This window comes from Seriola aureovittata, chromosome 5 (assembly GCF_021018895.1).
Source record: "Seriola aureovittata isolate HTS-2021-v1 ecotype China chromosome 5, ASM2101889v1, whole genome shotgun sequence".
NCBI lineage: Eukaryota > Metazoa > Chordata > Actinopteri > Carangiformes > Carangidae > Seriola > Seriola aureovittata.
The window spans coordinates 10,136,207-10,208,295 of NC_079368.1; the positions used below are offsets into that span (position 1 = coordinate 10,136,207).

Below are 72,089 nucleotides of genomic sequence, written 5' to 3' on the forward strand. Positions count from 1 at the left end.
CCCCTCTGACATCCACAGTCAGAAAAAAATAGAGGAGAATAATAAAAAGCAACAATGTATGCGCCGCTGCAAGAGAGCATTCCCTTCTCGGTGCAAAACTGTGTCTTCTGATTAGACTTTAAGGGCTCAACACTCAATTCAGCTTCATGTGTAGCAGAGTGTAACTTAGCCTGAAGTTTTTCATTTCAATTTTGCCGTCTTTTTCATTCTTAAGACCTCGGGGTAAACTGATTCTTGCTGCAACTCTGTGGTTTTAAAGGAGAAAAAAAGAATTCTCATCATATAGACTTCATATTAGTCGAGGATGTGGCGAGGAAGTCAATCCCAAAAAATCCAGCACTCAATTCCTGCCATCAGGATCCTCCATTAGCCAAGCATTAGAAACAAATTAACTCTTCTCAGTTGAATGGCTTGTCAGAGGAAGTGTGGGAAAATCCTCTATTAGGCAGGAGTTAAGTGCCTATTGGAAAGCTGGAGATGGAATCCTGCCTAATAAAGGAATAGTCAACCATTGGAACGCCGGCTGAATGGAGGAGAAGAAGTGCTAATTAAGAGAACAAAGTGTCGTCTTACAGGCTGGTCCATTAATGTGAGTTTTAGGGCTCATCTCACTGGCATCCCCTGATTTCCTGAATATGACAAGGTTGTGTGTGATTGCATGTGTGTGTGTACTCTGCGTATGAAAGAGAGCGATAAAATTTGTTTATTTCGGGTGGTGGTGACAGTGTGTAAACAGATAAATTATGAATCCTCACTGGTCCCAGAGGCCACACTTTTTTAGACTAGGCTAGTCTCATCTCCGAATTTGACATGTCGTAAGCCGTGCAATGAACACGCTGCTCCGAAACTATTTGGGGCGTTATGTCTCAGATGAGCTGAGCCAACTCAAACCACAGCTCCAGTCTCCTCTGCCTCACAAGTGCTGAGCATTTTCCAATTTTCAAGCTGTGAAAAGTGAGAGGGATGGCGAAACAGCGTCATGGACCGAACCGGGCGGAGACTCAAAATAAACTCACGCAGGCTTGGCTGAGTACGGGCTCCATCTCTGTTTATCTTAGTGAGAGTGAGCATGGGAGCCCAATGATGAAATCAAAAAAGGGAGGAAAAAATTAAACAGAGTTGAACAGGCCAGTGTATTTGGTTGGGGTTGCCATGGTGATGGAGTGCATGGATGCAGATAAACAGCACGTTGAGTACTCAGGGAGGAATGCAGCCCTTCTGCCTGCGGTTTGGAGAGGAGGTTAACACTTCTCTTTCTCAACAGCTTCGCCACTCAACAACATATGGGACCGAGGGGGGAGCAGGAGGGGAGATTGCACTTTAATTGCACACATCCAGGGATAAAAGGGAATGTGTAGAAATATTTGGAAAAATCCTGAGAAAAAAGGGAGCGATGTGTAACGGTCGATTGCATATTATGGCACAAGTTGTTTCAGTGTTTTCACTTTAAAATTGGAATCAGTGAAAGAGAATATGGGGAAAAATTAAAAATGAGAAACAGAGAATGGACTATGGAAAATTACAGAATAGATTTCTGCTGTTCTCAGGATGAAGGTTTGACTCTCCTGGATGGCCTTCCCCAGTACAGCAGATTGCACTTGGAGCAACCTGTGAAGTAAGTGAAGTAACCTGTCATCATTCCTCTTGGAGCGAGTGCAGTGATCGGAAGAAAAAAAAAGAAAAAAAAAAAAGAAGCTGATTTGTTCAGTTATATTAAAAGTTACAAGGGTGGGAAGGAGTTATGGATAAGCAGGTGGGAATGGTGGCAAGTAGAGAGAGAAAGGGGGAGAAAGAAGGGAGATGGTAAGGAGAAGCCAATTTGGTGAGGAATGGTGGCTGTGGCTTGCTGATAAGAGGCTCTCCTTCTCAGCTCCCCCTGACAGAATGGGGAGGCCTTGTCTGTCGCCCCATTAGCAGCCATACCTACAAGGCGCAGCCTTCTCTACATGGCCGGCCTTCAATAGAGGGCAGAAATGGAAAATGGCTACTTAACCAATGATTACCTGATTGAAAGGTACCTGTCATGGGAGGGAAGGGGCCAGGAGAATAGAAGGGACATGTGGGGGAGGAGAGGAGTGAGTGATTTTGGTCCTGTCTCTGCACTGAGACGAACGTGTTACTGTGAGATTAAACCAGGAGTGTGTGTTTATTAAAGCCATGTACAGGGGGGAAGGGACAGAGGGGGTGGGGTGGGGGGGTTGAGAGACGAGGTAAGAAAATTATAGACAACTGTACTGGGGGGGGGGGGGGGCAGTGGAGGAACCAAAAGCTTTGAGTCCAGTACAGAGCAAGAAAAAACGACCCTATCCATACCTCTTTACTTGTATGGATAACTTTGTGTTCTTTGCCTGCTTTTCTAATATTTTATTTATGGACTGCATTCAGGTGGTTTATTAGTGTTTCATACAGAGCCGGTTGAGAAGTCCACAAATCATAGAGAGAATAGAAATGCCATGCTTAGCTGCAGTCCCTCCTAATCAGAAAAACAATTCTCCTGGTATTACTGTTAATCAGAGCGCTGCTCCATCACTGCAGAGCATTCACCTGTAGTTTCTTTTCCAGCATAATGGCTGCTTTTATTCTCTTCTCTAATTGCTTGTCGTATCTGTCCCTCTGGCTCTTTGTTTCCACGAGTCGCTCTTATCACCTCACTCTGCTACCATCCACCAGTGTCACGCAAACCACAACACTTCTGCCCAGATCTTTGCGAGGGATGCCCTAAGCCGCGGCATTTTTAATGGTCCCTGTAGGCCTGGCCCACAGTGCCATATGAGTGGCTTTATGGAAGCTATTATTAGTGTTTACTCACTGGCACTTACTGGGTCGACAAGCGTCCTGTGTCTCTCCATGTGCAGTGAGGCACTGTAACCCTGACTTCTGATTTTAATGTTATGGGTACCGCTATGGCTCCGTCTCTTTGCTCAATCGTTAACTCTGTGACCATTTTATGGGGTATTAATTGAGTTATAATTTTGACTCAATGAAACCATGTAAGAGTTTAATGCTGTTTTAACTTGGGATCTAATTGAAAACAGGCACTAAGCTCTCACGCTTGACACGGTGTCCAATATGACGGAGATGAACTGTTTTTAAAGTTCTATTATTTATTCTTCATTCGACGTGTAAAATAAATAGACACCCCCCTTAACACAACAAATGTACAGGTCAGCATCGGCACACAGATATATTTTTGCTAACCTTTAACTTAAAACATGAAGACAAATAGTTAAGACACGAACATGTGCACTCATGCATGCACATGCACAAAGGGAGCGAGTCAGAGAGAGGCTTGGATGGCGCTGTGGACTGATCACATTACCTCATCTCACATGTATTTCAGAGGCCTGAAACCTGATATGCATGCAATTGTTATTTTAAATCACCGTCTGGGAAAGTTGGACCCAAGGTCTATGGAGTCACTAACCCTAGGGGGTGGGGGTTTGAGAAGGGGGAGGTGCAGAGACTGGATAGGCCACAGGGGCAGGTGGTACATTGTGAACTGATAAGTCTACGGGTGCAGTTTTCAATGAAGCAGGGAAAAGGTCTTAATCATTAAAAACAATCAGTTATCTTTTCAGTCATACTTGTGTCCACAGCATCGCTACAGTTGGCTTCAAACCTGCCGTGCGGGTCTTTTGTCTCCCCCTTCTGGCGGTGAGAGTAAAAAGAAAAAGCCACACCAATGGTCGTCAATGTTTGTCGATCACTTTCTTTTTTAGACAGTAATCTCTTTGATCTGGAGCATCAAAAACTTTTCTTGGACCTTTACTACGTTTTTCTGCCATAAACTCCACGGTACTCCTAATTGCTGTAGGCTACTCTTGTCTTTGTCGCTGCGGTTACTCCCCCGTTCGGCTCTGGCAGACCAATCATTGCCGGTCGACGTGAGGCTCATCGCTACCAGTGCACCAGTGTGGGAATTTCGCCACAGACACTAGATTTAAAACTCCGGTGTACTGTGAAATACGGAGACATTTACCTGGCGCTGATAGGCTTAATCTGCATTGCGTGAACTCATTTGGCAAGAGCTTGAATGTAGCACATGTTCATTTGTATGTAAAAGCATCGCACTCCAGCTTTGAATTAGTGAGGACTGTATTAAACGTAACCGTATGTTTGTTAGGCCCATGATTGCATTGCTGACTGTGTGCGATGAAGTGGTCGGGTAATTTCCCTCCTCTCTTTCTGCTCTCTCTCTCTCTCTTTCTCTCTCTCATCTGCCACCTTATCTCTTCTCTCTATCATGTGTCCCAATCTTTGTCCGTATTTGCACCTGCAAGGTTAATGTGCATGTGAAGGGAGAGAATATTGCATGGCGCTGACTTCAGATCCATAAGAATATATTTTACCTCTCCAGGCTGGACAGGCACCATGCCAGAGGCCACTGCATAACTGCTCCTTCCCTCCTATCTTCAACCCAGGTTAATTAAAGTTCCTCATCCCCCCTCAAAGTATGCTTTTAAACAGAGTGCTATGTGTCATTGGATTGTATTTTAGTCCTTTTAATGATGGACTGTGTGTGTGTGTGTGTGTGTGTGTGTGTGTGTGTGTGTGTGTGTGTGTCCGTCCGTTTGAACGGACAGGCTGAAACATTTCATATCATCAGTCGCAGCACACACGCAACTTATTCTGATGCCCACAATTCCTCTGGACATGCCTCTCACAACAACGTTTACCCTTGATATGTTTGATGAATGAAGTATGTGTTGGATGCACAGTATCAGTGTTTGCAGCAGTAGCAGTGCGTAGTATCCTACATGCCCTTAATGGAGTGATTACTATCAGTTATCCCACCCACACAAAGAAGTTGACGTTGCATCACCTGCATAATGAATTCACCAGAAACTTGCCACTGATTCGGTTTCAAGTAACCCTACACCAGAGGCCAAATGGGAAATACTGTAAAAGAAGAGACTGGGGGTAAATGCGGGAGCTCGACTTGTGGATCTCTCTCTTGAACAAGCAACCAAGCCACAGGCCTTCACATTCCTCTATAATGATGTGTAATACTTTGAATCCACAAGGTTAAGTATGAGTGGAGTGGGATGCCTGCCGGTAGACTTAGATATGGGACTCTGACTCACATTAAGGCAACTTTAGCTCACGACTATCAGTGTTAAGTGTTAATGAGTGGGGATGAACAGTTACCTGGGGGAGAGTCATGCTTATATGCGCACACACACACAATTCGAGTGCACGTGCATGCATGCGCACTCAAAATATATAAGATGTTTCAAACACACAAACATACGCATGTGCATACAAACACAGATCAGAACTGTAACCAGATGAACAGACGTACACACACATACTCCTGCATATCAACAAGTAAATACTTTGTAACAATACGGTGTATGAAATAATGCTATTATGCAAACAAAAACAAACGTGTTGTGTCGAGGCTCGTGGTAATAATCAGCATCAGGAGTTTTTCGGTGCAGCAGAAAAGGGAACTGCCTGTGACCTTCTCTTTTTTAAACTCTCATTTACTTGTCTTTAATTTCTCCTTCTCTTCCTCTTCCATCCCATTGACTCTCTCCAGATCACTGAGCTGTGGCAACTTGCAGGACTGTACTTACTGTAGAATCCATATATAGAATCCATAAGCATTAAACTTTATTTCATTATTTACTTTATTGGAATTGTTGAAACAGGCTCTGAAATCTGCTGTAGGGCAAATAGCTTCTACGAGGATACTGAAGTTAAGTCCTTTTCTCTGCGTTGCAGTTTCACTCACTTTTTCTCCGCCCTTTTTTTTTCTCTCTCCCCTTCTCTCCTTTCCTTCTGTGATTTATTGGATGATGATCCCTTCCTCTTCCTCTAAGGGTGAGCCTGTGCTTTGGGCATCCAGCCAACAGGACCTGCTTTAATTGATGTCAGTAATCTGGTCACCTTGAGAGATAGTTAAAAGGGCAAATCTCTATTAGCTTTAGTTTATGGCGAGCAAATTAATACACACATATATACACACACACACACACACACACACACACACACACACACACAGACACACACACATACACATACACATACACACACACACACACACACACACACACACACACACACACACACAGTTTCCCAAGACAACGTGTGGAACGCTGCACACTATGTATGTGAATGTAATACATACTGCAGATATTAGCGACAATTCTCGGAGTGCTAATCTCGTCAACTGCTGTTTGCTGTGCGTAAACATGAAGGTGTAGTCTCTCTGCTGAAGCCCCTGTTCCCTTAAATGCTGTAAGAAATACATTACGACTAGTGTGGAGCCAAGATAAGTTATTTCTGGTTGGATAAGCACAAGGGGATGTATCTGAGGGAGCCAAAAGAATCTACATTAAGGAGAGATATCTGTTAATTAAATCTGTCCCTGCCTGATCTCTATCTGTAACACGTAACTTACACCGCCGCCGCCGCCGCTGCTGTTGCTGCTGCTGTTGGATGAACACACACACATGCGCACAGGCACACGCACACACACACACACACACACAACACACACACACACACACACACACACAAACACTTGCATATTTATACATAAAACTTAAAATCCCACACTTCCCTTTCTATCATGCCATTGTCCGTTGCAGACTGGAGGGGAAACACATTTCCCAGCATAAAGGCACCACAGGGTGGTACAATATATTTTTTCATAGGTAATATTGTCAATTCTTTATAGCACCATAATACCTAATACCATAGCTTTTATGCCCATATTATATGCATAAAGGCTAATGACCCTGCTGCTGGAGACTCAGGCCTCTCAGTCACTTTTCATATGGCGCTCTCTCAATCCACGCCATGAAAAGAGGTTTTCATCACTGTTAAAAAGGTGATAAAAAATCAAGACACTTAAAAACATTTGAAATTATTGTATGTTAAATCAGTACTCTTACAAAGAAAACATCGACATGTTGCTTATACAATACAGCATGTTTTACTTTACAAGACAGCTTTCATAAGGCTTTGTGTGGCCTCACTTTTATTGCTTTTTTTTTTTATTGCGTGTTCAGTTTCTTCTCCATCTTTTTGTCCTCTTAGTACGTGTGTTTTTCTTCTTCTTCTCCTACATCTTCTTGTTCTTCAGCCGCTCAAATGTCTTGGGACTCAGTGTGGTTATTCTTGAGAAGGACAGGGGCTCGGAGGTGACGGTGGGGGGGGGGGCTGAAGACTTGGGGTGTATGCGGACCAGATGTCTGGGCTTTCAGGAGGCTGGGGAGGGGCAGCGAGAGAGGACGGCAGAGAAGTGGGGGGACATGGCTGTTCCGAATTACCCTGATCAATGGAAGTAGGGGGGAGAAGGAGGGGGAAGGGGGGGGGGCACTCACCACTGTAAAGAAAGGACACAGATTGTTAAAAATGAGACAAAAGAGAGTGACGGAAAGATCATGTAAAGGAGGGGACAGTCTTACTTGTGTCATTACGTTTTTTTCTAACTTTTTCTGCCTCACCGAAGGTCCATACAGGTGGAGGTAACACTGAACACTGTTTATTTTTCAGGGGATTGTGTTGATTGCAGTAAATATGGACAAAAAACAGCATCTTATTGTGTGTTAAAGACATTCAGAAACAGATCAAGTCTGTTTTCAGATTATGTATACAGTAATGACCTTCTGATAAGGTTTTTTTCACATAAGCTTTGAAGCTTGCGCATGATACAAATCGGGGGTTGGCATAAAGTGAAGGTATTCATTAGAGCAGTGTAGGATAGCAATAATGATCGCTTGATTTGCTTCTATAGACTGCCACCATTATTTCATTAGTGTGGCTTCAACAACAATAAAAGATCCTGAACTACAAGATGGTTGAGCTCAAGCTGAGGCCCCTGCAGATCAAGTGGTGGCTCTGTTCTGTGTTTTAATTAGGATTATATGTCCTCTTTAAAGGATTCCTTCTCTGAAGCCTTTCCCATTTAGAGCCCTATAGGGTTACACAAGATTAAAAGCACTTTTCCATCTTTAGCCTCTGATACATCTTTGAAATTGTGCGTGGTTGCCTTTCTCTGGAACACTTTATCTCCCCCTTGGAAGGACTGAGGGGTGAGAGGAGGGGTAAGGCGAGGTATGCAGGACTTGACTTTTTTTTTTTTTTTTTTTTTTAGTTGCCTCATTTGCTTTGTATTTACTTTTAAACATTTAATGACTACGATGTAGATGTTTGGCTGTGGCATTTTCATCTGTATCACTTTGATCGGATGTAAGGGAGTTTCACAATATGCATTATAGCTTTAACGCCACTTTTGATACAACGTGCCTGTGTCCAATCACAGAGATCTTCCCCCGTGACCTCTGACTTTTACTCCTGTGGGTAGAGAGACAGAGAAGGCATTGGTTTCAGTGGAGGGAGGGGTTCAGGCTCGCTGTCTCTTGCTGCAGACTGCTCAGTCCCCCACCCCCCTGCCCCCCCACCCCCCCTCCTTACATTTTTTTTTTTTGCTTCTTGAAACCAACTTTATTCTAAACACTTGAAAATCCTCCACATGTGCAAGCAATTAGGTTTCACGACTTGCTCTGGATGAGAGAGACCCACAGACATGCACAAGCACACACACACAAATGGCTAGGCTAGCACATGAAGACTGAGTGGACATGCACTCATTCAAACATGCAGGTACACACACATGAATGCATATATAGGCTTTACTAGGAATATATAATATACTGAAGAAAGTAACATGACATCATGTATTTGATAGATATTCTGCACACACATCGTACCTCAGCATGACCAACAGTTTACTTTTACTGCAACTAGAGAACTTATTGTTTATCCATGCCAATCCTTTCCAATTCCCCATATAAAATGCTTTTAATACCATCTCATGCTTAGCTTAAGCTGTAAACATTTGCTTTCCTGCATGTCTCCTCTTGCAATGATGTGTCAGCATCAGCAGAGGTTAGTGTTTGCATCTGAAACTATCCAGTATAAGAACACAACAACACAGCGGAAAACAATCATCTGCTAAACATAACTGTTCTCTGTTAGTTCCGGTGGAAGAATGTTCAGTGAAGTTCTGTTTGCAGGAACAAAAACGCAGAAAAGCAGGGCCACTGTTTTTTGGGTTTTTTTTTGCTCTTGACCCACATAACTATATTAAGCAAGGGACATCATTGTTGACTGTTACTTAATAAAGAAAGATCTTACTCTTTGTGAGACTAACTTAGTGAATCAGTCTTCAGTACGCACTTGCAAAAATAATATATAATGGCCTGTATTATCAATCTTTTTCCTGCATATATCCAGTCTGTAATAGATTAATTGTTCCTTCCAGGCTGTACTCAGCTATCTGTCAGAATGTTCTGGGTTCAAGTTAGGTTTACATCAAACTCAACCGCTGAAACAGTCACTGGGCCATTATACAAGTACAGTAATTGGACCCTGAGCCAAATTTTTTTTTTGGTGTGCTTACCTGAGCCAAAAACTCCACTGACACATTCAGTTGCATAAGCATGAAGCACTTCTTACCCCAAGAATTTACTGGATGAACAAAATACAAACTGGTGGAAAATATTCTGCTGCAATAGAAAAGACTGTAAAATATCTTCTAACCCTGCCCACTGCCTGGTGCACAGCTGGCCTACATGACGGCAGCTTAACCAACAGCATAGGCCTTATCAATTTTATTTCCATACTGCTGCTTGTTTTCTTATAGTGTACAAATAGATAAACCTTTAGAGTCACGGTCCTCGGGTTATGCCAAGCTTGTGCACGTACTGAAGCAGTATAGTTTGCGCTACAGCTGACAGTTGTAAATGTTCCACTTTTTGTTGTTTACAAAATAATATTACCGGCACATCAGGATATGGCAGTGCGTCCTCAAGCTGTTTCTGCTGAAGTCACAGATCTGCAGCTAATGAGCAAGAGATGAGACAAAAATGAAAACATGCAATGAGAAACAGTCTGTAAATGAAAAGTAGTGCAATTGTGAAAACGACTCTGGAGGAGAAAAGTGTTTTAGCTATAAAACAAATGTAGGAAAAATAAGCATGTGTAAACTGTCAAAAGATAGTTTTAGAAAACAGCAAGTGTTTTTTTTTTTTCATGAACCTTACTGACAATAAACATTTTAATCATTGGTAAAAGATTATCCGCACTACTCATCTTCATACAACTGTTCCTTGAACAAACATCCTTAGTTATGATTGTTTTACAACAGGCAAACAGACCCATTTCTAGCTGCTTGGCCATTAGAGAGCAGCAGCCTTTGTGAACGCACCACATTAACAACAATTAAGTTTATTTACCAACAGTCATTTGTATACCACAGGCTGATTCCTTAAGTGGCTGTCAGCTGGACATGTGGTTGTGGTCTAAGTGATTTTTATGTACTTTTACCTTTGTGTTGCAGAAAGCTGTGGTGCCGCACTTCGCCAAAATGACCAGCGAAGGACCAGCAGGTGGGTGGACTGATGAGCAGACGAGATGCTGCTGCTTTTACTCTTAATGACATTTGATGTTTTCTTGAACGGATTTCTGAATCTTTTTGTCTGAGCCGATTATGTCTGTGTTTGATGATGAGTGTGACATGTCACCTTATCAAGACTAAATGGCCAAAGATTCACTGAGGTAACATTGGTGTGATGTGGATAATCATTACATTAATGACACACATTCACATGGAGTGTAATTTAAAAGCAATTATGGGATCAGTAACCTTTTTAATCCAATCATCACCTAGAGTAGGCGCTGTGTGTCATGCTGTATCACCTGGCAAATGGAAACATTAATAAAATGTTAATCAATCACAGAGAGGGGGACTAAGCTGACAGGTAGGTCAGATAGAGTTAACATATTGATAGAGGCGTTGACTCTCTGGGCGAAGCTGGAGGTACGGAGGAGATTTTGTAGAAATATTACATTACACACATCTGCCCAGAATGTGTTCAGGCAGATTTTCCTACCAGTTTAATTCAATATACCTTACACAGTATTTTCCAAAAAGTGCCACACACCATATATAAATAGTAACACAGATGCATACACACACACACACACGCTTGCTCACTCAGACACAGGCCTCCAGTTTTGCCACGGGATGCTGTTTTCCAGCTGTTTAAAACCACGGCTCAAATTAGCTGCTCAGCCATTGGAAGGAAAGGCAGGCAGGATACCAGTAATTACCGTCTGATTGGTAGAGCGGCTGCAATTAGCAAGTTTGAGTCTTGAAGATTTGCATACATATAAAAAGCTGAGGGAGGGAAAATGCGGTTACTGTAAATACCCTTATAGTTCATTGGTCCACTCCGGGAGCTTGGGAAAATGAAAGATGGTGTAGCTGGACACCTGTGATGCATCAAATCTTAATCTCTACAGGGCAGGACAGTGATGGTCCCATGTGTTATATGCTATATTCAAGTTATGTCATGTATACGCTATGATTGTGTCATCACAGCCAAACCAAGCCAGACATGACACAGATATCGTCCATTAAAAGCAGTGCGGAGGAATCTATTTGCTCCCTGTACAGTATCTGTGCGCTTCCACCCCAGCAGCACTGAGGAGAGTCTCAGCAGTGGTCCTCCCTTATCATAGCACATTTAACAGGGGGCTAATCCAATCAGGTGGGATAACAGGGTTGCTCTCTGTGAGTGGAGGAGGATCAGGCGAGTGCTCCTCTGCTTCCCATTAGTGAGTGTCTCTCCAGCCGGGCCTATCCTAATCCCATTTCCCCATCTAAAGCCTTAACCCAAACAAGCACACAGGACAATAATCTCCGGTCACACTCCTGTCGGCTGCCCCGGGCCCGCTGATGCTGCTAATGGACGGCTAGCCAGAGAGATGCCAAGAGACTGCAAGGGGGGGGGACTAGATGTGGTTTGTTCAGCCAAGGACCCACAACATCCACAGCCTTCTCTTTGTTTACAACTCCTCCATTGTTTTTCTCTTTTTGTCTTCAGTAATATTGTATATCTGTTGCTGGTTTGTGTTTCCTCTGCACTACCAAACACATTTAACCACAGAGAAAATCTGGTCTTTGCAGAGATCATTTTTCAATTGAGCGTGTCAACAGAATTGTTTTCATAAATACATTTGATTATAAATAACCATACTCATTGCCATGAGAGCTGTAGAAACTACAATGTGAAGTTAAAGGAATTGGTACAGATTTGTGGCATGGTCAGGAAAGTCGTTTGATTTTTTTTCAGATTTGAGACAAAGGAAAAAAAGACAGAGAGAGAGAAATACTGGGAAAGGTGGGGGGGGGGGGGTGGGTTTGGCTCTGTATCCCCGTCTTTCTGTCCCTGTTGACGGCACATGTGCCCCAGATGCAGGGTCCCGATCCAAACCCATGCTCATCCAGACGCCACCCCGAGTGTCTCAGATCACTTACACACTCTCCAAGGACCTTGGAAAAAACTGCCTCATCCACATTTCTCATTTCTTTTGGTTTCCATAAGAAAAATGTAACCCCAACTTCCTAATGAATTCCAACTGAAATATGGTTGGTGCAACAGCATGTACCTCAAACAAGACTTTTCAGCTCAGCATTTTCATGTTCCATATGGAAGATATTAGTTTCCCCTTATGCCATTGCACAAATTTGAGCATTCTGTTTCATTTTCTAGGGATAAGGTGGAAAAACTAACGAAGAAGTAGGAAATCAAATAAACAGTGCAACTTTTATTTTTGGACATTTGCTCATTTGCCCATTTTGGATAAACCTCAGAGTATCAGTATAACTCTTGGCCCTCATCACCTTCATCTTTACCTATTTTCTTTATCCACCCCCACTTTACTATCTTCAGCCAGTTGAATGAATTACTAAATGTTAAAGGTGCTCTTTGTGTGTGTGTGTGTGTGTGTGTGTGTGTGTGTGTGTGTGTGTGTGTGTGTGTGTGTGTGTGTGTGTGTGTGTGTGTGTGTGTGTGTGTGTGTACACAGCTGGCAGCTGTGCCAGATCACAGCTATTAGACTAAATCAATTATGAAGCTGATTTTTTTCCCCTCATACCTGAATCCAGTGGATGCTCACTTTATCTTATTTGAAGGAAGAATTATGTTTGAAAGTTGAACATTATTGAGTCTTCAGCAATTTTTTATTGGCTCAGTTTGAAGCAACTCGGTATGTGTACATTTATTGCCAAGGAAGTAGTATGGCGTTCCTATCCTGCAGTGAAAAGTAAAGGAGTTGACATAGAGATTGCTAGATGGGTGATACTGTGAAACCAGAGACCTGGTTTTGCATATGATAAACACATTTATGACCTAGTTTGCATGTATGAATGAGCTCTCAAATGTAAATGACAAAATAGGGCATTTGTCAATGTATTCCAAAATGACATATGTTTGGTTAAGGTTGGTTGGTTAAGATTTGTCAATTTAAAAACTTTGTTAAAGGGGCTATTTGTAAGTTTTCTTTGCTGCTGCATGTGGCTTCTTGCTCAGAGCAGGTTGTGGTAATTGTCGCTTGACAAGAGCTTCGGCCATCGATGCGTTTACATGTGTAGAGGTTATAATACTCCCTTTGAGCAGCGTTATGTGTTGATGGCAGATTGGAGGCTACAGTGAGTCGCTATCAGAAAGTGATGAGATGGGCCGGGGCTAGCTGGTTAGAGTGGTAACTTCAGTAGAAGAAAAGCCGTGACAGAGACCAGAGTTAACGTTGTTGTTGCTTGTCACTGCTGGATACAGCACTTGGTGAGTAGATGGATGAAGATTGATGCTGAACTTGCAATGTTTCTTCTAGACTGATATAAGTAAAAAGCTGTTGTTGATGTTAACGTTGGCTATGTACCAATACCAAAAGTTACAAATAGCTCCTTTAAGGTTGGGCAAAGAGTGTGACCGTGGTTGTACAGAATCAGGATTTCCATGGTAAAAGAAGCAGGAAGTTAAATTGATGTGTATGCGAGCAACTGCCTAACCCTACACACAAACACAAAGCTTAACTCACTTGTATTTTCAGGAGCTTTCAATTGCATCTCACAATCTTCCTCAGCAGATGAGGTTGTCACTATATGACAAAACTGTACGTTTAAAAATACAGTGTGAGTTTAAACATGCAAGGAGGCATAAATTTGTTTCAAGTTGAGCAAAACATCTACGCATCCTGGGGCTTTAAGAAAGAGAGAGACAAGAGCAGAGAGAGATAACAGACAGAACTAGAGTTTATGGTGAGTTCAGTCAGAGGTTGAGCTCGACACGAGCAGACAAGCGCACTCCCACAGAAACGGTCAGTACATCCATTGCTAGCCAGCTTACAGCTAATAAACACAAACCGTCCAACAATGAACAGATGAATATTGTCATTGCTTTCTGTCTGAATACAGCTTAAGAATGGAACTGCAGTCATGTGAAGACAGGCAGTTGTTACACATGGGGCGAGATCAGCCTATCTGTTCAAAGATGGTCTTTGCCAATGGACATGAATGGTCTGAAAGCTAGTATGTGCACTTTGACATTTTGGTAAAACTACTGTTTTCTAGCTCAGTAGTGAACGTTAGCTCTCAGTGATGAATTTAGGTCTAATATTCATTTGACATATTGCAAGTCCGGGGAAAAATGGCTAGATGTTTGGCTCTCGTCAAGAGCCACTTGATTCTCTGAGCTCTTTACTTTCATGCTGGAGTGAAGTAGCTGTAATGGCTTGTTTGAGCTTGTGTACTGGGATGGGTTGACACAATAGTTTAGTATATTGGGTGCTGAAGAGCCATTGGTAAAGTCTCAGTGGGATTAGCACCAGCAACCCTTGATTCAGTGGTAATATCAAAACTGTTGCTCAGAGGAGCTTTAATCAACACTAAGAATGTTGGAGAAGCTTATGGTCTCAATTAGGCACATCTCTCTGAATCATCCCTCAAATCTCCATGATAATTTTGTCAACTAGAGATGACTGCTGTTGTTAATTTACTTAGCATCGGCTAATGACTGCATGGCAAAAAGCTTGCTGTGTTACTGGCAAGCTAAATAGTACAAGTCTACTTGAGGAAAAAAAAAGAATCATCAAAATTATTCTAAATTGTTCCAAAATTGTTGACAGCTGTGGAATGTGGTAGTAGGAGAAAAAGTTCAGCCATGTAAATCATCAGTGGCAATCAGGTTTTCAGTCATGTCACAAAGTATTGCCTTAGTTTACTCACCAGTTTCACTTCAGTGTTCAGCACAGGCAGAAATTCATTTTAAAACACCCCAGAGCCACCAGTTTATTCACCAACAACTGCCTCAATTATCCATTATGTATCTCATCTGGCAACAGCAGTTAGCACTCTGTCCACCCACATGTAAACCAGTTTAAAGGCCACAGCAATCAATCAGGTGGTTAAAGTAACAGATGAGTTTGGGCCATGGAGTCTACCAGGTGGATTTGTACAAAGCTGTAAGGTAGTGCTGCCTTAGAGCCTGAACTCAGGGCAAGAAAGTCTGAAGGACAGTATGTGCAAGGTGTTTGGGGAGACACACTGCTGTAGTTTTCAGGATGGTTGCTTTGTATTTGCTTTGTATACTGGCACAGCTACTTCTTTAATTTTGCTCAAACTTTTTTTTTTTTTTTTTGTACACATATCAAGAAGACTAAAAGTCCAAAGCCATGCCAGTGTCTCTTGTGGTGCTTTGAGCCAAATGCAAACATCAGCATGCCAAAGATTAGTTCCAGCCTCAACCCTTAAACAGAGAAATATCAGAAATATATTTTAAAACTAAAATCTCATTCATAACCTGGCAAGTCACCGTAACGATAAAATTAATATGCCGTATCATCTCAGTCCGCAGTTCCTCTTCCCAGGTTTTGCCTTTTACTAACACCTGTATTCATCTGTCTGAGTTTCCTACCCTGCGTGATTATTTTACAAAGCCTTTGTTGTTGTGACTACCTATAAATGGAGAGAAGACATGTACTCTAACAGAACTTTTTCACTGACTCCACCACAAGTTGAGGGGTCAGCTTGGTTTCCAAATGAGTGGGTTGTCTTTGTCATAGATACTATAATAAGATTAGATGTTAAGTAAATTAATTTATGAACCCTAATCAGTTTCTGGCATAAAACCTTGTTGTTACATATTTGCTGACGGTCTCAGTAAATAGCCTACGGTAACTATCTTTATTATCCAGCCAGCTTGGCATAGCTGTAAGTTTGACTTGGCTCGTGACCTCAGGGAAAACATCACTCATAGCTGTGGGTGAGTTATCGTTGACTTTCGAATGATGGCGGTACAAATATCGTATCCAGCTATTTTCAAGCCAGCGACACTGAAGCATCTGTTCTTATGCTGACAATCTGTCTTGGCTGAACATCAGACAGACAGGCAGCCATGTGATTGTTGTCAAATATCACTCCAATAGAAATGCCCAGCAACCACAGTGGCAATGCTACAGCATTAGTGGTCTAACATCTCTGCTCTGCTATCTTGGGTGTGTGCCGACACATATTTGCAACGTTTCTTGCTGAAATTAAGGGTTATAAAGATGACCACTCATTTATTTTCCATCCTGCTACCGTATTTAATTTTACATTGATGTAACCTGCGGGAATTCTGAATGCACTGACTACTCCCTGACCTGTGAAAGTGTTGTCTGTTTGTCAAAGAGTTTCAGAAGAAGTCTTGAACTACATATATATATATATATATATATATACACACACACATACACCTCACAAGCTGTGTAGGCCTGTGAGATCATCAGCCTAATTGATGTACCTGAGCAATCAGATGGCACACCAGCTATTTATCTGCTGTTGTTTCCTTGTCACATCTGCCTGCTCCTGATGATGGTTTTAAAGTAAAACCCAAAGCTTGAGAAAACTGCCACCATGCCTCGGGCCGACTCTAATAAGTTTTGAATATCAGTGGATCTCCTGGTATATAGTGTATGACTGTGCTACTGTGCTACTTAGCGGAAAAAATAGGTCCCCATGGGAAACTGTTATGATTTTAAAAAATAGCTACGCTACCCAAAAGCTAAATGTAGTTCAGCACACGTAGTGCCACTACTCCCAAACACTGTTTATCCTCTGCTTATATAAATGCTCATCTTCTGTGTATGGCATTTTCAAATATCAAACTTTTACTCAAAATAGTATGTATATGAAATAACACTTGGCATTTCATGGTTGGGAAGTCTCGTCATCTCCAACTGTTAAGGAACTGCTTTTGCCAACAGACCGGTTTGGGGCCTGTGGATCAGTTTCCTGATGCTCCCCTTTCAAAATATACACAGTGGTCTCAATGGAGGCGGCACTGTACGCATGAGGGCAGAGAGAGAAAATGATGGGGGGGGGGTTGATGGAGGAGGAGAGTTTGGCCCTGGAAGTCTCCACCTGGTGGGGTGGTTGAGGGCCAGCAAGGAGCCCCCACAGTACACAAAGCTTGCCTTGTGTGAGATAAGCAGCGGGCACTGGGAGGGCCCAAGGCACTATTTTCACAATCAGAGCCAGTTTGTTTTCTTTAGGCCTCAGAGCCTAAGCCTGTCAGGAGAACAGCATGCTGGCAGGGCTGGAGGTTGTCTTGGGTAGCACCGTTAGGGGAGAGAGGGGGTCTCCTACAGGGTGGGCTAGGGGTTTCAGGGGCTCCTCAACATTTACCTCTTAATTTACTTTATTTGTTTACTTAACTGATCCCTTACTAGACAGATTTCCAGTTTGACTTGAACATGTACCTGATGCTTCAGTGTTAAAATCCTTACTGTATGACATAGTTATAAAAAAAGCTTTATATTCTTATTTTAAACAAATAATATGAGAATTATATACTAAGTTCAAGAAATCTGTATAATGCCTATGAAACTTTTAAGAATATACTCATCAAACCTTCTGTATAATAATTACACTAAAACTTTAAAAGCAGCTCTAGTGCTGCAACAATAACGTATCAATATTCAGATTTTTGGTTCAAAAGTGAGTTTTAGGGCATGTTGGTTAATGCTCTAATAGATGCTGCACATATTTTCATCTAACCTCCACCATGCAAACTCCACTGCTAATGTTTCTGTTTCTTTTCTTTTTTTTTCTTTTGGCAATAAACTTGTGGTGTAATATTATGAGTGTTTATAGAGAAAAGCCACAGTGTAAAAGACTCAGAGTTATAAGAATGTTTCCTTGGTAAAGACTAGTTGGAAAATGATACTAAAACTTAATTAGAAACAGTTGCTTTACTGTTTTGAAGATGAGATGCCTAGAGCAAGTATTGTGAGACGACTAGGTTTACCCAGAATTAAAAAAAGAAGAAGAAAAAAGAGAAGAGAAGTAATATTCAAGGAAAAGAGATTTTTCATAAAAAAAAGTGGCTACAGTTATGGAACCGCACTATGAAGCCATTGCCATGATTATTTTGAGTGCTTATCTGATTTTAAGTTAATTTCTCATTAGGTACTAGTGGCGTATAAGGAATGCTCCAAACCTTGTGTTGGGATTATTTAAAAGTGGTTTCTCTGCAGGCAGATTTCATGATTTTTCTCCCCATTCCACAGTGTGTCTTGGCCCATCAGAAGAGGTTGGCCGCCAGGACTCCTCTCAGCTCGCTCCCTGAAGACCCCTGGCTCCACAGAAACAGGAAATGGTAATAGTATTGCAGTGCTTTTCCTCCCCCCTATCTGTATCCCCATTTCTCTCTCTCTCTCTCTCTCTCTCTCTCACTCTCTCTCTGAATGAACAAAAAACAGACGTGTAATAACATATATGTGTGGAAAAATGGCCCTAGACCATAAAATAAACCATAGGGTACACATTGTGTTTTTTCACTTTCTTCAAATATAAAAAAAAAATGCTTTTACTATATGCCATATAATCAATCAATTAAACACAGTTTTGTTTTGTTTTTTAAATCCTGAGTTTGATGTACGTACGTCTACCCAGTAGTTTCCACCAGCACAGAATTGGAAAAATCTGATTTTTGTTTCTTGCTGTCAGGCAGTGCAGCGGATTGGAAAGTTGCTTCGCATATTTAGTTTGTTCTCGGTAGCAGTCGTCAAGCAGAGGGTCAGTTGTGTCTGTTTGCACCACAGACTTGCGCGGTCTCTCCACAGGTGGATGACCCTCTCCACCCCACCTCCCCCACCTCTTCCACCCCCACCCTGCCTCCAAGTGTTTATGAGTCACTTCACCCCTGGCCAAGCATGTGGTGAAGCCACCCAGCTCCAGTCATATCAATGGGATCTGCTAACTAGCCCCCATGGACGCTGCCAGGTTTTTATAGTAAATCGTGGAGCAAAACCACAATTGACTAAAAAGAGATAGGCTTGCTCTGACTTCACAGCATTTTGCGGTCTACATTTCCCTTTGAGTTTTTTTTTTTTTTTCTTTAGAGTTCTTTGCCTTCTCTTTTTTCCTTTCATCCTAATTTAATATGCAGCTGGATCCACCATTCCTCCTAATAGTTTTCTTTGTTTTAGCCTTTTAAAAACAGCGTTTTATCGTTTCAGCTTTCCATTGGAAGATTTATTTTTCATGAAAGCCTTAATGTGTTCAAGAAGTCCCAAAGTTAGCTGCCTTAATGGTGCGGCTGCAAAAAACCTTCAGACATTTTGTCCTACAGCACGGTCTTATAGGCTGTTGTCCACACCTTTAGCGTATCCAGCTAAATATGATCACCATACGCCATTTTTCTTTTAGAGAGGTTGCAGTGAAGGCACAAGATAACCCCTGTGGAGCACAGATGTGGATGGCTCAAGCCAAAAGCACCAGTTCTCTTTGCCAAAATACAACCATAAAAATCTGCCTGCAATAAGTAACCATGAAACCAAAATGCCTCTTTTCCTATAACAGAACTGTGGGATCTGCCCCATCAACCGTGAACCTGAGTTACACAGGGGAACTCGAGGGGAGTGCTGAGGCCTGACTGGGCTGAAAACCATCTGGGAGGCTGAGTTTATACTGGACAAAGAAATCTGCACACAGAAGTCGTAAAACATAGCGTATACTTGCACACAGATTCTTACAGGGACATTCAGTTTTGTGAGGCGTACATCCCACACAGGTGCCATCTGTAAATACAGACACAGTACATAACATTCTTGTAACCTTTCCTCAGACCACACCTTACACTGATATCCATTTTTGGCATTCCAAAACACATAAGTGTAGTGCAGAGTGTTGCTGCCAAGGGTTTCTCAGTCCAGTGCCCAACTCCACAGCTCTCAGCCTGGGCAGAGGAGGGAAAAGTACTGGGCGTCTGTTCTTGTTCCCAGGATTGGATTCACTGCACTGCACTTTACCCCTGTGGCTACTCTCAAAATGCCTGTTAGGTGCTTGGCAGAACTGCAACATTTTCATTTTCATCTTATGTCTGTTCAACGTAGTGATGGATCAGACAAATACCTGCTCAGAGCTGTGTGTATATGTTAATGTACAGTTTTTCTTATATTTTAGATGTAGTGGCTTGACTGTTTTTATTTTATTCATCAACTACACTTTAAAGGAAAAAATTGCAAACAGTTAAAAGCAGCATTATCGAACGTCTTGTTGATGAACGCGTTTCCTGATGCAGAGCATACTGTAATTGATTGTAAAGTGTGGTACAACGAAATGGACCAGTAAAACGATGGCTTTCCAAAAGTAATTTTCAAAACCAACTGACTAACTTAACCCCCTGAGGTCGATGGATGTTTCTATTAATATCCCCGCGATAGTACAGAGTAGAAATATGGTTTAAATGTTGTTAGAATCTGTAGACTGTCCACTTTCCCTTACATATTCTTGCGAGATCATATGTGACTCATAGCCTATAAAATTTGGTTAAATTAGAGTCACAGACAACATTACGACTCAGTGATATCACAATATTTAATTTTAGGCATTTGTCCATTTGTTATCCATTTATCTACTATTTTACTCATATATTGCACTATTTTTATGAGCCTGTTGACTTTGGTAGACCCATTTCAAGCACCAAAATAATTCATAAAATGTTTTCACAAAATTTTTGAAGAATTTCAAAAGCTAAGCTTCAAGTTTTAAGCATTTGGGCCAAATGATCTCTTTGCACATGAAGTGCTCTACGACAAAAAGGGGCCTCATTATAGAAAGAGCTGAGATTGTTCTGAAAACTGTGATACAAAACACTTGGGTATTATGTTATATGCAAGTACCCTTTCAAAGGTGAATTTAAGAAATAATGTAGAAAATCGAGAAAATGCCCTTAGACCTCAGAGGGTTTTAAAATGTATTGCCATTGGCAAAAAAAAACCCCAAAAAAAACATTTTACATAAATCCTTTTGAATTTGGTGGAGAGAACACAAAGCACTATTGTTATATGCTACTTTCAGGTAGACGAATTTGAACTTTTTGAACACTTTGTGTAATTTCATGTACAGACAACATAAAACACTATTTTATTTCATTTGTTAATGTTTAATGGATATGAATGAATGAAGATTTTACACCATAGATTCACATCTTAACACATCTTCAGTGAGGGAAACCTGAATGGAACATTTTGTCTTTATGTAATAATATGCTAATTCTCTTAGTGCATTGAGGTTGGCATAGTGAGGCCTTCATAGAGTTCGCTGCTATAGCAACACACACTCCACCTTCTCAGGTCTCTCCTCTCTTTCTGTCTCTGACACACACCACAGACACACACACACACACACACACACACACACACACAGTGTTGCTGTGCGGCAGTTTACTCATGTAATGTGACCTGGAGGGGTGCCAAGGAGCCCAGGGAAGGTCCGTGGCCTGAGGCCTGCCGACACCTCTCCCCAGCCCTGTTGAAATGTTTATTTATAACTCTCTTCCAGCTCCACCTCCCCCTGTCGTCTGCCAGCCGCCATGCCAATCCAAACACACTAGGCCTCTCCAGACTGATCCAGAGCATGATTTCAGAAAGAAGAGAACCCTTTCCCCTCTTTTTCCCCCTTCTCGTGCCCAACTCTCCCACCCTTTCCTCCCTCCCTCTCCCTCTGTCTCAGTGTGTCTTCCAAAGAGTAACGCTCAGGGAGAGGAGAACTGAGTAGAGACAGAAGGGAGAGGAAAGGAAAGGGAGGGAGGGATGGATGGATTGAAGAAAAGAGGGAGGGGGCAGAGGTGTACTCCATCCAGCATGGGCTGCTAAATTGGTTTCAGAGCAGCAGTTGGACTCCGGGGATGCACGGCACACACTGCCGACTAGCTGTGTTTGCTTTTGTGGGGTGTAGGAAATCTGATCTCCATCCATGTAGCCAACCCACATCCCACATCCCACCCATCACTACCACCAAGAATGAAAGGAGCTATGAGGACAGTCACCCTAAAACAGGTATCATTGATACTCTAGTAATAAGAATAACAAACATTAAACCCGAGTGTGGAAAAGTCCATATTTCACTAAAATGCTGAATGGTTACATCATATCACATGAACCATCTTTGTTACAGGCAGGAAGTCACATGTGTGTGGAAGGTTGGATGACATGTTAAGTCCCTGGTGGGCCCAAGGCGGAAGGCTCTCTAAATAGGTTTAATTGGGCCAGGCCTAACAGTGCCATGCAGTCACTGCCAGACAGACACAGGGCTACAGGGAAAAGCAGAGCACCCAAGAGACCTCAGGCGCTGTGTCCCTGTATCTGACTTGGTGCTGCTGTGTGGCTCATTTGGTATACTCACAGTTTAAGGACACACTGCTTACACATGGCTATGTCCAAGGGAGCTGTGCCAAATTACCAATACCAGTTGTTTATCTAAAAAACATGCTCATACAGCAGAGCTATGATTGGTTTGTTGCCCAAGGCATAACTCGAGCTCTCAAAAGTGGGAATTGTTTACCTCCTTGTGCCTGTGTGTGTTTGTGTGCTTGTTTATGTGTCTCTGTTTATGCGTAAGTGCATTTGTCTGCATGCCTTAGCATAGGCATCTTGGTAACAGCCTTCTCCAGTACAGCCACCAAGGTCTGTTACATCCCCTGCAGCAAATGGTAAAATGTAGATCAGCCATAACAAAACTGAAATGTGTACCATATTATTTGCACTCGATAAATGAAGCTAGTGTCTGATGAATAATATATGATGTGTCAAATATTTATTCAATCAACAAAAATGAAAAAGCAGGAACATGAAGACAGACATATATATGTGTAAAATATACTGTGTATGTATGTATATATATATATATATATATATATATATATATATATACACACACAGTATATTGTAATAGACAGCAGTACAATTAAAGCAGTCATCCTCAAGACAGAGAAGGGACTTAATGTGGTGTTAAGGCCACAGTGCTGCTTTGATGCGCAAGCCACTTTCATCTAAATTTGTGCGTGTGTCTTGTTTCTGTCTCGCTCTTTCACACATATTATACATACAGAAACACACACACACACACACACGCACACACCCACACCCACAACCACATGCAAAAATATACCCGTGTTCAGGGCAGATACTCATTTCTCTCTCAGACAGTTTGCTTGCCTTGCATCCGAATGGACTTGTCTTACATCGCATGTGTATATGATGACAAATCCAACATTTAATTTACTCTGCCTTTTTGCAGCGCGCACCAACTTCTTTTATTTAATAAATGATCATGCTTTAAAAGCAGCCAAGTGTTGAGTGAACCGCTACACACACTAAAACACCTTCTGTTAGAGCAAATGGTTGCGTGCGAGGTTTGTGTGTTCGCGAGCATCCAAGTATGAGTGTGCGTACATTCAGCGAGTTGATTTGAGTTGAGTGTGCGGTTGTGGGTTCCTGTGTGTGCATTTGTGTGTTTATACTCTTGTTTGTGTGTTTGTCATGAGTAAGTCCTGGGGGAACGTGGTCTCCACAGTAACCGTCTCTCTTGGTGGTCCATCATTAATAGTCAGTCTGATGTTGATGATTTAGCTTCAGTTAAAAAAAAAAAAAAAAAAGGGCGTAGTCAGATCAAGTGAAATCCCATAAAATCATTTAACTACGCAGCATAATAAACAGCTTGACAAGTAAATAAATAATCAGTGAATCAAGAGGTCAGTTAGAGCAACCTTTTTTCAGGCTGTCTTGTCTATGTGTGTGTGTGTGTGTGCGTGCGTGCGTGCGTTCACGTATTTGGTGTTTGTTTTTCCTCTTTGTCTCATCTCTCCCCCCACCTCTCTTGAGTGAAGAGAAATTGAGAAACCAATCTAAAATCCATCAGGACTTCCCTGCCCACAATCCCCTCACCCCCAACTCCTCCTACCCCCCACCTACCCAGCACCCAACACGCCCACAACCCCCCCCACTCCTGTTTTTTGTGTTGCAAGCGTCTGGAAATTGGATGAGATGTTCGTTTAGCGGGCAGCTGGTCTGGGGCCGATATGAATTGCGTTTCCCCACGCCAGAAAAGGTCAAGCCCCCTCGCCTTGACGGAGTGCATCGGCCTATTGAGTGGCGCTTTAGTCCATTTACCAACAGCCAATGGCAAGGCGGCAGAGGGGAGCGAGGGAAGCACAGCACTCTGTGTAGAAGAGAGAAAAGAATGGCAGCACGTCAGATATAAATTCATTGTTTCTCATCACCCAGCTGGGGCAGGAATGGCTGGGAGTGATTGCTGGGATGGGGGAAGTGAGGTAGGAATATTACTGTCTGAGTAGGCAGTGTCTGTGTGAGAGAAGAGATGAGCACCCCTCTTTCCCCACCACTGGCTCCACATTCAGCCTCGCTACCCAGCATTTTGAAAAACGTTGTTTAGAGCTTACATTACCTGTGAAACACCCAAATGAAAATCAAATGACGTGGCCTCCATGAGAATTCGCTCAATAGAGTGAGCGTTCAAAGGAAAATAAAATAGGTTGGTGCCCCTCACGTCAAACCTCCAGAAGTATATCTTTATATTTAAAGAGAAGAGGAAATGATGCCACAGTGCAGTTGATGCCTTTGTTAAAAGAAAGAATATATTCCAAAAGCTAAAAATAGAGACAGTTAATAGGTTGGTTATGTGCTGAAAACAGACACCTCAACGGTACACATACAAGTACGCCTCAGGGCTCCTATCTCTCTCTGTCGCTCCCTCTCTGACTCTCATACATGCATACAGGAAAAAGGCTGCTGTCCCTTTAATTTTCCTCCCTGCGGTTCTGGGGGAGTTAAGGCAAAGCAATTAAAACAAAGGCATATTTAACATGGGGTTAATGATTGGCTGACCCTGCAGTCAGCACAGTGACAATATCTTAATTATTGAGAAACCTAAAGTCATTACGCCTACGAATGGCCTGAGGAGCGTCTCTATTGATCGGGATCCAGTCCCATTACAGGCCCAGCCTGGACCAATGAAGCCCCCCATTATAGACAGTCTCTTTTCTCTCTCTCTCTCTCTCTCTCTCTCTCTCTCTCTCTGTCTCTGTCTCTCTCTCTCTCTCTCTCTCTCTCCTTCTCTGTGCTGGTCTCTGTCTTTCTTTCTCTCCTGCTCCCTCTCTCCTTCTCTGTGTCTCACGGCAAGCTATTGGATGTGGTGAACGGTGAGACAAGAGCCAGACGAGGCTTGTGGGCTTTATTGCTTTCTAAAAAATTCATAACCAAGCCTGACATTTTTGCTGAGAAATGATTATTTTCCTCCCTCCCTCAATCTACTTTCCTTTATGGTCCTTCTCATTTTTTTGGTTTAAGTGGCAGAAGTGTTAAAAATCAAGCACTAACAGGATTGATCAGTTCTCCTGACTTATATGAGGTGAGAAACCTTCAGTGCAATCCTGTGGCTTGTGTATTTTAATACTTGCACAACTGGACACTTGTATTATATCATCCCTACAATTTCAAACAAGGGCTTGATGTTTTACCACAGCAATGCATGTGTCAATATTGCACACACTTCATTTAAAATTTACAGATTTCTTTGTGCTTTTTGTCACTTCACCCACAGGTGCTGGCCTTACTGTGTGTTTCATTCTGAGGAACTGCATCTCCTCACTTCCACTTCTTGCTGATGGCAGGAAACTGGTGAGACTGGACACCTAGTCCTCCTATCAGAGCCTTTATTATGAAGACCAGACTGCTGATTTTAGAGGTAAATGGTATGGTGTTGAAAATATGAATGAAATTGATGCTTATTTGAAAAGTGATACCTGATAATCATATAAACACATTATTAATCACTGTAAACATGCACTTAAACTAGGGATGATACACTGAAAAAAGCATTATAATGGTCCTCTTCACACTTAGAGATAGTGTTAAACTAAGTCGGAAGCATCAGATTTAATCCAATGTAACCACTGGAATTAGGAAAGAACTTTCCTTAACAAAGGAAATAGCTATTATGTCATCAATCTGCGTATTTAATAACTTAGATTGCATAATGTGGAAATATAGCTAAACATGGAAAATGACATGTCATAGCTATGTCATCACATTAACTCATTAGCTATGACAAATGGCTTTTAGATCGCTTTCAGATTTATTTTTTAATTAAAAATATTATTTCAACAGGAAGAAAAGAAGAGCTTTTAAGATGCTCATATTTCATTTGACTCCTATGGTAAATTACAATGCTGCGTGGATTATTTTATATACACTTATAGTCTGGACATTTCATCTGTTATATAATTCTGAAAGAAGATTTTAAGTCACCGATGCTTAATGTTTTGTGACAGCAGTTATAATGCATCAATAAGCATTATGAGCTCTTATAAGCCTGGTCATAGCACAATATGAGTGTCTTCATCGTGAGCTGTTGCTTGGTAGCCATAGTAACCATAAAGATTTGTTATCTGACATTACCTTTTAGTGCCACTGATTTTCATGCGTCATATGCGTCTGCCTTGGGGATTTATGGATAAATTGAACATCAATGTAATGACGATGATTATTTTAGAGATATAATGATAAAATTACAAATGTCTGCACCACCCTTGCACCACTGTAACAGTTTGGTGGTATTACTGAACATGTTAGTGACACTATAAAATCACAACAGATGTTTAATAGATACTTTTTATGCTGTTGCAAATAACAAAACTTTTTCTTGCTTTTGACTGAGTGATTTTTTTATATTCAAAAGGCTTTTTAAGTTTGGTTGTTTGACAGGGGGAAAAAAAACTCCTTAAAACTTTTGTTTTTGCTTTACTTGTCAAAACAGGAAAAAAGCCTCTCACACCCTTTTCACTCTAAACCCTTAATATATGAAAGATAAAGACAGGTGTATACACTGTACACATGCATGCAAGCTCATGTACACAAACGTTCGCTTGTTGATTGATTGTGCACGGCACCCATTTATCTAATAACCCTTTCATTTGACTGCTGTGAGGCACAGCCCAATCCAATCTCTAATGGGAGCCCAGTGAGTAGGACTCGGTGTCATGATGTGTGTTTTATGATAAATATAGAAGCCAGACAACTTCTCCACTGTCACACTGCTTCCTCCTCTTGTGGCCCCAGAGTGAAGCAGCATGGGGAGAGCTGAGATGTAATTACCCAATCAGTGTGTGCCATCCTTATTAAAACACTACTAACAGTGCTCCATTATTGAAATACCCCCCACCGGACTCTTCTTAATTCATTAAATAAATTAGCACCAGCGCCTTTAATAATTCATAGAATGATGTCTACGTTTTTTCTCCCCCGCAGAGGGTAACTATGACAAAAAGCATGGACTTAAAGGCAAGGACTGTAAGATAATACTGAACAGAGTGGCTGGTTATGAGGAGAGTGTGAATGACTCTCATGAATTAGAAAAAATAAAAACACAGGTCTATTGATCTATTGATGATTGGAAATCAGCTATTCTCTTTAGCAGATTCTGACTGCATTTTAAAATCATAGGTTCATTTATTATTTTTTTGTTATTGGCTGTTGATGACATTTAGTCTTTTATTTCTGTTTCATGGATATCAGTGTAGAAACATTACAGATGAAGTTTGGATGAAGCTATACCTACTACGCTAGCTCATAAGAAGCGGTGCACATCTTCCAAAAAGCACACCTTTTACTTTTTCCCACTTGGCTTCCTGTCTGTCTCCTGTGTCCCTCTCATTTGTGTTGCATTAATGTGCTAATGAGAATATCCTTGAGCTAGAGAGAGAAGCTAAAAGACAAATAAAGCGAGGAGTCAGACGAGGGATCTCGCTGTGTCTCTACGTATCTTTAATTGACACATCTGCATCCCTGAAATATTTACCGCCTCTGACGATGGTGCGGCGACGCGTGGCGATCAACGCTGTGTTGCCGATGGTGATGTCGACATGTGATTGTGTTATTGATGCTATTAGCATTGTACCCACTCCGGGTGACGATCTAGATTTATCCAGCTCTTTAGATTAGTTGTTGTGTTTTGCAATGTGATTGTCCAAAAAATTTCTTTTCTTTTCTTTTCCTTTCCTTTTTTTAAAAAAATCCTCTTTCCTCTTTTGACTGAAGGAGTAAGGGGTGTCATGTGACTTAGGTCCATGGCTTGATCACAGTTACATAGAGCAGGCCTACACTTTAGACAGCTATGCCACACTCTTGTTTCAAGACTAATTGAAATATGTGAAGACATGTTTTTTTTCCTATATGCAAATTGTTTTCTAATCATATTGTTTTTTTTTTCTTTTTCCCATGTGATTTCTTCAGTGTATGGCACATACAACATCCAACCATGGAATAAAGAACACCGTGGTGTGATTTTCTTTATGGTGAGACTCTCGGCTGTCAGCGAGTGTTGTGGTTGATGAAAGTGAAGATCTAAGGTGTGTATGGTTTGCCACGAATTTAGGACGGAGGAGAGATTCCATGTCTGGATTTCTACACACACACACACACACACACACCATCACCATCATCATCATCATCATCATCATCATCACATCATGAAAAAATGTATAGAAGTGGATTGTTGTTGTGTGGATGTTTGTATCAAAGGAGAGTGTGCATGTTTGTGAGTATGCATGAGTTTACACTGAACATGTGTTTATGTGAGTGTGTGCTACATGTTTGTGTGTTCACTGTGCTTTATATATATATGTGTGTGTGTGTGTGTGTGTGTGTGTGTGTGTGTGTGTGTGCGCACCATGCCTGTCGGGATGTGGCGGCCCTCTCAGCCATGTCAGGGACAGCTTCGTTGAGGGTGGCAGCCGGGGAAAATGATGATGATGAAATTAAAATTCTGCGCCCGGCAGAAGGGGCTGCCGCGATTTCACTGGCGGCTGTGCGCATCGATCTGTTCCAGCATTTGACTTTCAACCATGACAAAACTGTGGGCAAATTAATTGTTCTCCAGGATATTAGGCATCAGAGTCCATTAATCCTCTCTGGAGCGCCACGCCGCATGAATACTAATTGTCTTTCCAGGCAGCCGTCTCATCCCCTTGCTCCCTTCTCTCTTTCGCCTCTCTTTTTTTCCCCTCCTTATCCCTCTTCTTCCCTAACTCTTCTCTTTGCAAATATTCTCTTCTCTGTTGTTTCTTTACTCTCCCCCCCCCTTGCTTGTTTCTGTTCCAAATCTGTTTTTTTCCCTTTGTCTCTGTTGGTTTTATATTCCAGCCTCCCTCTTAAAAACAACTGACAACAAACCTGCTGTTGTTTTATCTGTGAGCCTTTTCACAGCTAAGTGAAAAAAACGGATAAGAATTTATTTCCCGAGAACAATCAAGTGATATGCAGCAGGAACATTATGTTCATATTATTGATTAAATTTTTGGCTTGACAATAGCAAAGAAAGCGCGACCTAAAAAAGGTGATGATTAGGAAACATGCAGAAAATAGTCTGTCAAGGCACTGGAATGGGTTTTTGAATTATACAGTATCTTTCTGTATATTTCATCTATATTACTTTGCCCAGATAAGATTGTGCTAATGGTCTAATATTAGTCTCTATAAGCATCAGCATGGCATTTGAGAGAGGGAGAAAAAAATAGCCCCCAACACCAATTATGTAAGATATTAACACATTAGTCGGTGCGAGATCTAATTGGATGGCAGCCCTGTGCACCATGACAACAATCACCTAGACCCTGTTTATCTCGTAATTGATAGTCTGGAGCTTAAGCAGTAGAGGCATCAAAAATTCATACAGCACAGTGAGGACTGGCCCTTCCTTTCAGACCACACATTGATTGGTTTTTATTTTCCTCCCTCTAACCAGGGTAATTTTTAGAGTTTTGGGACGAGCCTCTGATATTGACGTTTTGCTGTGTTTTGATAGATGGCCAGTGGGCTGTGGCAGTAATAGTGTAAGTTATCTGACATTCAGGCAGGCAGGGTCATGGGTCCAGACACAATATATTCACAGCCCCTGCTTATTGACAAACTATCGCAGGTATCGGCTACGTCCCATAATAAATATGTATGCTGCAGATTGGTATTTTTTTTTAGGCACAAATAATCGGTTTCCAGTGTATTGTTGAGCTACCAGCCCAAGGGAAAGGTCTGGCATCATCATCAACTAATCTGAAAAGCATTTTAATAACAAATCTATGGTCTGGTTTGATGAAACCTGCATTAACTTTGACAACACAGACATAAATGACTTTAGAATAACCATTAATTGTGCTGTAGCCTAACGTTACATTTTGCATGTATGTACAGCAACCGAAGGAGTTGTTTTTGATATGATTGGAGGTATGGTACACTAAATATAAATGTCGCATATTGTAGAAAGTGACATTTCCATGTCTTTTTTGGTTGTTAAGCAGCTTTATAAATACTGTGAAAGTATCAAAAAACTCAATCCACGGAGAAATGTACACAGTCCATATTCAGAAACTGTGCTTTAAAATGAGCCTTAAGGACTTCTGTAATTTTTGTGATGTCACAGCTATACGGTCGCGCCCTCAACCTCCAGCATGTTGTTTATGAACAAAACAACACAAGGTGGAGAAAGCCAATTTATCATTGCACTTAAACCCTGCCCAGCACCACATGTCAAACAAAGTTAGTGAATGTAGTAAAGAGTTTAACAAGTAAAGAGTCGAGTACTTCCCTCTGGAGAGGGTGGAGAACAAAACTGAACTAAAAGCAAAGTCAGATAGACAGGTTCCAAATGAATGCTAACGTAGGTCTGTATCTTAAAATAAAGACACTCTTTGCTAACACGTTCGCTATATTAATTTTATCGCCAAAAAATCTGTTCCTTCAGGTTTAAGTAGTGCAGAAAAGTTGAAACATATACATACTGTATATTCTGTATCTGCTGGTGCCAGCACTTCCCTGAAGCATGACCCTTATTGTGTAAAATATTTAAGGTTGTAAGTCATTTTACATCCAGGCAATCCAAGACGCCACAACATCAGATGGAAATTTTCCTTTTGCATGATCTTATAGACATTTCTTTGGAATTCAGCCATGTGATATCTTTGGGAACCTTTAGATCTTGACTAGGACTTAAACTAAAAGTTCTGTGAGCTTTCAAAAATGTGGCATCACATGTGTTTGCAATGAGGAGATCTTAAAGGAAGCTTCTATTGCTGTAGATTCACCCAAACCTATTCTATTTCGAGACAGCGTTGTTTTCTAATGAGAACATTTTACAATGAATGTGTAATACCCACAAATTGGACAAGGTGCAATGGTTGTGTTATCAAAAGCAGACTATTATACTGGTCTCTTGGACCTCTGCAAGACTGTTAATGACGGAGGGAGAGCATAAGGTGAACTAGGAGTCAAAGGAGCAGAGTGTAAGAATAAAAGAATGAGCAGGAGAAGGAGGGAAATAGAGCATGGAATAGAGTAAGGGTGAGGAGGTAGGAGCAGCAGAGCGGGTCCCTGGTGGGCACTTCCTGGCTAAATCTCTCCTCTGCTCTCTGGCTGCCTCTCCTCTCTTCTGGTGCTAATTAATTGGGCTGGGGAATCAACGCTCTCATCTTAAATCTGCTCCCTAATTGAGCAGTCCTTTCTGCCAGCGTCAGACAGCTCAGCATGCGTCTTCCGCATGATTTGGAGCTAAACGCACTGTCACTTTATTACCCACCACATAACTTGTAAAGCACTATTACACCAATCAGATAGTTACTACAATTAGCATGTTGCCATTTCCAAGGCTCTTCATTACAAGCCCACCCCATCTCCACTAAAGGTGAGAATGAAACCATGTGCAGCAGACAATGCTGGCAGTGTTACAATGTTGGGTTCGTTTCTTTGGAGTCTCTATTAAACTGAGTGTATTTTGGACGCACTTAGACTAACATTGAAAAACAAAGTTTAAATGGATGTCAGGAGTTAAGTATTTTTATTAATATACACTTGCCAGCTGACCTTAAATGGTTTGTTCTCGGGGCCTTTTCTTCAAAGAAATAGTTTGACATTTTGCTTATTTGCTTTCTTGCCAAGAGTTATTTGAGAAGATTGATACAACTCTCACATCTGTCTGATAAATATGAAATTACAGAAATTACAACGAGGTTGTCGGCGACCAGCGCAGACTCACGGCTGTCTCGAGCCAAAAAGTAGTTCAACATGTAAAACTACAACAACTGTCGTTTTAACACTTTTCATATGAATTAAACTAATTCTATATGGCATGTTAATTAGTGAGCTGTAGAGGTGCTGGCAAGTAGATTCTGCTACCTTAGCTTAGCTTGGCCCAGTCTTTGGGCTAAGCTAAGAGAGATGCGAGAGTGGTGTTAACGTTCAAAATGTCAAGCTATTCCTTCAAATGAAAACAAAATATCATGGAATAATAATCTGAGATTGAACAAAAATTAATTGTCAGGATATACCAAACCTTTTTTTTTTTTCTATTCTCAGTTTATTTAAATGTCTGTATTTCTGCATTTACTTGGACACAGATAAGGCTTTTTCTCTTACTAGAAGTCCATTCATTGCTTAAACCATTTAACTGTGTCACTGTGTCACAGTAAACACAGACTGGGGACTGTGAAACAGGATGAAATATCTCACCAGAGAGAGAATGGAGACCTTTTCTAGATTTCTTGTAAACACATATGATGATATTTAAGGTTAAGAAGCATCATCTTCAGTCATTTGGCCACAAACTCATGTTGTGTGGCCAAATTACTTTTTAATGACTTTTAATAATGCTGTTTTGCGGTTAGCCGTTCATGTCCCACCACGATACTCATTCACGTCACATTAGCACTATTACATTATACTGATGTTTGCATGTGCATTTATGGCAAACTGCCATACATGATCATTTCACGGTTGTACTGAACTCCTCTGTAGCGGAGGAACATCAGCAAAAAAAATGACACGAAATATAAGAATTACCTGTAAAATATAGCGACTGCACCGCCCAGTAATAAATTACGTCTTTGGTGTCCGGTGGTCCGTGGTGTTGAGATATTTAAGTCTTCTCACTCTTTGCTATCGTAAATCACAACATACTGTATGCCTGTTTTTATAGGATTAACTGTGGAAAAATAGATAAGGGGAAAAAGTTATAAGGTGTTTGAAGGGACAGGTCATGGTCATGTCAGTTCATACGTCTACCTTTCACTGAGAAATGCTTTTCACATGAGTAGCTTTCAGGAGGAGATCAAGCATAAAAGAAGTGGTGGGCATTTATGCCTAAAAATCAAATCTGGTTCTACTTATGAGAAGTTCCCACCCACTTCTTCTCTTGTTTCCACGGTGGTGAAAATGGTCACTTGCACATACACACATTAGAAATGGGGTTTAATAGTTTCGTGTGAGCGTGTGTGTGTGTGCATGTGCATGTGCATGTGCGTGCCCTGTGAAGGTGCAGCCCCGCAGTGCTTTGATTCTCTGTCTTGGAATGAGGGAGTGATGTCATTGTTCCTCTGGGGTTTCAAAGTTACTGGGATGAGGTCACAGGGGGTCAACGCAACCTTGGATTCATCGCGCTTCTCAGCCCCCTCCTCTCCACCGCCACCTCCACTTAAACACTACCTTTCTTCTCCATACGTTTCTCATACACAGGTCTCCCCTCACCCATCTAAGTCTCACCTGGATTGGATTCAGAAGTTGTAGTGTTTAAACCAAGACTTTAACCTGATCCCTCCTCGTTGTTGAGTACTGGAGGGCTGATTCAAGACAGAATCAATATACAGCTCTGTTGATGTCCCTTTGCATGACTTTTATTAAGAATGCACTCATATGTTAAAGCAATCAAACTTGCAAAGTTTCCATAAAACCCAAACCAGGGGCTAAAGTTTTGCTTTGCTTTGACTTTCTCACTTGAGTTCCATGTTTTTCATTGCTGATCATAACAGGTGTATGTACGTCCACCTCCTGTGTTGAGCTGTTCAGGGAGGAGGTCCAGAGCAAAGCAATATTATGTTTCATTCTGATGGTTTCCCAATATGCAGAAAAACCGTCAGCGAAGGAGTTGAAATTCTCCATAAATGGCATTAATGCAAACATATGGTATATTTATGAATGTATGCATAGAAAAGTGTAGCTCATCTGGTATGTACATTTAGTTTATGGACTTACTGCATGCAGGGTAATGCAGACTTCTTCTATGACTGTGATCCAGCAATGAAATCTTCTCTACTCACAGCATAAACACACAAACACAACAGAAACACTGTAACAAACACACGAGCGCACACAGTCATAAACACGGATTGAAACGTGATCCGATCAATACCTGTTTTTCAACAGGTTCATACAAATATAAACATGTATCTATGCAGGCGTGTGCGTTGGTAGACCCTTGTTTTGTGTTCATGCTTGCATGTGTGTGTTTTGTTCTTTCATCAAAACGGGGGCGTGGGTAAACATGACGTTTGGGACAAGGGGAACAGCGGGTGAGTAACAGTGAGCTCATAGTGGTCATTATCCTTTGCTCCATCCTTGGACCTCCTACATTCCCCAGAAGCACCTGGTCCCCCCCCCCCACACACACACACTTTCTCTCCCATTGCCCCAGCGCAGGTCCTTGCAGTAGGGCAGGGCGGCCTCAGGGTTCGAGGGTCCCAGCTGTGTAAATGTTTTCAGTTGCTGTGTGACTGGAGCTGGGTCCTTCTTTTTGATCAGAAGCCAAGACAAGCCCGGCGTCGGTTGTTCTTGGCAGCTGCTGGGAACGAAAGAATGTCAGCATGACTTTAAAAATATGACGGTTTGTAATTTGGACCACAGAGTGAAAACTGAGCCGCTGGTACAGTTTGTGATCATCTAATTATGCCACCCCCTCCCTACCCTTCCCTGATTCCCCCCTCACAAAATCCTAACCCCCTCCTTTTATTCTTATCCAGGAATGAAGCTGTAAAGCTGCTTTGTCCCCTGTGAATTATTTTCGGGGTAGGCGTAATGGCTTTGTGCCCTGCTGCATTACTTGTCCCATGTTTCTCCTCATCCCTCCTTCATGGTTGCACAGTTCTGTGTCTACTTGACATGCTAACCTGAGGTGCTCATGTTTAGTTGCAGCATTTAGACACAAACCCACTATGAAGGAATTAGGGAGTTGAATAATGTCGTCGTCGTCGTCGTCGTAATGGTACTGCAGGTCAACACCTGTTGGTGGGGCACGCCACACAATACAGCCTTGGTAGTTTGCATGTTCAGTAACTAGACAGTGATAAATAATTTGGGTTTGTTAGAATAATGAGATGAAAATCTCGTTTCAGAATACCCTTTTGTAGTGAGCCAATGAAGCCCTATAGAAGAGATAGCTACTGTCAAACAAAGAAGTGTCTACATAGATGCAGCTCAGAGCACATTACAGTGGAATCTGTGTTCATATGCACATGCACGCATTTGTCTGGCCTTCTGTAAATGTGCCAGGTTGTCTGTGCCAGTATCAGAGGGGGGCATTTCTCCCACACAAGTTGATATGAAGTACTCCGCAAATCCCTAAGCTCAAAGCTCAAGCATAGATGTGTCAAATATTTAACAAATGAATGAGTTTTTAATCTGGGGCTCAGGGGAATGGAGCGTCATGATAAGGTTCTTTTTTTTTTTTTTTGTTTTCCCTTCATTAGCATAATTTCTCTGGAGTACATGTGCAGATTTCGTCGGCTTTGTTTGGGATCCCCACTGAGATCTGAAATAGAGGCACAGAATCACAAGAAAAACCTCTGAGATGTTACAGAAGCCTAAGTGTACCAGTAAAGGCGAGCGTTGCCAGCAACACAGCTCCTATTGTGTCTCTGGCTGTTCATCCATTTGCCCCTAATTGGGTTAATTGAAAACTTAAATGCAAGATTTGTTTTTTTTTTTTTCCTATTCCCTAATTAAACTGTTGTTTTTCCCCCTTATCCAATAACACTGTGCACGGACGCGGTGCCAATCAGCTAGGAACTGCAACTTAAGCCATTAAGGGCTGGATGGAGGATTACAAATGTTGGACCACCTCTAATCAGAGGGCCATTGAAAATCCACCTAAGCAGCGAAGAAATGATTCATTAGGCTTACACACACTTACAGACTTACTGCAGACATTTGAAATGATTTTGCCTCTAAAATAATAATAAAAAAAAAACATTAGCCTAATCACTAATGGTCTTGAAGATTAAACATTTCATTGTTTACAGCTCAATAAAATGTTCCCTGCTAATGTGAGGAATTACTTGTCAGATTTTTAAAAAGCTAAAAGCATAACTACTTCTGACAGAAAATAAAGTGGAGGAGCCAGATTTGGATGAACCACCCTACTGGACCTGCAGGGCCAAGATGACTTATAGTACGTGCTGTGTCTCCAGTATTTCTTTTTTTTTTTTTTTTTGTAAATCACAAGCTCCAACAACAACCATTACAACTTCAGTCCATGCTACAGACTCTGTGCTCACAACAATTCTATTTAAAACTCTTATGTCAAATGCCTCAAATGGCTCTGAGGTTAAAAGAAGGAGAAAGACAGTGGGAGAGCGGGAGGGAGAGAGGCTAAGAGGGTGGCAGAGTGAGTGCCCACAGATACAGTAAACAAATTAAGTCAGACTTTATTTTGAGGGGCCGGCTGCACTAAGCATGAGCTGGCGTCTGGTCTCAGTGTCAGCTAGAGGACCTTTATGCAAGCATGCAGTCCATCTCACGCCTTAATGAGGCAATGGAAAAGCATACAGGCCAGCACATCAACAGAAAAACAGCACCCAGAAAATACCAACTTAATAAGGCAATACAAGCAAATGAATGATTTTTAGAATCATGTTTTAAACAAGTAGTCCTCCCTGAGCATGCAGAGATGGAGGGAGTGAGAGAAAATCTGCATGTGTAAGTGTGTAAGCGTGTGTGTGTGCGTGTGTGTGTGTGTGTGTGTGTGTGTGTGTGTGTGTGTGTGTGTGTGTGTGTGTGTGTGTGTGTGTAAACGAATTCTTCTATAAACCTGGCAGAGCGGAGGCTGCCACAGACATCAGCTCTGCATTTGCATATTCATGGCTCAATTTGCACTTGGCTATGCAAATGTATGCAAACATCGTTTCAGAACATTTCAAAAATAGAAACCAGCATTCCAAACGACGTTGTGCCTCTTAATATGCAGCCACACAAGAAAAAAAAAAAATTTAGTGGGGAAAATCGAACAGGCCAAGTAACGGTTGAATATCTGATTTAAAGCTGAGAGCTGTGCTGCAATCTTCTGCAAACAGGTTAAAGCAGGATAAGCCCAGTGCTAGTGTTGCTGCGGTGTCATGTAGATATGAAGTGATTAGATGTCATTTTTTTTTTGTTTCAAATGCCCTTCTACCACTCCTGTGGGTATTGTATTTTAAAGACTCATAATGTGTAAATATGTTAAGATGTTCTTTTTGTATAACCCATGTTTCCCCCAGGCTCATTTTGTGTGGTAATTAGACTTGGATGGGTTTTTATAAAAATGATGGTAAAATTATTGTTTCCAGGCTCCACCACTAAGACTACAGTAAGTACATAAAAAAATGCATAATTTGATTCACATTACTCTCTTTATGAAATGAACACTGAATGTTTCATTATGAATCAGTTTTTTATTATGTGTCTCCTAATCTTGGCAGACATGCGAGTTGAACCCTTCCAACACCAAAGCAACTGGCCATGTCTTCCTCTCTACCTCGGCTCATCTACAACACGGCATTGTCTCCACTGTGGCTCCCCTTCAGAATGGGGAAAGTTTTTTAGACAGAAGATGAATGGAAGGGGAAGAGTTCAGCAAAATCTACTTTAGCTTAAATCCTATTCATCTGCTGGGCACAAGGCAGGGTAAGCTGTTCCCCTGGCACAGGGTCTGTCTGAGGGGCCGTGTGGGGCCCTCCGGAGCTTTATCTCTCCTCCCTGTGCTCCTCAGGATAAACGGCTCCACATGGAGCCCTAATCCCCCTCTTCACCCAGTCCCTTTTTCCTTTCCTTTCCTTTCCTTTCTCCTCTTTTTTCCTCTTCCTTTTCTCTCCTTCCTTCTCTGTGTCCCCCCCTGCCCCACAAATGGCAATTGCTGGCCTGTAGAGACCATGCTCTTTCCTATATGTGAAACAAACAGTTCACCCAGGAGAGGCTTGTTAAACCCTCACCACAGTTTGAGCCCGTTTCTGCTGTTTTGCAAAATGTGTTAATTTTATGACACTAAAGCCAGCAGTAAAAGCAAAGCCCCGGCTAATTAGCCAGTGGTGTGAGGTGAGTGGCAAAGAGTGGGCATGCCACCGCTTGAGGTGCCTTAATCATTGTTTATGAGTTAGCTCAGCGGGGTTTTTTGGCTGTTGCTCTCTTCTCTCCACCTTCCTGTATAGGCCCGATTTAGCTCTATACCCGCAATTCTATCGTTACTCACTTAGCGGTGTGCTATTCTTTCCAGATGATACAGTAGGTTGGCACAGTCCAGCTAGTCATGATTAGTTTTTCTAGAGAAAGATTTGTGCAAAAATGTATCTCCTCTGCACCACGAACTGATCTTTTTTTTGTTTGTATTCCACTACAAGGGCAGCAAATGCAGCAGAAAATACCCTTTAACTAACCGGTACATAATCACAAAGCATTGTATTTCTTTTTTTTTTTCTTCATGAGGTTTATTTAAGGAGTGTCCCTTAATGGTGCTGCTTCTCATAAGTGGCTACAAGCCTCATTTGGCTTTGTTGGGCTGGTACAATGGGGGAGAGGGGGTTACCATTGAGAGGTAAGTGCATTACCATTCATGGAGAGAGAGAAAAGGAGGTTGTGGAGCAGAAAGTGGCTGCTGCCTCTTTAAGATGGGTTTAAGTGATCAAAATTTCATGCAAGGCTGCAATTGGTGGTATAGTGTTGCTCTTTAAGAGAGTTGCCTAATGATTGCCATGTGTGGACAGTGGGTTTTGGAAGGGGATTTTGTGGAGGCAGGGGCTGGGGGGGCTGAGACTAGGCCAGACTGTGAAGTAGACTGGTGAGGTCTGGGGGCTGGGGAGCTTGGAAAGCTGAGTGGAGAGGAGAGAGAAGTCTCACGGAGGGGCTCAGAAAAGGCCAGCCATATGAGATTACAGCATACCTAAGAAATGCGCTCGTCGGGAAAGTTTGTGTATTTTGGGAAGTGCTCCAAATTTTCCACAGACAGCTTTTTATTTTTTCGGTTATCTCACTCTCCCCCGCCTCTCCCTCTCTTCGTAGTTTGGACTAATTGTGTGGCGTAGCGCCCGCTGAGTCAATATGAGAAAGTCTGCTCCCTTTCCTTTTTTTTTTCTCTCCCCTCACCTCTCTTTCCAAACATCCAATGATAGTATGTGTATTTTTGAATGCAAAGGATAACATGTCTGTATATTTTTCAAGCGTATGGGTTCAGGGTGCTTTTGTAGGTTTAATTTAAAAAGGATGAAATTTTGTAGAGGAGAGCCCCAGTGTCTCTGGCTTGTGGCTGACGGAAACGCCGAGCAGTAGCGAGATAGGCTCTTAGGGGACACGCTCCACTGGTGTCCCGGGAAAATAAACACAGGACATTAAGATGTTTGATTAAACTTGAGGAAAGGTTCATCTGATATTATTAGAGTAATCGTAGTATTTATTTCTCTTTGACGCTCATTATTTTTGCCGCCTTTCTGCTCCACACATGCACCAGAAAAAAAGTAGGTCATAAACACGGCTCATTCCTTTTTTACAAACTCTCTGCAACTGATTAAAGGCAACTGCAATTAAATTCAGTTTTCCTCTTTACGATCATTTGACAAACTGAAACCCACCTGAGCTGACACATATTTGGCTTCCGCAGGTTGGACAGCAGCTCCTCTAGCAGCTCCACCATAGCAGCGAATACAGGCCCTGCCTCCACCTGCTGTTCAGCTCTCGCTCTGTGCAGTCACAGATCAGCAGCCGCTGTGGTCTCTGTGTTGAACTCCAAAGGCCTGCCAACACTGACCCGCTTCCACAGAGGTGGTCAGAGGGCTCGCTGCAACCGCTCTGACTCCGGCGCTAACTGCCTATAGCTCGACAGCACCTCGACACCCTGTCTTCCAGGCTATTCAGTTACGTTGGTGTAGTCACTAGTAGTGTTATTATGGTCTTTACTGAGAGGGAAGTGCCACAGTGTGAGGAGAAATCAAAGACGCCTGGTGCAGTCAGTGTCAGAGAACAGCGCAAACTGACAGTTTAGCTATTTCACTGCGATTCGGAAGCTGCTGTGTTGTTTATCTGCTAATTAAACTGCTCCACTCTCTAAAGACAGTAATAAAGAGCTGAAGCATAAACAGAAGATGTCAGCTTATTACCAAAAACTAAATTATACAAGTTGTGATTTTTGTGTGTGTGTGTGTGTGTGTGTGAATCGTGTGAGTTGTTGTGTTTTGATGGTTTGCAGCTTATGCTACTGTTGCCACCCTGACAAAAAAAGAGAGAAAAAATGTTGTTTCTTGTTACAACGTGAAAAGTTTCTCTTTTATCAAAATCCTGTTTTATGAAATACTATCCCAAACTTTTCCTGTTGTATCAAAATCTAACTTTATCTTGTTACGTCATGAGATGTTCTTTTTACACAAAACCAGCGTTACTCATTAAAACACATTTTTCTTGTTATTACATAACAATCTTGTATGTTGTTGTTATAGCAAAAAAATATGTTATTATTAAACGAGAAAAAGATTCATCATTGCTTTAAGAGACAGTGTAGCCTGTGATAAATATATTACACACATATATTGTGTATCTGGACATGTGACGGTTGTCTGAGGAAGTTTCCTGATGTAATGAGAACGATGTTTTGTGGGAAAATTGAATAATTTGGTATCTAGTAATGATGAGATAGTGTAATAACATGTAATATGTTGTTATAATGTAAAGAAAAGTGTATTCCTTATAACAAGAAATTGAGCAAACGTTTCCTGTTACGGTGGTAGCAATGTGCTATCGTAGAAGCAGGATTAATACATGTTATCGTATGTAATTCTGGTTCCTTTTCATGGCATGGTAACAGGATAGTGAATTGCAGATGTATACATTGGTAGAATTAGTGTTGACTGAACCTGTCGTCAGAGTTCACAGATAAAAAGAAATTTGATATAATGTAATTTAATCACTGATGGGAGGCAAAATCCTAATACATGGATAACAAGTGATATAGACACACGGCGCAGTCACAGGAAAAGGGATTTATCTGAGCCTGGCTCTGTCGCTGGCTGCCCTGCTCTCTGTCCCCTCTCTCACATAGATACTTATCAGCTTTTAAAGGCGGCGATTCACCCCTATCACCCATCAACAGCACCTTGCGACACACGCTGCCTCACCACTACAAATCCCATTACTTTTATCCTTAGCTAATACTGGGGTGCTGTTGCCTCCTGTCAGGGCCCACAGCACAAACAATTTGCTTTCTTCCTCCTTCCATTTCACAGAACTGCTCACGGTCAGAGAGAGGGGGTGAGGCTGGTTAGGGTGAGCTGCAGGCCCTGCTAGAATTGTCACACAAACTTTGAATTGGTTGCCAGAGTTATAGTAGCTCGGGGGGCAAAGAATTTGCTTTCACTGGATGTGCCAGTGTTATAGTACCAGCCTGGTAAGAGTCCTACCTAAAGAGACTATAAACTGAGCGTGCACTGATTATGTGCTACAAGATATATTTCCTTTATATACTTTCAGCGATATAATATGTGTGTAGGGAGCCTTTATTTGCGCTGCAGTTTGATCTAACTAGCTACAGCCGTAACAGACACACACACACACACACACACACACACACACACGCTCCAGCCCATCATCCCTGATGCGTCAGGGCTTGTTGTGTTCACTCTCGGCCAGACTCCGCCTGCCTGACCCTTCTGACCCGAGTGCATTCCTTTCTGAGGTGATTGGCAGCCCATGCAAATACTACACACCCATGACTGGCAGTAAGAGCCACTCTGTGCCCTTCCCACAATGCCCCTGGCCCCTCCCCGTCAATAGACGCTGAGCTGGCGTCATTGTCCAGATACAGTGACCTTTTACCTCTCCAAAGTTAGCGCTTCCTGGGAACCACCCCAGAACTTTTCTCCGATCTGTATTGGAATGTGCGACACGTAGGCATGATCTCTCTGTTTACCTCCCCTCTCTCCTTGCTATCTCTGCGTTTTTCTTCTTCACTATCTCTGTCTGTATCCCTCTCCCCCTGGCAGTCCCAGTTGCGAACACAACATAGCGGGGGAATGTTTTTTAAAGCCCACTAAACAATATTCTATTAGCATAAATTTGGTTCTGTTTCTCTGCCTTTCTGCAGTGTCACAGTCAGATCTCTTTGCTTTAAGGATTGAAAGGTAAACAGCTTTAGGTGTTGTTTGTGGGTTGGCTTTCCTTCTTGGCATGACAAGGCCTTAGGGCACCGAACGCATTACAGCTCTAACTGTGTCAAATCTCAGAGGGCTGGAAGGACCCCAGCCAACCTGTGTTCTCTAATGTCACACACCAGCAGTAAGCCAAGTCAATAAAATGAACACCCAGTGATCAAAGAGGTGACAAGGATGCTCATGACAGTTGGATGAAATTCCAAGTTTCTCTACGACACAACACAACACGGTGATGCAAACCCTCTGCATACATATCTTCCCCTGCAGCACTCTATGTGAGTGGTAGTAAAAGGGCTTGGAGGTATTTGGATCATTAATAGATCCCACCACTGAGCTGTTGTGCACTACTGTACACTGCCTGGGAATATTCCCTAATGATTTCCACGGACCTCAAGCCTGCTCCTTTTCCCCTCCCTTCCTAATCTGTTATTCCTTTTGTTCATTTGCCTTTTGTTCTTTCTCTTTATATTTTTTGCTTCTATTCTTTAATTACTGTTCCCACCCAGCGAGGGCCCTGTCTCTGTGCCCCCCCCCCCCCCCCCCCCCCCTGTGTCCCAAGAGAAGCAGGGAGACGCGACCATGTGGCTTTGCTGACAATGACATGAATGGCCATGGTGGCAGGGCCACCTCTCTGAGGACTGGGACACATGGGGGAAGGAGGGGGCAGGGGAGGTGGAGGAGAAAGGATGGAGAGAATGAAAAGGGGTGGGAAAGATGAGCGCAGGGAGCCCCGGTTCAACCCTTATTTCTCTTTCTCTATTCTCCGTGGTTGGGAAGGAATTCTCAGTTCCCTGGGTGGTTTCAGAGAGAAAGGTGGAATGAGGAGAGGGGAGGGGGAGGCGGTTTAAATCACGGAGGACAACAGGCAAACAAGAGGCAAAACTTCAACAAATCCTCATTTTCTATCAGCACTTTAGCACTTGGTGATGTAACAGCTGTGCCCAGGAGGCCAATAAAAGTTAATCACAGAGGATTATTTAGCCACCAGTCAAGCTCCGTGGAAGACTCTGAATCAGTGCTGATGCTGGTCAAGAATTTATTTCTAGCGAACACTGTTGATCCATAAAAAGCACGACGGCCACCACTGAATGGCTGCTGTGAGTTCTCCATTGAAGAGGGTAATAAAGACGGCAATGATGATGCTGATGATGATGATGATGTTGATAAAGATGAGGTTGGTGGTGTTAATAACATGTAGTTAAACTATTCGATCCTCAGCCGTAACATCGTGCAGTATGTCGCGGAAAATATGCATCTTGCTGTGAGCAACCACAGACACATACCGTATAAGGGTATAATAGTATGTACACACACATCTGTGAATAAGTCTATATTCCCTCCAAGCTGACAACTTAATGCTGTCTCAGCCACAGCAACAAGATGAAATCAGATTGGCAGGATATCATGAAAATCCAGACTGAGAGTGAGCTCATGAAAATCTGTAGAATAGAATAATTCACATCTAGGCTTGAGAAGGAGAGACAACGTCGTTTACCCCCCCCACACACACACACACACCCCAGCACTCACACACGCACACACACACACACATCATCATCATCCCACCCCCACTCTCCAACCCACGCATGTGAGTCTCTGCCAACTAGTCCATGTTCATTCCGCACACATCTCCACCAGATAATTTTTGTTTAAATAGAATCGCTTAAAACAATTAATTACAGTCGCCTTTCTCCCCCACTATGCACCTCTTCCACCCCCCACCCCCACCCCCCTCCACCCCACACCCCACTCACACCCTCTTCCTCTCTCACTCATTCCCCTGCGTCGTAGGAGATACAGGCGGTAATAAAAAGGCGTTTATTGGACGATTTTCTGGAGGCCCGTTGGTTATTAACATGTAAATTAAATCATCACAGCTGTTCCATTTTCAATCAGATGGAGTTTGAGGGAGGCGGGGCGCAGACGAGGACCCGGTGCACTGATTTTATTACGCACACCTTCATTAGGAGCCCTGCAGCCACGATCACCACCACCACAACAATCAACCTCCTGACACACACACACACACTCACAAACACACACACAAACACTTGGAAAGGCAGGCGCACAGGCACAAACAAACAGCACACTGATAATATAAAAATGTTCCCACTAACATGTAAGCTACTCCCACATAATGTGGAAGTGGTCACTCAGTGTTTAAAACCCATTTCTATTAGCTGCAAGATAACAAGAACACAAAGTCAAGCTGCAATACATGAAAATATTGTAGTATTAATATCTAATCTGCCAAGTTGCAGCTGAAAATTGTGCAAGATTTTATGTGTAATATTCCAGCCTCACCTTGTCCAGCCAGTGGTAATGTGCATGAGCTGGTGGCAAGCCCAAATGCTCACAGATCAATACTTTTCCCCTGATTGTTTCACTGAGTGGCTATCTTGTCCTCTGAGCTCTTGACCCAAACATGAAAAGCAACATGCTCTCAAAGACAATGACGCCTCACTGATGGCTGTGAAAAAAAAAAAAAGCCTCGTGTCTTTAAGCAGAAAAAGCACCCGCACCCTCCTCCAGGCCCCCGGAGACGAGCAGGCAAAAGGCAGACGAACGGCTGTAACTCACAGAAATTGTCAGAAAACGCAGCAGATGATGGACTTTATCAATGATAATTTTTCTAATGCATATATATGTTTTAAAGGCCTGCGAGACGGCCAATCTCATAAAAGGAGCAGTATTTAAAAGCGTGGGGCAGTGAGACTAAGGCTGTGATGAGATATTGGTAAGCCTGTGTGGAAAGGTTAATGTTGCCCACAGAACGTGCTAATGGTCTGGATTTGACAATGGCCTGTGGGGAGTGTGGTGGAAACCTCACTGAAGCTAACTCATTGACACATAAATTGTACATTTTCAACAATTTCATTATCACCTACACCATCTTACTGTGACATATATCAATAGGGATGAAGTGGATGGTCTTATTTTTCTTGCTTTCCCCCCCTTAACTCACAGGCCTGAGAGGATATTGATCTTTCATCTTTTCAGAGGAAGAATCACATTATTGCCAATGGAGAATAAAGTGCCGCAGCCATATTGAAATTAAAGCACAGGAAGCGGTGGCATGCAGCAGTAAAGTAATGCATGTCAAAACATTAATGGCTTTTATCTTCCTAATAACTGGATCAGCTGATTTGCAACATTTTGTACATAAATAATGTACAGTGCAGTGATCAGCTAATTGAACAGAAAGGAAGTGATTACTTTGGAGGCAAAATGAATGTGCCACGCTTGAAACCTTGCACAATCTTATTATCTTCTTTTCCGCAAAATATATTAGGGGGGCTACAAAATACAGTGCTAATATACTGTCTTTGTGGATAACACTTGGAACATTGCGGTGGTTTTTTTTCTTTCTAAAAAGGCTTTTAGGGGGATTTTTGCCTTTGAAGAAGGATGGAAATAGTAAATCGGTGAGCAGATTGTATAGCAGAATGAGGGAGGTGAGGTTTGTCTCTGTGTTTGGCGCTGAGGAGTCAGACAGCAGCTTGTATGGGTAGTGGTGAGATAATGGATTGACCTCTAGTCTGCCCGTGCAGAGTGGCTGCATTATAGCAAAGCCAGTGTGAATAAAAGAAAAGATGGTTATTTTTAGCGCCTGATTGAAATGCTGAAGGAATCTGCCACTGGGCTCAGAGAGCAGAGTTGTGAGAGAGATAAAATTATAGTAAAAGAAAGAAAGAAAGAAAGAGGGAAGATGAAGGTAAAGCAAAAAAAATTTGAGGAGCTGAAAGAAAAAGCAGTCAGGGAACTTGTGGATATGAACATTTATCATCTCAGTGCAGTTAGTGGTGCTGATGCTTACATTTACTCAAAAAAAAACAAAACAATAGATACAATCCCAATAGGAGATGCCTAATTTACATAAATTATATATTAATCCAGATTAATTAGCATATATATTTGAATTAGGATTTAAAGGCTTTAAGGCCTATTTTGATTATTCCACTATGACTCTAACCTCTGATCACTCTGAAAAGAGGATGTGAATTTGTATATTCAACGTTAATACACTATGCTAATAGTGGCTAATACTGATATGCAGATTTACTTAATTACTAAATGGATTTTACTCTACTTTGCCATGCTTTGCCACAGCGAGTCAAGTATGTTTGTTTTAGTTTATGTTCAAAGAGGCTTACAGGAACTCACATCCTGCAATTAATGCGAGAGGATAAACTTTGCCGGATTTTGGCTGGTTTCCCGTTTCTTTGAGACAATAAAAGCCCACCCTACATTTCCTCCTCGTCTTTATGATTATTGCCTTCCTGAAAATCATCTTCATCATCGTTCTAATTTGCCTCATTAGTTACAGTAGTTAAGGTAACGATGATCCTCCTATAATATGTCACCAACCTTATTGTGTAATCCAGAAGAGGTATACATGCCACTGTCGAGCCCTATTAGAAACAGAGAAATAATCTCTCTCTCCCTTGAATATATCAGCCTAGTAAACAGTGCAGTTTATTGGCGCAGGCTGCTGTTTTATGACTTAATCTCCTGTGGTAACGCAACTTGGCTACAGGTCATATTGGTTTATTGCCGTGGCACTAAATAATCAATAGCATGGATGTTGGGATGTTATTGCAGGCCTGTTCTGGATTGATCTACAGAAGATGCGCGAGATTTCGCCGCCTTCGAAATGACAGGTAGAATATCACACAGAAAGCCATCACAAGCTGCCGTCTTATGATCAAGTGCTTCCCAACAAGCTGCAGTCACTTTTAGGTGTTTGAAGATGCTGTAGCCACAGAAACAAAAGAAAACTTGAAAAAGTTATATTTACAGATACAGTTTTATGATATACTACTGCGTGCTTTGCTTCCTCCTTTGTTTTGTTTTGTTCCCCCACCTTTCTGCATATGTAATTACGATAATGTCAAACACCTATTTATGGTGTTTCACCCTCGTTGTTTTTCACATGTTACACGCTGAGGGTGTCAAGTTACTCATAAAAGGAGATGCAGGAAACGTATTTACCCCAGAAGTACGGTATGTCTCCACAATTACCAACCGCTGCCACCTTTAACCCAACAGGCTAAGGATACGCACCCCTCCACATCCAGGCCCCCATCTCTTGTGTCACATGCAACATTGAATGTCTGTTATATTACATTGATCAAGGGGTGATAACTTGCAATAATTGGATGTTAAATTAAAGAGCTCTCTCCTAGTTCTTGCCATCTCAATTGTAATTGTCATTGGGTGGCAGTTATGATGATGTATGAGGGATTGTGTTTTGCGCAGTGGAGCATGACCCTGATGAGTAATGCTCCTTTTGGCTGCTTGGCATCTCTCCATTTCTCGGCCTTTGCTTTAATGTGCGCCGATTGGAATATTAAGAAGACCAACGGGTGGCAAAAGGAGAGAGGGGAGAGGAGGGAGGGTAAATATGGCTTCGAGTTTCTTGAGGAAGAGGATTAAGGAAAGCAACTTGCGAAATATATGTGTTGCTCTCTCGGTCAGCGTGTGTGTTTGAGCACACTGCAGTATATTCTATGTCTCACCACCCTTGAGAGTCCGTCTCTGCCTCCACAGAAGAGCTGTTTTGATTCACTGCTATCTGCTTGTCCCATGCCAAGCCTGCCATGCTGTCACCTGACCTAGGAGTGACAAAGCAGAGTCCTTACCCCTTATTATGAGAACATGAGGTCAAAGGCACAGCCGCACATGACAGACACCTCCTCACTTCCCGACCCCTGTCACTTCTCATCCATATGAACCACCACCATAGGCTCCATGTTGCAGACAAGGACACTCTACTACTCAAGTATATCATCCACAGAATTCATCCTCTGGGGCGACAACCTCTACACAAGGTCCTTTACAAAGAAAAAAAAAGAAACTCTTCATGGTATCGACAGTACAGTGCGGTTGCTAACCGTCTTCCCACTCAGACTGTTGGATTGCCTGAGTCTGCTGTGCCACTTTAAGCTTTTAAAAACAATTCTATTAGAAAAATGAAAGTTTGGTCACAAGGGTGAAAAACTAATGTTTATTGTCACAACTAACAGTGTTGTAGAGATGTGCAATACATTGTTAACAATTCCTGTAAAAGCTAATGCATCTTTTCAATAGCTCACCAGTGTTTAACCTGTACTCCTTAGCTGATGAGCAAGCAAACAAAAATTTATTGTGGCGCTGCTATAGCTGACGACAGAGAGTTACAATTCATAAAACTGTCACCTGCTCCAGCTCAAGCTCAATAAAAAGCTTACGGAAAAGAAATGGCCCAACACCAGGGTGAAAAAAAAAAGAAAAAAAAAGACTTGTTGGAGCACGGCCAGAATCTCACATTAAAGCTCATGCATGCAGGCTAGGCTGATAGAAAAATAAACCCGTTAAAAACTACACAAACAGTCTACAAGACAAATCTAGCAGACCCATAGATAAATATACACTGCGGCAGACACGTAAACATGGCAACGCAAACATCCTGGGACATCCTTGGATACGTTCACAAGCACTGCGTCTCATTCTAAATAAGCAAACAGAGGCAGAGGTAGATAGCAGATAGTGAGCTAGCAGTTCCCGTTGCAGGGGAAGACGAGGGGTGCAGCCCAAGTATTAGGGCTCACATAACTACCAGGCCTAGAGTAAATACACATGTACCTATACTTTACACACACACACACACGCACACATTTTCACACATGCTCACACTTTCTAAGTTATCCTCTGGAGGCTAATACGGCAGCAAATTACCATATTCAACAGGCTCATCTCCCTCTACTCATTAACAGATAAACGATATGCCTATATTTAAAGTACTGTCACACATTAGTGTCATCATGATATGTGTGCGCGCGCGTGTTGGCGTACTTGCATCTGCATACAGTGATGCATGCCTACCACACACACATGCACACACACATGCAGAGGAGCGTGTGCGGCGGTGAGTATGTGCATCCTAACTCCACGGGATCATCCTCCATCCAGCCTCTTCCGCTTTGTGTATCCCAGTGCTGCACTTGCTGTCAGAGTGTATGGCAATGTGTGTGTGTGTGTGTGTGTGTGTGTGTGTGTGTGTGTGTCTGTGTCTGTGTCTGTGGAGCTCCCTGGTGATGTGGAGCCAGCTCAGTGAGCTGACAGTGGGGGGGGGCAACACCAGTGCAGGCGATTAGCATGAGCTTCCATGGGGCGCCGCAGTGGCTGCTGGGAGATTCCATCATAGGCATGGACCTGTCTCTTCATCGGAAAGTGACAACCCCCTGTGGCATGGCGCGCTCAGCTAGTCGATTCCGTGAACCAGCTGCATCTGAATCTCCAGAGTGCAGATACATTCTCCTACCTTCATCTCCATCATCAACATAATCACAATCCTCCTCTTCCTCTCCTTCATCTTCTTCTACATCCTGACCATTAATTGCTGTATCTTCATCACCGTCTTGATTACTTCAGTGGCTGATATTATCACAGTGTGATTATCATCAGTGTCGACGCTGCTGCTCACCAAACAGATGTTATCGGCTTGAGAATAAACACAAAAAGTGATGTTCACCCTCATTAGCATAGATCATGGCAATTCACTGTATACTGTTAAACCTAAGCTAACCTTCCTATGGGCTCCAACAGGAGACAGTTACCTTATGATTCAGCAAAGTCAGTGTTAGTGCTCATAAGCAGTTTATTTGATCAGCGATGACACCTACCCTGAGGATCTTAGCTGTCTTACTTGTCTTGGTCTGAATGCACTCAAGACTGACAGGTGCAGCTTGATGTAAAGCTTGTTCAGAGGGTGCGATAGATTTGACTGGTCTTGTGTATTCAGGTTGGTTGATACAGAGACATTCACGTCTGAATGCTCTGACCAGTAAAGTACACAGTATGTTGGCCCCCAAAGGTTCAGGCGCTGTACAACTCCTGTCTCCTCTTCATCTTCTCCCCCCTCCGCTTCTTCTTCTTCCTCTGCTTCATCCTTCCAGCCTGTCAATTCAGGGAACAGGATGGCCTGACACAACCTATTTCATTGGGATGCTTTGTCAAGCATCAGATAGCTGGTGGCTGTAATGTGGGTGTATTGCAGTCTTTACTTGTAACAACCACGGAGGTTACCCAAAAGGTGATCATGAGCGGAATAGATGCGGATCCCAACTTTTTCTTTTCATACAAAACCCAAAGACTGTCTTTATCTGTGTCATCTTTGTTTTAAACTCCTCCAAATCCAAAGCAAAACTTTTTTTCCAGGGATGTAATATAGCCAAACCTAAAGCTTTCGCTATTCAGAAAACTTCTTAAAATAATATTATATTGTCAACAAATCCCTTAAAAAAGACAAAAAACCAACAGTGCATTCATCTGTTTCTCAGCACTTTCTGACTTCCTCCCCCTATCTCTGACACTCATCCCCAAACCCATTTGTTCCTACTAACCCAACTCTGCATTGTCGTTTTCTTTTTTTTTTTTTTTTTATAGCAAAGGCTACTTAAACAGAGGTTAATAGTGTATTTACTGGGGACTATTTTCAGTGGCGAATAAGAGTGTTTAGAGCAATAGGACAGTGTATGTGGGAATGACTACAATGAATACTAATGATGTGGTCCATTGTTTTTGTATTTAATAGTTTCTGGTGAACAATTTAGGTCTATGGCCAAGCTATGTCAGGCTTTAGCTGCATTGGCAATGCTTGTTAGTTGGATCAGTTCATTGGTGGATGTGGTCCTTTTGTGGGTTTTTTGACCATGAGAAAAATGTAGAGTATGACCAGACTGATCGTTTAAAGGTTATTTGGTGAGTTTTTTCCTTGACTTCTATGAGAGCTTGGGCTGGGTCAGCCTGTTAAACCCACTGACACATTGTATGTAATAATGGTCTATTCAAATAAACTTGACTTGACTTGGTTTACTGCATAATTTAACTGGCTGAGGTATCATAACATTTGAAATCAATGCCAACCATAAATGATTCAGAATGTTGAAGATTCAGTGGTAGAAGAGCAGGATGCATGCAAGAATTGCATGGATGACATAATCATGTTAATCTCTCTTTACATTGTATTCTGTTTGATATCTGGTGAGATTTTTCTCTCTCACTCTCTGGGCTCTCCTCGGGGCCTTCTGCTCATCGGGAGCTCGGGCCTTTGATTATTTCTTTGTTTTTCATTATGATACTCCTTGTACTCTTTAGCTTTCCTCCAGGTACGCTACCCAGCTATGATCACCCGTAGAACGAGTGATATGCACAGGGGCTCAAATGTCTGGAAGAATATACAGAAATGTCTCTTTGGAAGGTGTAGCACAAAAAAAACTATTTATTGCATTATTTATGCTGCTTTAGTAGTTTTCTTTTGTGCTTCATTTTCATGTTTCATACTCTGTTAGGATGACCAGCCTTCCCCTGTGAACACTGATGCGGCACAGCCTTTCACACTACATTGATAATCCTCTGCATTATCAAGTGTAGACATTGTATTGTTTCATGAAATGAAGACAAAGCACCAAACATACCCAAAAAACTATTTATAGCAAGTTTTTATTTGACATGGTCTGCTGCTGCTGCTGCTGCTGCTGGTCTGCCACATTGAAATATATATATTCCATTGTTAAATGCCATTGAGTCTATTATTAAATTATTCAGTTCAATTGTACATGACACATGTAAGCATACATTTTAATTAAATAATTGTGTAATTAATATTGCATTAGTGTGTTAATGGAACCATTGCATTCAAAGACAGGAGCACTCTGCCTATAGGGACACTCATTTTAATACAGTTGGAACGAAACTTATTTGGGAAATAAAATCTGCCTCATATAAACTTGTCGTGTTTGACTGAAGGGTTGCTTCATGCTATGTTTCTGCCTCATTGATATTGATTCCCAGTGGGAGAGATGTGTGTGTTTCTCCGTCTGTGGTGCACATTTCAAACACTGAACCCCCCCCCCAACCCACCCACACACCCTGACACACACACACACACACACACACACACACAAGCTTTCTGACAGGCCCTCAATTTCTTTTTTTCCTTTTTTCAAATCATGAGTAAAAATTTGGGTGTTTAAAACATTTATGACTGATTAGCAGTGAACGTATCCCTTTTAAAGCCTTTCATGTATAAATCATGTGTATTTTGATTTGAAGGGGTCGCTTCTGCGTTATTGATGAGGCGCTCGACTCTAATCAATTAGTAATTGGAGCACAGCTTTTAAATAATGTATTTATTAGGCCTTGTGATGTGTTTAATGGCAGCCCCTTGCAGTGCAAATACGTCTCAAGTGCCCTAATGAGTCTTTTATGGGCCAGCCCAGGGAAAATGGCACATCTCACTCTGTGACATTACTGTGCAATATGCCTTGTTTACACTGAACTGGCAAGTCAGAAAACCAATGCATAGAAGTCCTTACAAATTGTTATCGTGGTTATTATGCTCATCTCCATGTGCCCTATGGAAAGAAGTTGAATTCATGTTTTTGTTTTGTCTCATCAGCTTGTTTTCTCTGCACTGACTCTCTCTGTAACTGATAACTTGTGTGGTCTTCCAACTTGCCAGTTAGTAACCTCATGTAATAATCAGCAGTATTTATTGCCACAAAGAAAACAGCAACCAGTGCAAAACACTCCTGCTAAACTCGAACAGTTTAATGGTGTCACAACACATTATTGTGGTGCATTCCGAGCCTTTAAACGTTCCTCATACCGTGGAAATTTCCTTGTGAGATAATTACCCTGCACATCACTGGCGAACCACCTGTGTGGAAGAAGCTCACCACCTGCCTGAGGACAAACCCCTGGTGAAGGCCTGAGCTGTTTAGCCAAAGTCTATATCACCAGCCAGGTTATGCACACCATCCATCATCGTCAGCCCGACTGTGTTTGTGGTCTGTCAGCAGTGTGTGTATGTGTGCACGTGCGTGTGTGCACATGTGCGTGTGCGTGTGGGAGAGTGGAGTATTGTTGGAGAGCTGTTGCTCTCCTGGCAGGGGTGGGTTTTAATTGGAACACCCAGTGAGTGGTATGAGTGCCGGTGTCACAGTGAAAACTCCACAGACAGGCCCACACTGATTCACTCATATGGTGAGCTACAGTCTCCTGAGGGGCTGCAGATTATAAAGGCATTCGCAACTTTAAATACCCATGCATCACATCCCCTGACTGACTGTGCATGTGCGTTTGTGTGTGTGTGCGTGTGTCACATATGTCTGTATTTATGTACCTACCTCTGCATGTTCCGTCTTTCTTCCTTGAGGATCTGTCAAATAGATTCTCATTGCCCACACTGATATGACAACAAGACTGTTTAAACATTAGTGTATTTTTGTTTTGATTTGAGATTACAATCAGCATGCAGAGGTGTGACAGTAGACACTCTGGCTGCTGAGTGTATATGTGTGAGTCTTGTGTCAATAATGCATGCATATGAATATGTTTACCCCAACAAATCACTTGGCTGTTGCTCTGGGGTTTTATCCTGACTTTGCACGTGTGTGTGTGTGTGTGTGTGTGTGTGTTATAAGAATCCACAGTTGACACAAATATCACTTATCAAATGTAATCCATCCTTATCTTTTTCCATCCTTGTCCCTGTCCAAATACCTGGAGTGATCGTTCTTCTTTCCATCTCCCTTCTTCTAATACTTTGAGCTGTGTACTTCTGAGTCATATTTATCCACCATTATTACAATTCCCTCGCAGTAAGTCTGTTACTTTTTTCTGTTTTTCTCCTGGTGTTTCTGTCTCATTTGAATTCAACTTGCACCGCGCCCTCCCCGCTCTCTCTTCCACACAATTTATATACACATGCAACCCCGCATGCATTCACAAACATACACGCACGCACACAGTTATACACACAAGCACAAGCCCTCCCCCACAAGAGAAACCTAACGCACACACACATACACACACGCTCAATGTTTCAGCGGGAGTGGTGCCTGACAGGAACAAGTGACAGCTCCCTAATTACCTCCTCACTGTAGACGCTGACGCTGCCTGAGACGCACTGCTCATTTTCCTCTTTCTCCTTCCTCCCTCTTTCCTTCCCTCTATCCCTCCCCTCTCTCTCTCTCTCGCTCGCTCTCATTCACCCACCCTTCGATTCCCTTTCTTCCTACCCACCTCCTCTCCTATCTCCCCTGTGGTGAATTATGCATGTCCAGGAACTCCCAATCTGCATTCACACCAGCCCTGCCGAGACCAACCACCTATATGTTCCCTTCATCTGTCCTTCTCTTCCCTCTTCCTACACATTTCCACTCACTTATCTTCTGTGCCGTGGAGAGTGACACTCCTATCTGATAACATAGTCATATAAATGGAGAATTGTTGAAGAAATAGTGTTCCTCGATCAATAAACACTTTTGAACATTGCATGTGGCTATTATAAAGGTGAAAGGCTAGGGGGCGTTGTGGTCAGAATTAGCTCTCCTCGTTGCAGGCCACTGGGACCGGCTTCCCCCCCAAGGTGTCCAAGTTTGAAGGAAGGAGAGGGCCTGGGGAGGCAGTCTGGGATCTCCGGAGAATGATAACATTCACTCTGGAGTCCCACCACACAACAGCGGCCCCTGTTCCCCGCACTATACCTCCACCCCACCCTGGGTGTCAGCTCAAAGGCCCAGATTGCATTTCCAGTTGACGCCTGCTGGCCCCACAGGCATGTTTTGTTCTAATAGAAAATGGAACCCTTGCATCCCCCCCCCCCCCCCCCCCCCCCCCTCGTCCACTCTCACAGTGTGATTGTCCACTGGGAGCCAGTGCACAAACACCAATGCTATCTAATCATGAGACGGGGAATAGGAAGGAAAAGCTAGGATAAGAAGTAAGGTGGGGAGAGGAGGATATGGGAGGAGGACGACGAGAAGGAGGCGAGCCAGTTGGAAAAGAAAGATGGAGCACTAACACGGAAAAAAAAGAGATGGAGGGCAGGAGAGCCAGAGAGAGAGCGAGAGAGAGAGAGAGAGAGTAGAAGAGGAGAGAAACAATCCTAAGAGAGAAGTGGAGGCAGGATAGTACATAGAAGGAACAGAGAGGAAGCACACGAGGGGTGAAGCAGAGGTGTCGGTGGCATGTAGGCAGCTGATAGAGTGTCACTGACAGGCGTCACTCAGGGGGAAAGAGTTGCCAGGGTGCTGGCTAGATGAGCCACCGCAAACATTGTAGTTCCTCCTCTGCACAGCGCTGTACACAGGCTTCAGTCACTATATTGTTATGAAACAGTGATGGACTGAATGTACTGTCACTTTAATCTGGACTGGACTTCTGGATGCTCCCACTCAGCTAACAGTAATCCATGTATTGAAACGGCTCCTTTTGCTTTAGTCATGTCATGGTATTAGCTGTGGAGTGAAGCGAAAATACAACAAAAAGGTACAAAAGAGCCACAACAATAAAACTACAAAGTAGAATCTGCAATTGAAAGATGTTATATTAGCGTTAGTTTCTGTTTTTCAGACAGTTCGTGCGGTCACCTTTGGCTGAATTGCTTTATAAACTAATACTGTGTGATGATAAAAATGATTGTGCTTGTAACCTGTTTCACCATTTTCCCCTAAAAGCAGCAGTTTCCACCTGCCTTTGTCAGCACTGAGAGGATTATACTACTATGACTGTATGGATTATCATATAGTAACACAACAGCTTTTTAAAGCAAACACCGCTCTACACAAATCTCATGATATTCGGCATCAGCTTCTCTTTCTTGCCATTTCTCTGTACCTTTTATATCAGGTGGTTTGAACTTGAGGCTAATAGATATTCTTGTGGCGTAAAATGTGTTCTTTATTAATGAATATAAGTGGTAGGACCGATTCAGTGGTGAAGTCAGGCTTTAGAGCAATTTAGTAGTTTTGAAAAGCTTTTTTAATGATCAAGAGGGATGACTGTTTCTCCTCTTTGAAAGAGTAGTTATTAACTCTGCCAAGTAGCACAACAGAACACTTAGTCCAACACCAGTGTTTGTGCTGGCTCCAGTGAATGCTGTGACTCATAAAGGTTGCTTTATAATTCCTGCCCTGCCAGTGGAGCCGTTCTTTAACCTATTTTAGTTATAGTCAAACTAATTATTTAACAGCAAGAAGTCTGCTCTGAAACTGAATCAGCCAGCATTTTCAAAAAGCAGTGTCCTCACAAAACATCACTCCTGAGGAAATACAAAGATTTTTTTAAGTCAGAATATATGTGTGAATCAAGATTTCTTAAACAGACACTCGAATACTATTAAAATTAACATGGGCATCATAGAAATCAAATCTACCACCTCTTAGAATACAGTTTACTAACCAGTGAGCAAGCTGAGACTGAGAAAGTCTGCAATCAGTATCACCCACAAAAACCAAAAAATAATTTTATATGCTATATTATACATCATTATCACAATATGGTTACAAGCAGCTGCACGTTAAAAAGTATCTCTTACAAATAAACATGAAATGGGGGCGGTGGTGGTGGTGGGGGGGGCAGGGCGGGCTAGCATCGCTGTGTTTTCTTCCTCGATGAATTTAAAACAGTGCAGCCTGATGATCGCCTCACGTATTCAAAACATTCCTCACAGGCAAGGAACGTAATTCTTTACAGCTGAAATATGAGGCTTAATGCTTGACTTTGCAGTTGTAGTTACTGCAGCTATCTGTGCTTTTAAAAAATATAGTTTAATGTGACAGTTACCCAGTGGTGAAGGAAGTATTTACATCTTCCACTTAATGAGAAGTAGAAAAAGAAGTCCTGCACTGAAATGTTGGTTATGTAAAAAAAGGAAAATTTACTTAAAAGTAAAAGTACTAATAAAATAGCCCATGTGAGTGTCATAATATTATTAGTTGCAAGTGTTTGAGGAATAACTAATTAGATATTAAATAAAATAAAACTTTTCATATATATATATTTTTTTTCATAATATTTCATATTCTAAAAGCTCATCATATTTTTTGTATATAAAATATTAAATTGCAAAATGTAATGGAGTAAAAAGTATAATAGGCCCTTTTTCCCTCTAAAATTAAGTAAAAAGTAGCTTGAAATGAACATAATAAAATGAGTTCCTCAAATTTACTGAAGTGCTGTGCTTGTATAAATACCTTATTACAATAGAGAGTAAAGAGGTAGTGAAAACAAATTATTTTACTGATTAGTGTTGGCAATAGACAAAAAAATTATTAAAACTCCAGTACAGTTTTGACAACATTTTATATTTATGAAAAACTGAGTCACTTGAGTCTCTGGAAAATACAATCCCTCCCTTCTTCTGGCCGATGCAGGCAGCTCTTGAAACCAGTAAAAATAAAATCTGTGAACATCATGAATGAGTCTAGAAGTACCTGAACGACCAGCAGAGGGGCCACCGCTCTGTGAGACACCGGCTCCTCGGTCTGCCTCCAGATAGGAGAACTCATTTCGGAGTTTGTGCTTAAGGGCCATTGAGGTCCTGGAGAATGACTGTTCCTCTTGGAGCGAGAGCAGAAGGAGAGAGGAGGGGAGGGTCAGGAAGAAGCAAGCCGAGTGGCTGTAATGGCTTTTCAGGGTAAATTAAGACGCAGGGAGCTGTTTGGGTCTGCCTCTGCGGAGTGGTGACCCTTATTCACACAGGTCGTCAAAGCCTCCTCACCACCTCACACTCGTCACAATAGTTTCTCCTCCCAATCAGCTTCAGAGCAGCGTTTATCTGACTGCCACTGCCCATGATTTATTACCCCAGTCCCTGCCACTGGGGCTGAGTGTCATCAGGCCTCTGCCACTCTGCAAAGTCACTACAAGGCCCTAGTTTCTCACCCAGACCTCTTGTTGGGCCTCAGCTGTCTGCGGCGTGCTAACCTGCTACGGGAAGGTACTGCTGGTCACATAGCAATGTATGAAGGTAATGGTTTGTCAGAATCTCTCATGGTCACTTTTGTTTGATTGTAACGGACTTGTACAGTAACATGGAGGGCACTCTCTCTCTCTGGACACACTCACACACTCACAGGTACTGCTGATGTATGTTCAGTCTCTATCTCTCTCCTTCTTTCTTGTGGTGGGTCTTGTAAACAGGTCAGAGTCCTGTTGTTCATTAATTCTGCTGGCTGTACATCATCATGGGTAATACCCACACATATAAACACAGTGATTGTGCCTGCTCCCTACATTCTCATACATGTTTATTCATTTACTTTTGTGATAAACACTCTTCGGTATCACATTCATTTCCCGTATACAGTATTTATTTACATACACGACACACTGAATAGCATGCTCCTTTAGTTTCAGGCCTTAATAAGTATCAACACTGGGGTGATATGTAGCGATAATAGATTATGAGGTGAAAGGTGACAGCGTACCCTCATCTGGATCGCCCACATTGCATTCTGCTGATTGGAAATGAAATGAGGTTAGATCCAGACTGACATTTTCCATTTCTCTAAAGTTGCCATCACTTTGTGCTAATGTGCTGCCCTATTCATATCTGCAGCTCAACCTTTTATTGTGCTGGAACAAATTCTGCTGTGATGCCTGAAATTGCAGCATGAGGAAATTACAGTGCAGGGGGGGGAAGAAATGAGTGAGGACTTAAGCACGGGTGAAGAAGCGTTACGCTGTTGCTAATTACTGCCTCATTAGCAGCAGTGCTTAGCCATGTGGACAATAGCAGCAGAACAGCTGATAAAAACACATGCAGAGGCTACAGTTGAAAGAACAGTGCTGTGTTTTATGTCTTCATCGACTCACCATACATTTTAGTGCGGGGACGTCCAAAGCACTGGGGATGAAGTTGGTAATTAAAGCAGCCAGTATGGTGTGATGACAGATATTCAGGTTTTTTTTTTTTTTTTTGGTGCACTAGATGCTGCAGTAGTTGCAGCGGTGGATCAGTGCGTTACGCTGTTAAAAAATGCCCAAACTGAACAGCCGCAGCCTATTACACACCTTCATCCCCACACCTACACCTTCTGCCTCCACCCTTTCCTCCCTCCCAACCCCCAGGCCTCCAGATGTTGCTGTCACCCCTGTTCTGCGGAGGCGCTGCAGTGTGGAACTGCCTGAAGTGATGACAATAAACACCTCCGCCATAACCTGGGCCTCTGCATTTGCATATTTGCCTGGTTTAATTTGAGGGGGAAGTATGCAAATGTATGCAAAATGAAATCCATCTCCTAATGACATGAGACGATTAAACAATTTTTATGCTTAAATATTCTGTTTAATGAAATCAAACGGGCCCACGCGCCACGACAAATTTGCAGAGGCATGGGCAAAATTAGAGGATATCACAAAAAAAAGAGAACTGGGAAGAGAGGGAAGAGAGGGGAGGGAAGGGAGGAGGAAATGCCTGTGGTTGCATGACAGCTTTTTAAAGTGTCCCTCACAAGAAAAAAAAAATCAGTAAGCTCCTGAATTCAAATAAGATTTCTATAACAATTATAAAATCTGTCAGTTCCCCCTTTTCATACACCCACTTTCTCGGTTGAAAGAACAGTGGGTGATGAGGTGCAAAATGTACTTCTAAAATGTTCTAAAATAATATCTATATCTGTAATGATGTATTTTCGAGTTATTACAAAAAAGCCTCACCATTTTCTTGCAGATGGTGTTGAACTTGGAGGTGGTGCATTAACTCGCTGTTTAGAAAGCTAATATTCTATTTCAACCCGGCCTCTCTTTACCTTAGCTCAGGAATTATGCTACTTCTGTTAATACACGGCTTAACAAATAGGAAAATAAAATAATTTCCTTGTCCAAGTCAGAGCCTGAAGACACGATCACCCAGGAACAGAATACATAACGAAGGAGACAGCACTGTGATTAAAGTTGGAAACAGAGGGAGAGAGAGAGAGAGAGAGTAATATGTGACTGCTTAATTGTGGCTTTGCAGGGAGCTGGTGACTAATGGCCTTTCCACAGAGCTGTTCAAGCCATGAGCTGCGCATTAATATAAAGGGGGTTATTATTATGTTTTAGCTTCAGACCTGATTAATCACATGGATTTACTTCCAGCTCAACACCTTATATAGGGAGCCATGCTGCTGTTAGGCAACCATCAAGCTCATGATGTAGGTGCTCACACCTTCTTTGAAATGCAAATGTTGGACAAGATGCACTGTATGTGGTTAAAGCAGGTTAGACTGTCAGATGGAAGTGATTCCCACAGGCAGAGAACCCAAAGCTATAATCATGTCTGTGAAACAGAAAATAAGAATGTATACTGGATTTGACCTCGCGTTTGAAGGATGTACAGTATTCAGAGATCATTATTGGAGCGGGAGGGGTAAATATGAGTGATGGTGATGGTGGTAGTGTACAAGTGTACAGGAGAGCTGGAGTGGGTGACAGCTGGAGACACAGTATGAATGGGGCGCTGGTTGGCTAGGCTCAGTTAGCCTCCGCACGGCCAAAGAGCAGCAAAGGCCTTGGTTGGACCCCAAGGCTGTGAGGGATTTCTTCAGCCTGATGCTTTGTTGCCTCCTAATCCTGTTGGCTTATACATTATCCCTGCCTTCCCTCCGACAGCAGGCTAATAGAGGAAAGGAGCCGGAGCTCTCCTCATGGCACGCTTCTCTCTCCAAACACAGAGTACTGTGTGTGTGCGTGCAAACTGTTGATTACTGCTAGTACAGATGTTAAAGTGGACACAGACTGAGAGATAGAGAGAGAGAGAGAGGGAGAGTCACACACACAGAGATACGCATGCACGTACACACATACACAGTTAACTGAAGTGTTGGGGGGAGGGGGGGTGAAGCGATGGAGAGAAACTGAGCTTGTTGTAGCGCATCGATCGATTTCAGGCTCCTCCGACAAGATCCTCTGCTCTTATACCTTAGAGCTCCAGATGATGCAGTGTGTATGTGTGTGTGCGTGTGTGCGTGAGGGGAGTGGGGGGGGGTTAAGGTGGTTGGGGGTTGAGGTGGGGGGCAGTTGCTCTTGTTGCATGCTCCATGACACCCTGCCAACAGTTATAACAATGCCATGATGTCAGATGCACAGGGACACGACAGACCTGGGAACACAGTCTGTCTATGTCTGTGTGTATGTGTGTGTGTGTGTGTGTGTGTGCATTTGTATAGGTGTGTGTGTGGTAAGCTTGTGCATGTGTTGCTAGGTTTGCAATCTGTGCATGTGCAGGAATACCAGCATGGGTCTGTTTATGTCTGTGTCCCTATTTGTTTCATGTACAGTGTATGTGTATGTGTGTGAATGGCTTTATATTCTGTACATCTGGATACACGTGTTAATGTTAGGGATTTGAGGTTGGGTGCAAGGGGAGCTGGAAGAGGTGGGGAACTGGATTATTAACCCTTAACATGGAGCTTGATGTGGTTTGCTAAAATTATGGCGCGGGGGGATTTATGTGATCCCCATAATCCCGCGGGCCTTGATGCTCCAAATCCATTGTCATGCTTCACTTTTACAGAGGGAAATTTCCATGACTTCAGCTCCCCACTTAGATTGCACTTTGCATAACCACAATCACACACACATAGCTGCCATCCATTCAACATTCCTGTCTGAATACCCCGGCATCACATTTCACAGGGCAGGCCTTTGATGTTATTACACTCCTTTATTTGTGGTTCATGTGCTTATATCAGTGGGCTGATTATATGCAATGCCCAATGCACTAAATGGAGGAGTGAGTGAATGAAGGGGGAAATGAAAACACCTTGTAATGAGACTTGTGTCCCTTTTTTTATTGAAACTAGGCGTATGATAATATGGCGGTTAAGTCGAAGGGCAATTTTGATGTTTGTTTTCAGAATCAAAAAAAATAATCATTTCAGATAGTGAATCCTGTATATTGAGATTAATTGATATCAATTAGTACGACTTTAAGATGACCTTACTAGCGGCATCAGGTGTGCTGTTAGTGTGAAATGTAAAAAGTCAAGTCAAGATCGAATTGACAAAGGGGTGTGTGATTGAGAAATATTTTCCATTTGCTTCAGATATTTGAGCATTTAACGGTTTCTCATCACATTTGCATGAACATATGCGTTCTGTCTTTGAAATGAATTTCTGCGAATGTGTCAGGAAGTTAATTAGCTCTGTGTGTTTGTATGTCATTGAGTGTGCATGTGCATTTGTACTTGCATGTGTGCATGTGTGCAACGCCAAGAGAAGACAAACACCCCCCAACACCAAGAGAAGACAAAGTCACAATCATATTTGTCACAGCCGGGGGTAAATGCGACTTGCTAAGTCATTCTTATTGTTGTATTTTCTTCTAAGTAGAAGGCTTAAGCATCTTTCCATTCCTCACCCTCTCTCTGCTCTCTTTCCCTGTGGCACATTTCCTCTACCAAACTTTCTCCATCCCCTCACCGCTTTCTCTCAAACTCTCTTCCCCTCTCCCTTCGCTGCGGGATGGTCATTTAATCCATCTAACCAGCTGGAAAGATAAATATTCCTTAGTGGAGTGTGAGGCCCCTGCCTCTCTACTCACGCAGACCGGAGATGAGGGGAAAGACTCCCTCTCTGCAGAGCTAAGACGCCCGAATGCCTTAATAAAGTCTTCTACTCAACCAGACACTGACATGAAGATGGCTGCAAAGAGTCCAACGCTTCATATAGGCTTTCTCCTTTTATTTAGAAAAAGTTCAATCTTTCTGTTCAGTTGACTCAGTTTGTGCGATGGTTATCTTTTTGAGACTAAAAGTATTTGCTTGGTGGTTTAGAGGTTTCAGTGTAAAGGAAAATGAGAGAGGGGAATGTTTTCTGGTCTAAAATTAGCATACTGTCCTAAATTCCTAACAAAAAGCCCATATGGTTAAGACTTGTACGACTTCTTATATAGCCCAGGACCTCCATCATCCCTATAGCGTGTACATTTTCCAGGCTGTATTTGGCTGATTATCCCTGCAGGAGAAAGTGGATGGGTTCCTGAGGCTGACTCATGGTTTCTGTTTGGAGAGGTCCAGTCCATTGCAGGCTGGCCCGACTGGAACCTGTGTTTACACAGCCTCTCAGGCCAGACTGGGAGGCCCTATTTTCACACCCAGGTGCTTTCCAAAGAAAACCTCCAGCAGAGGCCCCTCGCCTAAGGTACACCACACTGAAAACCATACATACCGCCTCATGTTCCTGCTGTCGTGTTGCATGCTTCAGCTGCACACTTATTATGATAATACAGAAACTCAGTATGGGACATTATGGCAAAAGCACCGCATGGCAACGTAGACGTAATATTTTTTTTCTGCTCGCATGGATAGTGAGTGCACGATAGCAAATATTCTCTGTATCTTATCTTGGCATTACTCACTGCAGGGGAATTTGGTTTCTCTGTGTGTGTTATTTGGTTGAGGGAGCTTGAAAAATTGGTATTCTAGAGGCTGTTAACTCTTCAGACAGCTTCACTGCTGGAATGAGTCAGCATGACCCTCTTCGCCTGTTTAGGAGTGTCAGACCTTAGCTTTCAGGGAGATGTTCAGCACAGGGTCAACCCCAGAGGAAGGATGCTGCAGAGGTGCAGAGGCAAGAGGCTGAACCGAGCGGTGGCGGGAATCCAGAAGATGAAAAGCACTTTGCCAACAGCAAACACAAAAACACATTGTTAAAATACTGTATACACTCTTGTCAAGGTAAGGAAACAGTCACTCACCGCAGACAGATATAAACGCATGGAGACAGCTGCACATACGCAGTTACACACACACACACACACACACACACACACACACACACACACACACACACACACACACACACACACAGGCTGCACCTGAAAATATCACTCCAAAGCTCCTTTTCAGAGTAAAAAAGGCTATGCATATATGTATATAATAATTACATTCCATATATCTTCCAAAATCCCATTTCCATCAGTGGTAATTCTGCTGCACAGGAGTAATGGGTGTATTATACAGTTATGACAGGCCCAGCTCCCTCCCTATCCCCTCCCCATCATCCGGTATACAGCCCCCCCCCCCCCCCCTTCCCCCCATCCCTCCCTCCCAGCTTCAGTCAGACTGCTGAACAATCAAAGTAAAGAGTAAAAATATGCAAAATGAGGGATTTTTCACTTTGAGTCTGTGGAATGACTGAGACAACGACGTGAGGGGAGGATGGGTAAAGGAAGAGCTCACCTCTCCGAAAAAAGACAGTCTACAGGATTGTGGAGCCTCGCTTTTAGTTTGAGAAGAACGTGTGAGCATTGTTCACTTATTCGCTTCTTTTTCCCCTGAAACTGCCACACACGCGTGCTGCCTGGCTCTGATGTTACATGACCTGTTATAAGACACTGATCGTGTTCCCGTGAACCTTGCTTTAATAGCATGATAGGCCTTGGAGAGCGCACAGCGAGGAGGAATGAATAAATGAGTGTATAAATGACTAGGCCAGTGATTGAGTGAAGAAATTATTGAGCTGGTAAATGAACAAATGTTTGAGCGAGCAAGCGAGTGAACGGCTGGGACATTGAGTATGTGTCTGACTGAGTAACCGAGCCAGTCTGAGAGCCACACACACTAGAGGCAATCCAAACAAACAGCTCTAAGTGCTGCAGTGTTCGCTGAGGGACCAGGGAAAAGCCCCATCAGCCCAATGAATGAGAGCATTCTGCCCCCTCGCAGCCTGTTATTAAAATCAATTAATGACAGGGAGGGAGGCCCCTGTAAAAGCTGACTTGTTGGGCTCTAGGGGTCTTTTGCGACACGTTGCCTTTCTGGATCACTTGTGCCATATGGAACCTCCCCTCTCGTGGCACATAACTCACTTTTATGAGGGCTTCATTGGCTAATGATGGAATAGTGCACGAGCACTGAGCATGGGAGTGTTCCTGTCCCCACAACTGTCACTCCCTCCGCTGTCGTTGTCTCTGTCACTCTGATCTCAGCTGAGACACTGTTGCCATCAGAGAGTATGTCTCTGACAAGAGGTGAGAGAGAGAGAGATGGGTAAAAAGGAGCAAACAGGTTTTTTTTTTGTTGTTGTTTTTTTCCTACAGCACATTTACCGTTTGTTTAGACACAGCAGACAGAATGACAGAGAACATCCAGGCTTAGCATGACAAAATAAACTGTGACTCAAGCAGGATCATGTTGTGTAGTAACAAAGCTTAAGAATCTAAAACATCTTTTACCTGCCTGCTTGTTGTTTAATACGTCTGTTTTCAACACCTACAGAAATATCACATACATTAACACAGATATATCATTCCAGGGGACGCAGGTTGATACACACAAACTATCTCCAACAAATAGTTTCTGAATCTTGGTCCAGCTTCAGGCCAGACAGGCCCAATTGAAGAGGAGATTGGCCATTATAGAGAGGCGACGTTGCTCTGCTGGAGGATGGAGGCGGCCCATTTACCCGCACTGAAGGAACCCCGCACTCATTTTCAGCACAATCCCACGGGGCGAAGGAAAAGGAGACAAAGTTTCTTGGATCTCTTATGTTTTCACAAGAGTGGTCTGCGGGAAATTGCTCTGTTTTGCTGTTTTGTCTGAAGCGCTGGGTATGTTTTACAGTTTCACTCTGTAATCAAAGGTGTTAACACCCTCCTCCTCCACCATCTGGTGGTCTCAGCTCAGCGTTTACAGTCACACCTCGGTCACACGCGCCGCAGACATGCTCACTGGGCAATTTCTCAGGGATCACTAACAAGGGGATGCCTTCTCCTTAGAGATGAGTTGAGCTGACCCATCAATTACTTTCCCCATGGAAGAACTTAACATGATAATAATTATGATAATGACGTGACATTGTGATAATGACATGATAAGGAAGTGTAAGATGAATCTGCCCCCTGTGCAGTAAGCGCTTATCATGTCAGCAGAGGAGGAACTAGACCTGACAAGAGATGCATTTAGTGCCTGTAGGTAAAGAAGTGCTTGGGTATGTGTCAGATGTATGCAGCAGTTATGAAAGTGCCACATGTATGCATCTTGTAGAGTTGACGTGCTCAAACACCTCATCAGGTGAGTGAATACTTTCATACCAGTTGTCATTCTCAGTGCCACGTTTTTGACATTTATTCTATAACCAAAGAGTTTCCTCTAACAGATTGTTTAAAGTGTTAAGTGAATGCTTTTTTTTTTTTTTTTTTTTCCTAATATGCAGTACTTCTATATGCAACACTTCTCTCTATTCATTTCACCTCAGCTCCAATACCTTGGGGCTGTTTCAGTGATTCTTGTGTTGATGTGTCAAAGCTCAGCTAGAACTTCATATTTCTTCCCAGTTTGCCCGGCAGACGCCTCCATCAGAGTGAAACCTCCTGTCTTCAGCCACCAGGAGGAGAGCAGCGGAGGGAAAGTCCCCTCTTGTGCCAGCAGGGCAGGCAGTAAGTTCACCACCCAGTAATTCAATACCGGCAAAGCTGAACGTGTTCATAACATTTTCATGTAATGTCTCTGCCCTTCACTCTCTATGAGTTTATTGTATGTGCAAATCTCTTTTTTTTCACTCACCTGTGGGAGGCTTAAGAGGCCAGGATGTTCATATATGGTCCAGTTTGGAATGATCAATATGAGCACAACTTCAAGATTAAGTCTGGGTTTATTAGTTGTCCTTTCACTCTTGCCATTGTTTTGTCTGTCTGCTGTGATTTAACATACAAGGTAAAGAGAACTGTAGCTTAGTATCTAAGTGCTTAACCTGCTCCACACCTTTGGAAGTGAGGGATTGCTGAGTGCGCTGCACCTCCTCGTCTCAGTACAGTATGTGCAGCAGCAGCTGAGCCAGCTCATATTGATAGATGTTGTCCAAATGTAAAGAGAACAGGAATGATTCTGCTGGGAGTGCGGGGAGACTGAAAAGAATCTGAAGACCTTCCAGGAGAACAAATGTGCGGTGGTTTTAGAAAAACCCAGTGGTTTTACACTGTATATATATATATATATATCGGGGGGGGGGGGTGCAGAGGCTTATTAAGGTGAGAAAAGAAGACCAATATTTGACACCAGGAATTCCTGAAAGAGCTAAACATTAATTTAAAGACATGGGTATGAGCTGATCAAACCACAAAGAGGCATTTTGTCATTCTCATTCTGATTTGTAGTCGATGGCACTTAAGTTGAAAATGCTGCTGAATACTTCATCATCCATATGCCAAATACACCATTTTTCATTTCTTGTTAATTCCCTTTCCAAAGCCTCCTTCTATTCCCTCCACCCCTCCTAATCTGGCTATAAAGGTCAGTTTAGCATAATGACATCATACAGACGAGCATGGGCAAACCTAGATTACTAAATCTGACTCTAATGTGGCTTTTCAGATGAAACAGCATTAAATGACATTAACGCGGCTGCATTCACTGGCAGCTTTAACAGAGATTGCTCAGGACTGGCCCTTCTTTACCCTCTTTGTATTTTTAATGAGGTGGCAGAGAGAGGCAAGATTGGAATGGGATGGTCTTACAACATGCTGAGCTGGGATCAGATACAGTCCGTCTATTTGTGTAATATTCCATCAGCTCTCTTATAGGGCTGGGGTTAACCTCTTCAGCGTGACTGACATTTTTAGAGCACAGGCACCACCACTGGCAGAACTCAAGGGGACTTTTAGAAAAATATTACAGCCATCATTGGCACGATGAGATCACTTCTTTTTTTTTTAAATGTTTCTTTGAGTTCAGGCCCAGATTAGGATTTACTCTAGGCTTTGCAGATGAACAAACTGGTTTGTGATTATCACTGTGGTTGTCTAAGCTTGTGAATTAGCAGGCCATTTGCTCAAAATCTTTACAAAGTAAACATCTGTTTGAGTATTTATGCCCTGAAGCACATGTTGCATGTTTGTATCTCGAAGACAAAGTGGAAAACAACATATTTATTATTCCTCCACTTCTGCAATTTTCATTTTAAATTAAGAAAAAAAAAAAAAAGAAGGAGAAGGAATGAGAAATGGGAGAATGCGAAATGTGTGGAAAAACAGACAGATGAAGAGCTTTAAACACAAGAAGTCGCCTGGCTCTGGTGGGTAGTCTTTAACATTCATCTGTTTCTCGGCTGCTTCCAAAGAAAGATGTTTTTCTGCTCCATCTCTGTGGCAACAGCAACTTTCCCAGCACAGGAAACATGAAGACTGGAGGGAATGTCGACTGGAAAAGAAGAAGAATGACGACACAGGGGTCATGAATTATACAAAGGGTGTTGGAAGCTTTGCTACACTTAACATCATTAAGGCCTGTATTAATTACTGTTATGAAGCATTGTAAATCACATCCATAGCACTTTTCTTCGCTATGGCTTAACACAGCCCTTTCGTATCTGATCTATGGCATGCTGGTTAGGAAACAATACACTTATCAACATAGAGCAGCATGCGCATGCGGCACAATCACCTAGAAGATTTCAGGCGTCATCTCACTAAAGAAATATCCTTGCACGTTCACTCACTTGGTCCCGTTTTTTAACATCACCACAGACACACACATGAAAGCACACAAACACAACACTGCCACCACCGCATTCATAACTAATTACTACCTTATACTTCACAATACAGAGGAAGAGTGAGGAAATAACTAAAGTAGATCTTATCCATCCCCTCTTTATGTCTCAAATTCAAATGGTACAATCATAACAAACCAAAGTAATGCTGCATCAACAATACTTGAATCAAAGTCAAAAGTGTGATGTATTTGTTTTGTTTTGTAACATTTTTTTTTCTTTTTTTGCAGGGGAGGCAGTGTTAAGTTCTTGTAGCCCCTGCAAGTTGCAGGAAGGTGGTTGAGGAGGTTTTGGGGCTTCTGCATGGAGGGGTCTGACAGCAGAGACCAGGCTTTACATCTTCAGTCCCACATGTGGTTAATTTAGCAACACCACATCTTTTCACAACCAAGGCCAGCCACACCACAACCTCAACCAAATGCTGTGAGTTCCCAAACACAACTATAAAAAACAAATGCATACATTAACGATGTTTTCCTCGTTAATGTGAGTACAAATGTCATCTATGTGACAAATATATATAAATTTGTGGGAGGCAGGCTTTACATGTCATACAATTATGATTAAAAATACATTGTGTTACTTTAATAGGTTAACATATATGTTTTGCAGAGAAAGTTATTTTCAAAATGGTTACCAGTGGTTACTGATGGACATGTTTTAGATAACCTTGTTAACAATTAAATTTAGTTTAATTAGTTATTTAGTTATTTAATTAGTTTAGTTTATTTAAGTTTTTTATTTATACCAGACATAGGTCAAAATAAATTACTTTTATTTCTATGAAAGTGTTTTCATGTCAAAACTTTAGGTGGACCTTTAATTTTCATTTTACTATAAACATTTTCTCTGTGGAGGAAATGAAGCCTTTCTTTTTTTTGGCGCTGCAGCATTCCCTCAAACACATGGAGCCGATCAGGGTTACAACCAGATAATGGTATCATATCATGGTGGGAGCCCAAACCAAATCAATGCAGTGTTACCACCCTGCCTTGTTCCGCTCAAACATGTGATGCACATGCCTGATAGCCATCTGCTAAAAGAAGGAGGTTTATGAGGGAAATCAGGAATGGCTCTTTCCACAACTATGGCTTATTGGTAAAAATGGCCCCTCTCCAAAAATCAAACTATTTATGTCAAGATTTCAACAACCCTGAACAAACTAGAGCTCTATATGGTTTCATTTGATACGATTTATGCCGTGACGCCTTGACCGGAGCCTTCTGTTATTCTCATAATCATCTTTTCTAAACAGTAAAATATGTTTTTGCTGCATAGTGCAATGGAAAAAAACCCAGAAAACTTTGACCACTGAGAATTTTCCGTGGCCATGATGGTCAGAGTCCTGACCAGCAGTGGTCAATGTGGTGTTTAACTGTGGTGGCCAAAGGACACGGTCATGAACAGTGTGTGCCCAGGCTTCATTTAGCTCCAGAGACAAGCGTTAACATGTGAGCGTTCGGTTGAAACCTTTCATCCGTGTGAATGAGTCCCCTGGCATGTGTCAAAAAGCACACAATTGACAACTGCAATGTCAGCAGTCAACTTAAACAGTGTGAAGAATACATCAGATCAGGTGCAGTTCAGCGGTTGACTGTTAAGGATTTATGTTCCTCTTTATATCATGGCACAAAGAAAGTCAGATCCAGGTCAGTCAGCTAACAGCTAATCATGCGTAACTACACCCTGCTCTTAGCAGGACATCCAGAAAAGTTCTAACAAAAACATTAGATACTGAAGGAAATCGTGCTGTTATGTGGGTGGTACCAACTTGTTTAAAGTGTTAAATGAAGTCCATATTTTTTTCAACATTCTTGTTTTTGTGGTTTTTGGCAACAGCTTCAGTGATAAACATTCATAGCTTTGGTGTTTGGCAGTGCCTTCACCAGAAATCATCTTGTAGCTATAATGTCATGCTTTGATGTCACTTTAGTGCCAGCAGCTCCCAAACCCCAAATTAACTGGCTTTACTGTTCTAATGCAAAGCTACAAATCGGCTCAAATGCTTCATGTGTATAGATACAGTTACACTGTGTGCAAAGTGTATGTACAATAATCTGGTTTGAAATCTGTGTAGTGACATTGCTCCATGACTCGTTCAATCACTAATAATGGGTAAGGGACTCCATACACAGAGGTAACAACAAAAATATATCACCCACTGAGCTTTTATTAAAGTTACAAATTGAACTTAACAGAGATTTTTGCTGCTACTCAGATTGGTTACAAAATCTTGATGTTAAATCAACAAAAACTGTCAGTTGTTCATAAAAACTTGGCTCGCAACAGCGACCACAATTTCAGCACCGGACCAACATTATAACCGAGAAAAATATCCTTTTCTGCACATGCATATTTCCACCGGGGCACAGACAGTGGACAAAGACATGTATTATCACTTGTCAGCGTTTTCTGTGTAAACTGTTAATTAAGGAATTTTACCGAGGCTGAAAGACATAATAGGACATGTTGTATGCAACCAATTTCAGAGTCATCCAAATCTTCCACTGGTGTGAAAATAATTATTGTTTTCTTTTTGCATTGTTTGTCCTGGTCAGAAAAACAAATCAGAAGTGCCACTGCTGATCAAAGGTCTGTGAGACCATTGCTGCAATTTGTACAATTTGTTACGATTCATTTCTCATTTGTTGTTCATTCAGGTGATGACATGTGATGTTCTCTGTTATTTTAATGCGGTACATTGTTGTATAAACACTGCACTGTCCATTTCCTCTCAAAAGTGCACGTACAGTATACACTGCATATGCTCTGTGGGTAATATGTTGTTAACTGTTAGTCACAGTGTTATAATGTAAATATAAGAGAATGAAGCAGGGTCAAACTGAGACGGAGCAGAGATTACATTCATGTGAAATATTAACGTTAATTCACATAAAATTGTAGTTAAAGGAAATATTTATCTTTCACCGTTTTACATTTGTTTGAAATGGGACTTATATATTAAGTTTACATTTCAGAGGAACTGAACAAGATTAAATCACGGCTAAAGCACAGAATGAAGAGGATTTACTCAGGTAATTTAGTATCTTGGATTAAGATTGGATTGAATCAAATGTTTACTTTCAGATCCTCAAGAGTACAATTAATCCAAATATGAGCCTAAATTATCAACCCAAAGCACTAATTGGTCTTTGTTGTTCAATCTTGGTTTGCTGTTTGTATTTACACAATGGCATAAGGATTACTTATCTCAGTGAAGCCACTGAGGCATCAACAGGACTGCACCACAGCTGCAAAGCTAATTAATGTGATTTATGCTTGTTTGGTTGCTTGCTAGCTTGCACATTTTTGAGGAGAGCAAAATCATCTGCAAGTCATTGTCTTTGGTAAATAAGAAAAATTGAACTTTTCAGTAAGCCCAAC

General features: G+C 42.2%; 2 long non-coding RNA genes across 2 annotated transcripts; one reads left to right on the forward strand and one right to left on the reverse strand.

Moving 5' to 3' along the window:
- Window positions 1-7,010: 7,010 nt before the first annotated feature.
- Window positions 7,011-29,270, reverse strand: LOC130169924 (uncharacterized). The gene is made up of 3 exons (XR_008827912.1): window positions 28,871-29,270; window positions 9,795-9,856; window positions 7,011-7,336 (listed from the first exon to the last, which is right to left on the reverse strand). It is a non-coding gene; the product is annotated as an uncharacterized LOC130169924 (long non-coding RNA).
- Window positions 29,271-37,336: 8,066 nt separating this feature from the next.
- LOC130169965 (uncharacterized) lies at window positions 37,337-40,366 on the forward strand. Its single transcript, XR_008827923.1, has 2 exons — window positions 37,337-37,896; window positions 39,860-40,366. It is a non-coding gene; the product is annotated as an uncharacterized LOC130169965 (long non-coding RNA).
- The last annotated feature ends 31,723 nt before the right edge of the window (window positions 40,367-72,089 follow it).